Here is a 60,948-nt window from a genome sequence, read left to right as displayed (position 1 = left end):
AGTAATTTTGGTTTATTGAAAAAAGAGCAACTTACATTGTTTTTTTCTTTTTCTACATCTCTATAAATAATTCATTCAAATATTATTTTTTTTTCTCAAATCAACTTATAAATTTATATGATAGTATAAAAAATAAATGAACATGTTTAAATTAAAATGAATTAAATGAACATGTTTTCACATTGTGCCTGTCTTTCATTTATTCCTTTTCACTGATTTATTCAATTTTCATTTCTTTTTTCAGTGTTGTTTTAATGAATTCGCAATGATCTTTTAGTATTTCGATAAAATTGATTTAAGATTATGAAGTCTATGTTAACTTAAAACAGTGCTTGGGAAGTGAAAAAATAAGGAAAAATTGGAATTAATTATTAAACTTTCAATTAACTCTATAATTTTGGATTACATTTGAGACAAAATTATTATATTTGCAAAATTGTTATCAAAATTATCAATACAAATAAAGCAATCATTGATTAATTACTGCTTACTTAATTTTTATCCCATAATTTTGTGGCAAGTATATTTCTGGTACTGATTGATTTATTCTATTTGAAATTATTTATTTCATTCGCAGATAAATTTAATGAAATTAACATTTTTTGTGCTATGAAATCTGCTTTTTTCGGAAATTTATGTCTTTTCCCACTTTTTCCCTTTTTTAAATCTAAATCATTTTGACGAATTTTTTATTACTCTGGATGTTAAGCAAAACTTATGGAAAAAACTTTAAAAATAATAGGCTTATATAAATTAGTAAACTAATTTGATCTGTCATCAATTTAATATTTTCTTTGCTTTTTTTGTTTTCTTGTTTTTTTTTTTTTTTAAATTTAAGTCAGGTTTTGTTTAAAAACTCGGCTTGTTAAATCTATAACAATCTATCGATTTTTATCTATTTAATCAATCCATGTTTATCACCGAATATGTGCTTTATAATATTTAATTATATGTTTTTCATTGTAATATAATTACATTTTATAAATAATAGAAAAAAGAATTATGCAGTAATTCAACATTTACAAAAATGGACGAATTAAAATGACCTCATTGTAGTTAAGTAAGCTTAGATGAAATTTAGGAAAGAGATGAAAGAAAAAAAAAATAAAAACACAGTATTTATTTCCATTATCATTTCGCTGTCCGCATATTAAATATAACTAGCAACGATTTTTGCGTTTTCAATTTTTTTCATCTTTGTCATCTGCTTTTTTCAAACACTAAAGGTCATTTGAAGGACATCGTTTCCAAAAACATAAATTTTGGAGAGTGGAAAAAAGAGGAAAGAATGAAATAATTCAAAGTCGGCTATGGATTAATGTTAATATTTACACAGTTCCCGACTAAAAATAATTTTAAACGAACTTTTCTATTCCATTCAAAGTGTCATCCAATAAGTCGTGAATTTCTAATTAATAATAATAATGAATGAATTCATTAATAACAATCTTTCTGAGAGATAAGATTTGAACAATATTTGAGCGATCATGTCCTGGAATTTTCCGCTGATAAACTGCGGAAAAATAAATTGCTTATGATATATTTCGGATTTATACTTTGTGTACACATATTCTGGGTTTAAAAATTGCATAAACTATAATCTAATAACCACGTAATATATTTACTTAGGTATCATAATCTGTTCTTTCTAAACCTCAAAATTATATGCTGCAATTTAAGAGCCGTTACGTGTTCTGTTATTATCATTAAATCATCGATGAATACACATGATACGTAATTTCCTAACAATGATACGTAACCATTTGCAACCCAAATATATCCTATCAAAAGTGAAGTGCTGAAATGTTGATTCATAATTAATTAAACGTCAAATTTGCCTTTTTAATTAGTAAATTAGCATATGGTTTAATTACCCAAGTTTAAGATTCTCCATTTACGAATCGAAACCGAAGGGCATACATTAATAAATAACGTTTAACGAACTGTTTGTTACCAGAAATTCGGAGGTAAATAAAGGTGGAACATATTGTTGGATTCAACTACAAACAGCGGTATTTGAAAACGACATTTAAATGAGCTAATCCAATCTTTGGTCATAACAGCAATAATTTGTAGTAGCCTAAGTCTAAATAACAATATTGCTGCCTTGTGTATATAACTCTGAAGGAGAAATGTTCGAGAAGAATAAATAGTACGAAATCAATGAAATAGAATTAGGAACTTTTTCAATGTTCGCATATGTATGTGTATGTGTGCGTATGTGAGTGTATGTAAGAGTATGATGTGTATGTAACGGCGGATGCAATGTGTACGAGAATGTTTCTCGAGATAAGGGGTGGAACGTCTCGTCGAGAGCGAACAAATGCACAATGAGGAACAACCCAAAAAATGGCTGTAAATCAAGACGTGAACTGCTGTGTATGTGTATGCATGTGCCTATGTGTATCTGTGCATGTGTGTACGCTTGTATGTGTGTTTATTTGTGTATGTGTGCATGCGTGTATGTTCATTTATGCATATAGTTAAAGCGTGCATGTGATTATATGTATGCGTATGGGTTGTATGTGGGTGTGTATCTGTGCAGTGGGTGGGTGTGGGTATGCAGGCATGTGTATTATGTATGCATATGTCCATGTTGTAATCCATTCACAAATGCTAACTTGAAGGAAACTAACTCATGTTTTGCTCTTCTACGCTTTCCTACGATCCTTCCCATCTTTCCATATCCATTTATCTATCATATCATATGTCACACCATATCGCCACATCACATACCGTGCATCATACTATGTCACGTATCAGCATATCATACATACCATAAACGTATTATACACACAGTATACCATTTATTATATTATGCCATGTTACTATAAGCAAACTATACACATACCATATCAGCATACCACACCATACCATAACCATATTATACTACATGTTATATCATATCATATGTCATCACACCACGTAAGCATATATCATATCACCATTTATCACATTATATCACATATAACATGTTATACAAGAATACCATATACATTATCGTATGTCACATATCAGCACAATATACCATATACCATACCACGTCATTGTCAGCACACACCATATGCCATACATGTCATATCAGCATATCATGCACCGTACCATCACATACCGAATCATGCCACATCATATACCGTACCATGTCTTGCACACACCATATCACTATATACTATACTACACAACATAATCATCGTATATCACATACCATACAATGTCATATATATATACCGTACGTCATACTATATATCAATATGTACTGTATAATAGCGCACCATATACCAATATACCAGTACACCAGATATACTGTAGCATGCATGCCACCACCATGTACCATATCATGCCATGCCATGTACCATATACTACTCATATACCATATATCATGCAACACAGCATGTATCGTGCCATACCACATCATATTATCGTACATCATGCACTATATACCGTACCGTACATGTACCATGCAATATGTCATGCCGTTTATACTGTCAACCACATGTATGTCACATCATATCACAGACCATATCATATGCCGCATATATCACATATCATTACACGTTATCACAATTAAGCGAAAAGTTAAGGCTTAAATATAATTCCGAAATTTTTATTCAGGAATATCTAATAAGGCATTAGAAATGATACATTTCATGATATAATAATAATAATTGTTATTATCAGGGAACGTATTTTTTTTATCATTATAATCTCAATTATCATTTATAGTGTAACCCCATTGTTATTCTCTATATTTATTGTAATTCATTATTTTTTTATTCTCTTCCCATTCCCACTTAGTTCTTTCTAAATGCCAGTCATACGAGTCGTGTGAATTATTTTTTCAAAATGGCTACAATTTGAAATTATCATTGTTGAGTTGTAATTTTCGAATATTCCGAATAAGGAAGTGCTATGAGATAATCAATCAGCACTTTAGATCTAAGAAAACTATACTGCACACTAAACTGTTCATCAAATCTGTTAGTGATGTTTATGCGAGATAATCAGTCAACATGATCATTTAGATTTCGTAAAATTAAAATTTTTTTTTTAAATTTTAATTTTTTCACGAAACTGGAAATTAGTTTCGAATAATTTCCATTATTCTTACTTTACAAACTGTTTTGCAAAAATTGAATTTGTAATGAATATTGTCTGATATTCTGTTTGGTATTTCCTTCTTTTTTTTCCTTCCTTTCTTTAATAGATTTTTTTTTTCAAACCCGAATTTAGGTTTCATTTAAATTTAATTTAACGCTTGCTCAAACTAAATTGTTTTTGCAGAAATTATATTTTTTTTTGATTTATGGTAATAGTTGAAGACAAAACAACAACAATACCAACTACTATTGCTACTGCAATTATTATCACTACTAATAGTTCTAGTATTACTGCTCTACTGTTATTATCAATAACGACGAATTTGAAATAAAATTGATATTTCTGGCCAATTATTTATTAAACTCATCCTTTTATTTCCGTCCTAATTTAATTCATCTATTATTTAATTGGTTATTATTATCAATATTATTACTGTTGTCAATAAATGATACAAGCTGCTCAAAAATAAAGAAGGGAAACAAGAAAAAAAGGAAGAAAAAAGGGAAAAAAAAGCAAAAAAAAACGAGAATGTGTAACGTGAATCAATATGAATATTGCTTGTAATTTACATGTCAATAATTATCTGGAATAAAAGTAAACAATAACAACAGCCAAACAACAAGAAAAAAAAAAAAACTAATAACACTAGTGATAATTGTTGGTTTACAAAACGGAGACATTACTACTAAAACAAACTTAAATCAGCATTGAAATTTTTGCTGAAAATTCTAAATGTGATTCAACCATCATACATATATTTCTAATATTGCTATTATTATACTGTAATGGAATATTGGCAACGGCCAACAACTTTACAATATCATTATTTAACACAATTTCATCTTATGCTAATAATAATATTATTACTATTATTTCCATTCTTACGAGTTACGTTTTGCAGTTCGGAAATTAATAATATTGATAAAAATGAACAACCAAAAACATTGGAATCAATTGATTCAGCAACTATTGCCGATACATCTTCTGTTAAGGTTTGTCTTATCAAATTTTTTTCTTTTTTTATCACACAAAATAAAAATTAATAAATATGACAATGTTGATGTAAAATAAAATTAAGTGAGTGGTAACAAATAAAAATTAGAGAAATGAAAAAAAAAAAAGAATGTGGAAAAAAAGCTAATATAAATTGCAACATGAATAATAATTAACTGATTTAGGAATTGTAGATTTCATTTGCATCCTTTAAAAACGCAATAAAATTACAAATGTGAAATACTTTATGTGCACATCATTCATAATTAAAATTGGATGTGTAAATTTAAGTAATTAAATCAATTAATGAATCTGATTTTTTTTTTTTAAAAAAAAAAAAACTCCTAACACATATGGAAAAGGAAATAGATAACGTGAATATATGAGATGAAATATCTATCAATGTCATTGATCGATCAATAATAATATATATTGATTTCTATGCAAAACTACAATTACTCACCATTTAAACAATTTTGATGAGCAATTTGGGATGAAAAAATAATTAAGGAACGGTGGATCTAATTAAAGTAGTAAAATGTGAAGTGAATGTCATCATTTAATGTGAGATTTTCTTCATTGCAATCTTGCCTTTGATGAAATAAATGAAAGGTTGGTAAAACGGTACTACTCAAATTAACTTTTCCATTTAATTTCCTTTTTCACATTCACTGCAATTGGATAAAATCTGCATATTCGTTTAATTCCCAATGATTCCCAATGAGGGACGAATTGGCGAGAAAAAGTCTTAAATAGAAAATATTTCATTGGCATTTCAAACATAAACATTCAAATAAATTTTCACAGATTGTAAAGAAAATTTTTTTTTAATTTAATATTGATGCCTCACAAAACAATAGGGATAAATAGATAAATGATATTAATTTAATACAACAAATTCTCTTAATGCATCTTATATGTTTATAAATGATAATACTTTGAATACATATTTATTTTTTTGCTACTTGTTAAAATAATAGGTTAATTTTTCAAGATTCCAGTATTTCAATGCAGTAATATGTATTGATTAATGACAAGTTTGTTGCTGATAAATAATCATTTCATATATTTGATTTGCTATCAAACCACTCGCTGTCATTCCACTTTTTGTCCACTTTTTATTGATTGACAAATAGAGAAATTCGTATATGTCAAAAAAAAAAAAAAAAAAAAAAAAGCATTATCTGTTTTTCTAAGTGATATAAAGCAAATGGAAAAATTTTTTTATATATATCAATAGACTAGAAAATTTTTGCGTCCTTTTTTCTCATTTTTTTTTCTGAAAAAAGAAAAGGAAAAAGTAATCTTTTGATTGGTTTTAAATAAGAAAATTTGGAATAATTTATGGAAAAATGCAAAAATTGATTTACATTTTATTTTATTATTTCAACCACTTCTTCCAATATTTCATTCAACTTTTAATCATTTAATTTTAAAGCATTGCAATAGTCTGGACATATGAGTATAGTTATTATTATTGTCATAGTTAAATTTTTTGTGAAATAAAATTTTGAAAATTTATTTTTTCTTTACATATAAAGTTGTAAATCATAATGTGAATAATTCATTGAAATAAAAATTATTTTAATTTGTTAAAATTTTGTTCTACGTTAATTTTGCTCATATTGATCTTTTTCATTTTTTTCATTTTTTTTTTTAGAATTAATTCATGTTGTCAAAAAAAAAAAAATCCCCTTATGACATATTAAATTTGCAAAGGAATGCTTTTTGCCTTAAAAATATCTTTGCTTAAATTATAAAATGACTAGGTTTTTTTTTTTTTTCAATAAATTTTCTTTACTCCAATAATTTCCTACTCTATATTTAATTCTTTCTCTGTTCATTCACTTCTTATTTGTTGACTTATTTGTTGCTGGAAAGAAGTGCTAAAGAATTCATGAAATTCCATGTTTATTCTAAGTCAGATGAACAATAGTTATAATAATAATAATAACAATAGTAGTTAATTAATTAACCTGCTAATAATAAGTACGAATGATAATAATACTAACAATAACGATAATGACAATAATAAAAACCATTAAAATATACGATTTTAAAATAAACTTGAAAATTCAATGAAATGAAACGCAATACTATTTGATTGTATTTTACATTTTAATATGAAACTTTAGCTCCATTTTTTTCCTTCTTTTTCCTTTTTCAATAGCGCTTTTTTCTGTTCTTTTTTCTAAAGTTTAAAAAGCAATTTGTAAGTGGCACAATATTAGAATGACAACGATAATAATTAATCAAAATTCTTTTTCATGGATGCAATTTCACTTAAATCATAAGTCATACTTTTTTTTTCATTCTATTTCATTTCTTTTCCCTTTTTTAGTGTCTTTTTTCTCATTTGATGATAAATGAAGCGATCAGATTGTGAAATATTAAAAATTTTTTCTAGCTAAAAGATACTAAGAAAAATTCTCCCGATTATTCATATAGCAGTATATTTCATGATTTTTGATCGCTGGAATTGCTATTAAGAATAATTTCGCTCCTTTTTTTGTAGAATTCTTTTTCCTTATCCAAATAAATTTCTTTCGAATGTTTATTATCATTTACATTATTCTTATTCTTTATTGTTATCATCATTATTGTTATTATTTATTATTATTGATCATACGATTATCATTTCTTCCTTCTGTTAATGACAATAAAAAAAAGTGTATGATAATAATAAAAAATAGTGTAAATGATAATAATAATAAAAAATTACTATTTTCTAATTATCATCATGATTATTATTATTTACAATTATTATTACATTTTCCTTTTACTATTACTAGTTTTACAAATATTATTTTGATGCTTTTTCTACCTTACAATATTATTTTTGCCATTATTAGCATTACTATTACTATTTTTTTATAATATTATTTCAATACTATCAATTTTTTTCAACAAACATTGTTATTTCAATCTTTATTTATTTATTTATTTATTTATTTTTATTTTTGATGCTTTTTTGCAACTTTCTTACTTTTTCCCTTTCTCCTTTTTTTCCTTCGTCCTCTCAAAATAATATGTTTTATAATATAAACTGAAATTAGGGATGAAAAAAAAGGGCCAATGCAATTTTTATCGCCGTATTTGCTTTCAACGAGTACGAATTATACACACAAATTTGTTGAATAAATTAAAACATAAATAGTAATTGAGTAAATTATCATCTAATAATGTTGATAAAATGAATAAAAAGTTTTCCATAAATCCTTTTTTTCATGTCAAAGTAATATATGATCAATAATTTGGATGACATTTTTTTTCTGGTGATTTGAAACGAATAAAATATTTAATTTAATTGAAAAGAAATGAATAAATGAGTAATTTCTTATGTTGCATTTTCTTTTTTTATCTTTTTCAGCTTTCTTTTTTACCGTCCCTTTTTTCTTTTTAATTATGCTTAACTTTTTTTTTGTGATTTTTTGGCAAATAAAATATTTTTGTTCTCCACATGTATAATCCAACACTTCTCTTTAAAACTGTTCAAATAAATTAACTTATCAACTACATATATTTTTCCTATGTTATTGTTGTTTGCAATGATAATTTTTGAGGAGAAGTAAAATAAATGTCGAAAGACTAATTTAAATATTTTAAATATGAAATCAACTTGAAATATATGTTTGGGATCAAGAAAAACATTATTAGCAGCAGTATTATTAGAAAAAATAAAAAGCGAATAAATTGACTTCCGATTCTTTTCTTAATTTTTAACACGCTCTTTTCTCCATTTTCATCTTTATTGACATCAAAATAAATATCATCTTCGATTTTATTAAAAAAGGAAAAAATTTATTCCTCATTTGGCAAATTTGGTAAAATTTTCTAGGACAAATAATTTTAAACTAATAAGAAATAAGATAATTTTATGCATATAAATCGTGGATTTTTACTTTCGATTAATTAATCATATAATTACTGCGTGTTTCTTAATTCAAAGATAGCTGAATAATTAGCTAATATTTATCTTTTTTTTTGTTTAAAAAAAAAAAAAAAAAAATCAACATTTGATTAAATAACTATTTGAGAATTTTTATAAGGATAAGAGTTTATCATTTCCGTTTCATCTATTCCTAATATTTTCACTTTTTTCTCATCCATTATGAACTTCTCTTATTCATCACCTTTCTTTAAAAAACGATAATTATTAAAAACTAATAATAGTATTTTTATAGAGATGAATTAGAAGAAAGAGGAAGAAACAAGGGGAGAGAGAGAGAGAGAAAAGAACAAAGTACTGTTTAAGATTAGTCTGTAATGTTGAAAGAGCAATCACTTTTTTCTTTTTCTCGGGACATTATTAAAGCTTTGAGAGAATCAAAACGGCGATAATGAACGGAATTTTTTTTTCTATGTTCCATTCGTGTCATCTGTCTGACAGACAATCCTTTTCGTAATGTCATTTATTTTAACAAACGGAAAGACAACAAAATGATGTCACATACATACACTTATATATATATATATATCTTTGTTGGTTTTAAAAATTTTACAAAAAAATGAAAACCGAAAATTCAAAGAAGAAATTATAAAAAAAAACTTAACGATATTGAAAATTTTTTGCAATGATATATTTATATAAATGTTTTATTATCATCCCGATTCGTTTCTTCCTTTCTTTTTCTTTTTTCCTTTCTTTTTTTTTTGATTAATTATTTATTCAACATATTTGATAAAGCGAATATAAGAATAAATGAATTAAAAAGAAGAAACCAAACGCTTTTTTTTGTAATTTAAAAACAATTTTACTTAAATTTTAAATTACCCTTACACTTTATTCATTCATTTCGTTCTATGCTATCATTTATGCGTTGTTTTAAGATTCACATCAAAAGAAGAAAAATTAGGATAATTTATCAATATGCATTATTTATTTGTTATTTTGATAGTACAAAAGTTTCACTAAAATTTAAATCTTTTCCTATTTCAAATCAATTTATGTTGTAATTGTCATTAAGTACTATAATAGGAATAGAACTATATGATTAGGAAATAATTTATAAAAAATTGATAACAATACATATGTACTTGTTACTTTATGCTAACTATAAATAAAGTAACTTAACATGTATATAGAATATAAAATACTGAAAGATTTGTAGATTAATTAACCGATTTTACTTGAAATCATTATGATTACCAAACAAAAATTTAGTAACAATAAGCCAAAAGAAAAGAGATAAATGAGAAAGTAAACGAGGATTGGAACAAAACATTGGAATAAAAAATGGAATTCTTTACGAAATTAAATAAAATGAAATGGAAGATTTAATTTCCGGATTGCTTTATATATATTCTATCCCAGAATCAGTTAATCTTTAAACATCCATTCAAGAAAAGCATAAATATTTTAAACATTGAATTTAAACATTCAAGAAAGTATAAATGCATAAACAATTCATAGGATTATCATTATCATAAAAAATGTTGATTAATTATTTCCTCTGGCATGATTAATTCCACTATTATGCATTAATACATTCTAATAATATGTCATATGATAACATTTTATAATGATTATGGTTGGACATGCAATGATGATGAAATGAACGAATGCGACTGGTTAAAGTGTTAAAAAAAAATTTCGATTGCATATAACATTTGTATTTCATCGTTAGTTAGATAATTATAGATTAAAATATTGTTAAAATAGATATAGAGAGGAAACGAGAAAAGAAGGAAGAAGAAATCAATGGAATATAGTTTACAATTTTTCCATGCATTTTCTTTTTTTTTAAATTATTGAAAAGAATTTGAATACTAGATTTTATTGGCAATTTATTTCAACTAGTTTTAATTTGCAGTTAAAAAAATAGCATTATTCATCATTGTTTAATTTAATCGTATGACTTTCTTTTTCGTTTTTTTTTTTTTTTTTTTTTTTTTTTTTTTTTTTTTTTTAAATTAAACGATAAAAATTTTTGTTCCTTCGCTTATTTCAATCGAAAACGTGACGTTTTTGGAAAAGATAATTTACTTTTGTTAGAGGTTTCTTTCGTTTTTTTTTTTCTCCTTTGAGCACTTTAGTCGCTATCAGTTACTTGAAAAGAGTGAAAAAATTCGAAAATACTTTTGCTTGTAGGGAAATATTAAATGGAAAAGGCGGTGGTGATATTGGCTTGTACTTAAAATAGTTATTTTGACCAATTTAAACAATCCGAAACTTATTTTTTTGCCAGAATTTAAAGAAACATTAAGTACTGATCCTTTTTTCTTTTTAAAAATGTCAAAATTTGAATTCACTGTTGGTTAATTGTATTATATGATTTTTTAAAAATTAGATCATGTGAATCATGAGATGATGACAAATGATAGTAAATATCCTATTTTCCGGATTATTGTATTTCTTTTAGATTTTATTCAGCATTTTTTTTTTAAAAGTTTTACTATAAATTATTAATTTATATTCTTAAATTCAAGCAAAAAGAAATTTTAGATTGTTTAAGCTTCCCATTTAAAATAATTTACAAAAATATACAAAAGAACAGAAGAATCTGTATCAAAACAGTCGAAATCGATCCGATCATGATAAAGCATGATATAAAAAATCAATTAATTTAAGGAAAAAAAAATGGTGACTATTACCATTTCTTGTATTATTGGGTAGAAGTTTTATTAACTATTACTAATTATTGCTTAATGAATAAACAAATATTGATGAGCGAATTAACAAAATGTTTTATCATATCAAAAAAGATAATGATCTTCTAAAACAGTTTAACCGAAATTTGAGAAAGAATAGCTGGGATAAACTAATAATTTATTTTCTTCATTCAAGTTTTATTTATTGTTATCAGAACGATAATGTTAGATATGGTAAACTGTACAGTATAATGTGATGTATTATCGTAGTACGTATGGTTGGTATAATATATCGTACGGTGTGATTATAATTTGTACAATTTAAATAAAATAATGGTGTAATTGTAATTTAAGAAAAAATAGTTGAGATAAACTAATAATTTCTTTTCTTAAATGCAACTTTTATTTCTTGCCATCAAAGTGATGTTGTTAGATACAGTAAATGTGCAATGTGATATAATGTATTATCTTTGTATATATAATTGGTATAATAAACCATATCCACGGTATGATTATAAATTGTACAATTTAAAATATAAAAAATAATTGATAGTGTTTGAATTAATTAATTATAATCTGTATTAATTATATAATTATTTTTATTTCAAATGTGTCTAGTGTCTGTTTTTAATAAATAATGGAATTAATGATTATTTATATTATGTATATATGTACACTAAATATTTTCTTATTTCTCCTTTCCTTCTTAAAAGGTTTTTTAAAGTCGAAGATATTTCGGATATTTTATCCATTTATATCTTCCTAAATAATATAATTATTATCATTACTTCACTAAAAAGGTTCGAATTGGAATTCTCAAGTTATTCTAGTTATTTTAAAGCAAGCAACCAAGAATATTATTTATTTAGGTATATGCAATATATTAAATTAAACTTATTAAGTCATGTTTTTCTGGTTTGCAAGAGTTTTTCCCAGTTTTATTTTGTAATTTTTTTTTTAAAATAAAAAATTTGGGTTATAAAAGCGAGGAAAAAAAGAATTTACAAGAATAAGAAAAAGGAGGGAAAAAGAGAGAGAGAGAGAGAAAGAAAAAGTGAAAGAGAAGGAATTTGTAAAGAAAAAAATTTTTCCATATCTGCTTTTTTTTTAAAAAAAAAAAAAAAAATATCAAGCAGATAGTTGAAATTACATTTGTAATATTAGCATTTTTGTACATACACTTTGAAAGCATCGTAAACGAGATGGAAAAAAAAAAAAGGAAAAACTTTTTCGGCTTTTACCTTAATAACATTCCATAGATGGATGATGAATCATTATTGTCCCGCTTTTATCAATTCTCCGCGGTAATATATACCATTATTATTTGATCCTCATAATATCTTCTGTCAATATATAACCTTTTTCTTTTTTTTTCTCCTACATTTATCCTCAATTTGCATTATAAATATTTGTAGCCATTTCATATTTTTTCATCTGAAAAAGAAAGAAAAGAAATAGCAAATGACGATTGATTTGAATATATTGGCTTGTATCTTTAAAAGGAAAAAGAAAAAAGCGAAGGAAAAAAGGAGTATACATTATCATGTAAATATAAAATAACACAGATATGATAGAAAAAATTATAAGAAACGTAATTTCTGGATCTGGTTTCTAGAATGATAATTGTTGTATATATATATGCTTCTAAAGCAAAAGTATAAATCTTTTTCGGAAAGAAAGAATTGGATTGTAAACTGAAAAAAAAAAAAAAATGAGGTGATAATACATGAAGTTGTTGAGGAGTTAAATTTTAGTTTTAATAATAACTAGTTAAACGGTAATTAGTTGCTTAAATATGTGTTAACAAATTATTTTAAAATTCATTTCAAACTATTTTTATTTATGTAGTAGGATGTTACATTCTTATTATCATACTGAAAATGATAATTAATTGAGTTTTTTTTTTTTTTTTTTTTTTTTTTTTGTAATTACAGGAAATGATGGATAATATAGAAGGATCAGGAAGTAGCAATAGTATGATAGAATGGTCTGATGATGAGGATTTAGGCGGTGAAGGTTCAGGTAATCAAAATGAAGGATCCGGTGATACGGAAGAAGATCAGGAACATGCTATAGCACCAATTATTACATATGCTGAAGATGGCCGGCATACGGAATTAATCGATCGAATTACTACTATTACTAGTACTACTTATCAAGGTTATATATTTTGCTTTATCAATTGCTTCATCAATAGTTCTAATATTCATTTTTGAAATTAAATCAGAGCTTAGTAAGTTTCAGTGATACTTTCCCTTATGCTACCAACATTAATTAATTAGATTAACTAATCAAATTTGCGAATCAAAACATTAAAACAAATTTTCGAATATAAAGTGATTATTTCTCAGCAGAAAAAAAAGATATAAGATATATAATTGAAATTTCACGTTAAGTTTTATACGGGAGAATAAGTTTATGATTTATTTTTCTACAAATATTAATTATAACACTATTTAATTTGCACTGCAACAAAAAATAATACTAATTATATGATAACTGTTAAATATAACCTTACTTCGCATATGCAATAGTATAAAATAACTTTAATTAGGTAATAAAAAATTAATTAAGTGATAATTATTAATTACATTACAATTAATTATGAATATTAATTATGTGATAATTGTCAAATACGATATTATATATTTCTAATGTAAATTTTGCACAGATCAGACGTTAGTAATACAAATTGCATTATTTGTAATTTATTCTTTTTTTCTTCCATTATATATTTTTTTCCCGATTGCTACAAAATTATCATTCAAACAACGATGATCGTACCTGCTGATATGATATCAATGATAGTAATAGAATGAATAATATAATTGTATTTCTGATTATTCAATCTTCCACTCACATGCAATTTAAAAAAAGCAAATTTTTTTTCCGTTGCTTTTTGTTACATTTTCTTTCCTTTCTCCTACAAAACAGTTTACTTTGGATAATATTAAAAGAAAAAAAAATTTTTTCTTTAATTTTTGAAGAAATTTTTTTAATCATATCACAATATAATTTTATTTAATATCTTACTTAACTTATCATACACCAATTTTACTTCATCAATAATGTTGATACTTATTATTAAATTATTAATTACGAATATAAGAATTTGATTTCATAAAGAAATTTTACAATTTTTGCATTCTAGATGCAACATTATTGATGCATAAAAAGCTCATAATTCATTTGAAAATAAATTTTGCAGAACCATCGTCGGAAACTAAATTACCAACCAGACCGCCTGTTATAGCTAAACCGCCAGAAGTTGGATCAACCGATCGTTCAACATTATCTGTGCTAACTGCTTTTATTATTATTATTTGGGTATCATTACTACTTCATTAAGGATACCTACCTATAAAATAACTGATAAAATCTTGGCAGTAAACAATGAAATATTTTTAAGGAATTTTTTGAAAAAGTTATTCTATCATAGCAAATTCGACTATTTATCCATTTTCAAATATTATCTGATAAATTTCAAGAAAAAAGCAAACTTGAATTATTGGAATTAAAAATTTATAAATGGGCAAAAAAATTATCGTTTAATCATTTGCATTTGACTAAATTGGATAGCAAAAATTTTCTTTTTCATGTTTTTCCTCAAAAAATAGGCAAATATATTCATTTATACAAATGGTGCTTATTTTTTTTACCTTTTATTTAAATTTAAAACTTCATAATTTTGAATATATTAATGATAATCATTGCATAACACATTCATTACATATACATGCTATGAAAAATATGCAAAAAATGAAATTACTTGTGAATTTTGAATTTTAATCGTTGTCATTGTCAATTTTTTTTCCTTTTTTCTATTTTTTCGTGTAGTTTCCATTCACTGTCCTCTCGTTTATATATTTATTCCCTTGTTTGTTTGTTTATTTATTTGTTTTTATGTTTGTATGTGTTTCCTATTATTCCTATTTCAATTAACTTTCCTTTTTTCTTTTATTTTGTCATTTGATTCATTTATTATTAAATCTAACTCTTATCACTACCATCCTTCTTCCTTCATTTATATCTTAAAGACAAATTTAACCATAAATTAGTGGAAAAACTTTTTACGAATTTATGCGACCACTATTTATTAAGATACTATTTCATAACACTTAAATGTTCTTATAAAATGCTGCCACGAATCTTTCCGTATGTTTTGACGTATCCAACTTTTTAATTGGAAGGGTAATCTTATGAGATATATCATTTCAAAAATTATAACAATGTCTACTTTCCACCACTTACTAAATTAAATTTTATAAATTTTCAAAAATTTGTGTTTAAGAAAAATTTCAATTTTTATCACATTATAATATTCCAGTGACAATTTATTGGAAATAATTCTAAATTAAATTTCTCAAATTTTGTTTTTCTTTCTCCTTTTCGTTTTATATCTTAAGGATTGAAAAAATGGAAAAAAAATTTTGAAATGAAGATTGTTAAATTTTTGAGTACAATTTTGATTTTAAATTTATGAAAAAATAATAAATTAAAGATTAATTATACTCTTCATATCCACTTGTTGAAATGCGTGAGTGTCACTAATACCACTGCCGCTTTTGATGTTTAGCTTACAAATTATCAATTCTTTCATTTGCATATGCTATTTGTTGTTCTGCTTTTTGTTGAATGATAAAATATTTCTCTGTTCATAGATTTAACGATTCCACTTTTTTCTGCGGCAAAAAATTTTTTAAAAAAAGAAAAGTTTACTTTGCTCAGTTAATCTTTTTATTATATGTAAACAATATTTCGTATTTGTTGTTTTTCAAAATATATCAAACGAAAAAATTTTTCCAATTATTTTTTTATTTCACTTATGTAATTTACTTTTTACGAGTTGCGCTTTAGTACTGAAGAAGTAAAAATGAAAGCGAAGGAGAGGAAAGAGAAAAAGAAAATTTTTTTTTTATTAAATGCACAAATTCAGTTCATATCCTTAGTTTTTCTTTCTTTTTTTTAAAATGAAAAGTTGATTTGATTTTTTATTTTCGTATTTTGATTATTGGAATTTTATTTAGGAAAAAAGGAAATAAACTGTTTTCTCAAAATATTCATATGTTTTGCATATTATTGTCAGTTTTAATTATGTATAGATATCACTATACTTATGAAATTAATTATTGCAGAAAGAGAAGGCGAAAAATGATTCATAATTGTTTGATGATAATAGTTTCACTGATAATATTTGTTGCATACAAAAGTGAAGTGATCGAAAAAAAGAAAGGACCGATTAAAATTTGAAAATGAAAATAAAATAATATAAATTAATATAAATTTTATAAGAAGCTAATATTTCTATTTTAGAAAAATTTTGTAAAAATCCAATTTGAAAATGATGTACAACTATGTTTAACAAATAATGTATAAAAAGATAATTGAAATAATAATGGCTATTTCAATAATTAAAATAATAATAGCTATTTCAAATCACCTATTTCTATCAATTTGTCATCAGTTAATTTTTTTATAAAAAAAAAAAAAAAAAATGAAAACAAAAAGCAAATAATTATTATGAAGTAATGCATGCATGAAGCAGATTTTCCTTCTGTTTCCACTTTTTTTTGCCACATTGAATAAGATGTCTTTCTGAAAGTAACTTTTAAAAATTTCACGAGTGACACTGAGTGAGTCACATCCAGATGAGTGAATCATTTAGCAAACATTGCTGTTTGTCTGTATTGACTTTTTTTTAATTTTTTAAATTATTGCATGATTAACAAAAGCTGCTTAGTTTGTTTTAACAGATAAGCGATTATTTTTATTTTTTTTCTGTTTCAATTTTTTTCATTTCAAAAAAAAGTTAAAAAGGACAAACAATGCTATTATATTTTTTATTTTCCTCCCACTCTTTTTGTTCCATTCTTTTCTTCTTTCTTTCTTTCTCTCTATCTTTTTTTTTTTTTGTTTGGAAAATTTGAAAGAATAAAATATTTAAATTAGTAGAATTCTTTGTTTAAATAGTAAAAGAAGCTCCTCTTTCTAAAAAAAAGAAGCAAAAAGAAATTTTAAAATTTTTTTTGCATGCTATAAAGATATTGATAATAATAAGAGAGAAAAGCATTCCAAGTTTTCGCAACGAGCGCAAATGTCATATCATAAATCGATATGACATCAAATATTATTAATAATTATCTTATCAGCATGAAATAATTATCAATGCAGTAAATGATACCATATAAATATTTTCCGCACTATTATTTTCTTTCAGGATTTTTCTTGAAATTTCTCCCAAATGAAATTTCTCCCTCTTTGGGTAGTCAGATCTCTGTGAGAAATTGCATGTTATTTGGTATAATTTTGTCTTTCTTTAAATCTTTTCTAAATTAAAGTTAATAATTCCAACATTTTTGCTGATTAAAATCTTTATTACCTAAAGTTTTAAGAAAACGAATGTTAATTTATTAATATTAATTGCGCTAATCTTCACTGAAATTCAAATCCATTATTCTAAAATATTTTGAAATAACTACTCAATAAAATTTTTTTAAATTAATATGTTATTAGTGAACTTATAATCTATGGAAATTTATTTAGAAATGAATTTACCTTAAATATGATTTGACTCAATTTTTAAATTATTTTTATATTTTTCTATTTTTATGAAAAATATAGTTGTAATGAAATGGTATATCTATCACTTTTATGAATATTTTTTTCATTTCAGAATTTGGTATACAATAACATAATTGATAATAAAATAATTAAATCGCTATGCAATCGTTTTTTCTGAGCAAACATCACTTGCATTGTGCAATGCTAATTCATCTGGCATTATTGAAAGAAGTATTGCATACTTCATAGTAAGATTAGATTTTTAAGATTAGCCATTCTTTATGTTTTCTTTTTTTTTTTTTAAATAAATATTGAAATATTTAGTATGCATTGAATTGTTAAAGTTCATTTTTCATAAGTAATTCATATGATTTTTTAAAAGTTTTATCTTTTTATTACTTTCAATAATGCACTGTTAATTGATTTGACATCATTGACTATTCTTAATCATTTGCATTCAATATAATCGAATTGGATTCATCTCTTCATTTAATTCACTGCATGTCCAATTTTAAAGCATTTGATTCTTTAATTACAATTTCATAAAATTCATTCCTCCTAGTAAAAATTATAAATTTACACTTTTTTATGCAATATTTTCATGTTTATATGTCAATAATATGCATATACGTATTGTTTTTATACATTATAGTCAAAATAAATAAATAAACGCCTAAATTATATTTAATACATTGGTATGCTTTTTTTTAATTTATTCGTATACCGCCTACCATTTGATTTGTTTGCATATTATTTTTATTACTTCTATTTTTGTTGATGTTAAATTTGATAATAATATTATGATATTCTTCGTAATGAAGAAGATATTTTATTCATTTATAATTGCTTTGCCACTTATTGCACAATAATGGAAGAAGAAAAAAAAAAGACTTTTCACGTCAAGAAACGAGCACGTAGCGTTGATCATTCAATAAATATTGTTTTGCTGATGAATGTATTATTTTTGATTAAATGCAACTTGCTAAATTTAGCCAAATAATACATGATACTAATAATTAAAAAATAACAATATGCAAATAAATGATACATGCAAATGATGAGATAAAAGAAGAAAGAAATGAAATTAACTTAATTGATCAAATAAATAAGTTTAATTGAATTATTTATGTAATCTCTGATAGAAAAAGAAAACAAATGTATAACAAAACTAATGAAGTAATTAACATAGAAATTAAATTAAAATTAAATAATAAAAATGAAAAAAAAGTTCTTTCTGAAAGTCATTTTTAAAATGTTTAATCTAACGGAACAATTTGGTTTTCTTTAATTACACTCATGGGAATGTTAATTAATCATCGATATGCTTTTAAATATTAACAATTTTCCGATGAGTTTGTTTCATTTAATTGTTGTTTTTTTTTTTTTTTTCTTTTCTTTTTTCCCATACGTAATACTAAATGAAAAAAAAAAGACAAACTCTTTCCTCTTTGAAACAAAGAAAAATTAGTTTAATATTACAAAAAAAAAAAAATAGAGAAAATTCAAATTTTTTATTTTCTTTTTTGTTAGAAGAAAAACTAATAGAAGTATATGACATATTTTTAATTATTTCAAAATGTTTCAAAGCATTAGATTAGAAAAAATTCTGTATTAAAATTTTCTTTATTAAACTGATTCAGTGTTAAAATTCTGTACTAAAGTTTGATTTTATTTCATAATTTCATTAGCAGAGTAAAATTTTTGTACACATTTTAAATTGCTCATTTAAAAAGAGTTAAATAACAGATGTATTTCCTGAAATGATCAGTTAATTGTAATGACTAGCTCATCGAATATCAACATGTTTGTAGAAATAGACTTTAAATGGAAGAATAACATTCTATTTTATAGCTTTACAAAATTATTCATAAATACAAAATTTAGTTAAATTTCAGAATTTAGTCAAAAACAATTCTCCGAATATTATAAATCTGAAGTTTTACAATTGACCGAAAACTAATGACACTTCATAAATCATTGACATTTGCTTATTTATGATTATAAATTGCTACTTTAATTAGCAGATACCTTTCAGCATATTGCCTTAATTTTCATTCTGATATGAATTGACATTTCTTACAAGAAATACAAAATGATAATTAATTGTGTTATCAAATAATAATCAACTAAAATTCCACGGATACAAGCCATTCACATCCACTTTCGAAGAAACTATTTTAAATAGACTGCAAAATTTACATTTTGCTTTATTTGCAGCAAACGATGTGCTGTTGACAAATGCAACCACAATGACACTAGCATTATCACATGCGTGCTTGTTTTGTCATCGTTACTTATTACTCCTCAAGTTAAGTCCATTTATTATTTTTAACTATATCTCTCCCATTGCTATGCTATTATATCGATTATTTAAAAAACAAAAAGAAAGCAAAACAGATAATTAAGAATTGACAATTTGCTGAATGAGCTGCGATTTCTTATCAGGAATTTTAATCTCTTTCACTGGTCGAATAGCTAATAGCACTTAAAATCTACAATGGTATTTTTCTCAATAATTATAAATATATTCCATGTAATTCAGTTCGGACGTGTGAGTTTAAATATCCCATTTAATTAATTTCAAATTCCAATTAATTCAATCTAGGCATGTAAGTGTAAATATATTCCTTTAATTCATTTCAAACGTGTAGGTGTAAACATATTCCTACTAATCTATTTCAAATGTTGGAGAGTAAACATGTTCCGATTAATTCGTTTCAAACGTGCAAGTGTAAATATATTCCGACCAATTCAGTTCAGAGTATGAGCACAATAATACAAAACATAAAAGTACCATAGGACATTCAAACAAATGATATATGCTATCGAAAAGTGCTGCTATATTTGAGACATATTCATGCAACGATAGTATTTGGTTATATATACGAGAGATGATACGGTTGGTTGGTGGTGTCTTGTGGCTAGGAAACGGTCTCTATTGTAGGAGTCATAGGTCGGGGCCCTGACTACTGTGGTATTTTCGGTTAATTAGCCATTCGTGAAATTAGCTTCACTGAATGTAATGTAAAATTTCTTGATGTGTGAATTTATGGTAGGGATTTGAGAAGAATTGAATTTTTGCAAATCTGATTCATGGATTGATGAAATTAATTTTTGAATCTAATTCATGGATTAATCAAATAAAGCATTCTCACGATATTTATAATGCATATGAATAACCCATAAACGTCTGGATCTGACCAATATTTTGTTTTTGTGATTTGATTTTAAGGTTATTTTACTGTTTCTAGTTTTTTTGATGGAGTTCTAAATTTTCTATCATTATCTTGGATACTTTGTTTCAAGTTTTAAGTATATATGATATTTTGGTAAGATATTTAGGTAGTCTTAGATTTTTACTGTTTTGTAATTATTAAATCAACTTTGAGCAGAAAAAAAAGCATTCAAATCCTGAAACATATTTTTCACCTAATTCTTTAATAAAATAATTTTTACCTAGAGAGTTCAGGTCAGGTCACAGATTTTTTTTTTTTTATAGTTCTTTATTTCTAACAATTTGTTTTTGTAGAATAGGTATTAAATTTTTAACTTAAATTTTGTGCTCTCAAACAGTCCTAATAAATAAGGAACCTGAATGAGTCTTATTAGATGTTGAGTGTCTATGTGGTAATATGTCACGTATTTATATATTTTCGTGACACTTTTATTTCACATCAGTAAATTTAAAATTGTAATCCATAGTCCTTAAAAACGGATGGAAATATGTTTATTGGGCTCTGGTGTATTTCATATCCACACATTATTTTTAGCTTGCCATGTTAGAAATCTATTTGGAACCATCCCAGAGTACGATTTATGGACTGGCTAAAAAGTATTCAATATTATTAAGCCTTACAAAATCCATTTGAATTTCATGTTTGTTATGTCGTAAATTTATATGAGGTTACAAATTTTTGAACTTGTTTTTCTCATAACTGATGTTTTAGAGATTGTGTGGAGATGTCAACGCCTGCATCCATTAAAGCGATGGAGATTGCACGAGAAAAGGCTGCACGACGTCATAGGCAAGGCGATACATCTGGACTGGCACCACTTACGCAACCGTGGTCACCCCGATCTTACTACTATGTGAGTAAGCTGCTAAAATTTCGTTATTTGGATTGGAACTGTGTACTTTTTGTTCAAATATGTGTACTTGTTGTATTGAATTCTACTAAGAGTATGGTTTCTTAGGGGTATTTCTAAGGACCATCGACAAAAAACTTATTAATCTTTCTATATGTTACTGTAAATTATTGTTTCAGGGAGTTTATCGCGGAAAGAATATCGATTTTACCACGGATAAAGCAGGTGGCCGACAGTATACTAGTTTTGAGGGTGGAAGGAAAGAAATAGAGCCACGTTCACCGCCAAAACCGCTTACTCCACCTCCTGTAGGTTCTCAATGTGTTTTTTATTTAAGAATATTGTAAAAACCTCTTCTCATTGTGGAAGTAAGCTTGAGTAAGTTTTTGCTTAGGTTATGTTCTGCTTATTATTGTTGGAAAAGCGCAGAAACAGTACCAATATCTCAAGTGATCAACTGATTCCAATTAACCAAAATATATTTCAATTCCACGACTATTTCAAATTTCCTAAATTTCACAATTTTAGGTTGAAGATGTCCCAATCGATGTGGATACCGATGATTACAAAGTAGATGCCGATGAAGTCATTTGTTTTAGCGGTCGTCAACATTTCCTCTCAAATTTATTTCCCGTCGGTTTTATATAGCTGTTTTCTTTTAATGCATTAACTACTTTTGTAGTATAATTCATGAATTTCACTATTTTATATCATTCGTACCAATTATATTAAGCTGAATAGGCGTTTTGTCGACTATGATATTAAGCATCAATTTTGCTTTTGATTACGTTCTTATTATATCTCATGAATTTCATTCGAAAAATCAAAAAGCAAAGCATTCATACCCTATATCCTAGGTTTCTATTCTGGCACTAATCAGGATATTCGAAGGAAGTCATTTTTGTATTGTAATGAAAAGTATCACTCTTAATTTTGATAATTCCCACAACAGGTTGCGCTAACTGTGGATGGACATGAGTATCCGAGCGTGGAACATTATTATCAAGCTTGTAAATTGTATACATTAGGTGGTGCACGTTTTGCTGCACAACTTCGTAATATATCTAATGCTGGTTTGATTAAAGTTCACACAAAAAAATTGTTGCGTTCAGCGAACGTTTCAATAGAGAAGGTATAATTAATAGTGCTTTTGCACTGATTTTCTATTTCATTAAATTTTATCTGTATAAAACACATCTGGTGAATGTTTAAATCTGGAATTTTAATAAGGTTTGCTTTTGTTTTTAATAAAGTCTCAGAATCGTAGCTTCAGGTTAGTCAGCGAATATTTGAAAACTCAAAAATCTTTTTCAAAATTTTCATTTCATTTCACTCGCAAACAATTCAATCCGGTTTTTTTTTTTTTTTTTTTTCTAAAAGGGATTTTTCAGGTGGAAGAATGGAAGCGTACTCAGGGTCCAGTGCTGCTACATCATGCAATAGTACACAAATTTGTACAAAATCCTCAACTTCGCACGAAACTTCTGGAAACAGGTAATGCATTGCTTGCACATACGTACGAACGGGATAATATCTTTGCTACGGGTTGCGACAAGGAGAAGATGTTAGAATGGGCGAAAAATCATAATGGACAAATAATTAAGGTATTTTTGTTTTTTTCTTCTTATTTACGAGTATATACTTAGGTGAATACTTGTGTTTAGTGTTTAGGTCGATATTTGCATTTACCGGGATGATGTTTATTGGCTTCTTATAATTTTATGCTTCCCTATCATCTGTATTTGCCAATATTTGCGTGATACAAGCTACATGTTTCATCCTTTTCCATTCAGCAAGTCGTTCTTCTGTATTTATTAAATATTCGTTCCCCGTTACTTCTTCATTACTGGTTACTACTACTTTTCTTTATGTTTATTCGCAATACGTTGTGTAGTACGTTTCAGAACATTGGAAATTTCTCTGTTACTGTCCACAACAACGGTAAGTATTGAACGGATGAGCCGTCGCAGAATAAAAGGTTGATCCGTACAACTTCAAGTTAGCAAAAGTAGAAGAAATCATCTTCGCGCTTTTGCAGATTCCGACCAAAATAGATAATGGAACATTGGTGTACATTCCACTAGTAGGAGAAGGCAAAAATGTTCTTGGTTTTATCAACATGAAGGTTTTTTTTTTTTTTTTTTTTCGTTTTTTAAGTATCTAGAGGAACGATAAAGCATTTCATTTCAATAACTGGATAATTCTCATTTTCTTCTTTAACAAAAAAAGATTTTAAATGATTTTTTTTTTCCGAAATATGAAGTGTACCTTGAGGCATTCGATTTCAAATGTATTTTATTGCGATAAATGATACGATGAGAATGGAAATGTAACCTTATATAATTCTGTAACTGTGACAACTTTGTATTCAGCAGCACTTATGAGTTCTACTGTTTATCAGGCTTTATCGATTGACAAGTTCCAGGTTCGTCAACAGCTCCTACAGTTTAAAGCAACACAAGCAACACAACCACCTTTAACAGATCCGATCATGATGGTGGCCATGCAAACACTGAAACTGGATAGTCCAACAAAAGCGGAGAGTATGACAAACTGAGGTATACATCAGAAAGCCAACATGATCTCGAAGTTATCGTCTATGAAAGCCATTCCAGAAAATTATTGAAGCCATAGAATGTTTTAACCTTGCTGTTCCATTTTTGATTTTGAAAGTCATACAGATTTGCAGTAATTTTCAAGGAGTAGCTTTCATTTATATTTCTAGATTTGACACCTTTTGAAACATGTGAGTGTTGGCATCCTCGTTTATTATAGTTTCTCGTTTCTTCCCTCTTCCTCTTTTTACTTCTTTCCATCTTTCATATATTTTTTCTGCTTGCATCAGAAAACTTTGCATACTTTGCTTTTATCAGCTGACTAGGCAATACGTCAAGTTTCTTACAAAAAAAAGATTATTGTGGCATTTGCTACAGTGCAATACTAACTGCGTGGTTTTATGTTTTTTTTTTATAAGTAAAAGATTTCCCGGAAAATCTTTCAGTTTTGTTCCCTTTCTCTGCTGTTCTTGTTATTCGGGATGAATAATCACGAAATTTTCTTCACAGTGACGTATGTAGATTTTCAGTTTTCCAATATTTCGTTCACCTTTTTTGATAGGCTTTTTATATTAAATTCACGACAAAATATGCAATTTTTCTTTTATGAATGACTTCATTGACCGGAAATCTTGGGCATCTTTGATCTTTATGCTTTGATTTCTATGTAATTGGTTTTTTATGGGAATTCCTCCCGGTTAGCTGACTTTGCTACAGCGTCCTCTTTGCACCTAAATCCGTGTGCCAACGTTTTTTTTTTTTTTTTTTTTTTCAAATTTTATATCATTCTATCCCAAATCCGAAACATTTCCAACGATAGTTTTTAGGAATATGAAAAGATGAGGTAAGAAAGAGTCGCCGTTTTACTCTGTTGCAATGTCTTGTTTAGTTTTAAATGCTGTAAGAGGAAATGTAGGGTTAAAAGTTGGTGCCGAGTGCTTCTTTTTTTTTCGTTAAATTTGAAGTTATAAAATATTTCGTCAAATTGTCCGACACAAACGTAAATCTATCTATCTATCTATATATATATATATATATATATATATATATATATACGTCGTTGATATAGTGCAGTAATGAGAGATTGATTCTTTCTCTAGTATGGAGAATTACGATACATAAGGACCATCAAAAATTATTTTTCCCGCTAAATGATAGGTAGACAAAGTCATTGTGATCCTTAAAAATGTAAGCAACAAACTCTGTTTTGAAATGAGCAAGGCTGAATGCATAAGGTCTAAATCTTTCGCTACTGGATAGTTAAAAATTCAAAAAACCGCGTAATCAAGAATTTTCCAGTTCTCGAGATTCTCGGCAAATTACCACTACGTGATAAACCTAAGACGGAAGAATTAAAAGTCAGGAGATGATTCCACGCTCTAACGGCTGATGCGTAACACCATGAAAACTCGTGTCATCAGATGCCGAAATTGCGATTACTAGCTGGGGTCTGAACTTTGGGCTAATAAAGGCAGCCTGGCGGGGTCACAAATCTGTTGACCATCAGTGGAATTTAGCTGTCTTATTAGATGAATGGAGTGGAATAATCCCAGAAGTCATGTGAACTAGGTAGTCGGTGAAATATTGAACGTAAACTACATTATACTGCACTAAAATCATCAGTGGTTGCTAGCAGGGTCATATCACGATTTATTTTCCAATATTCTAGATTACAGGAGCTACATGACTGTCTTGAAAATATCTTTTCCGAATCTAACATAGATTTCCGATGGTAGTCACTAATAATATGAAATGAAATTCAAATGTCAAGCGTAAAAGCACCCTCTTCAGCCCGGTAAATAGCCTCCTCCACATCAACATAGTCCAACGTCGCCCTCAAATATGTCGTATCTTTTCCTCTTTTATGTGCTTCTTCTATTTGTTTGCGTAAAGCGTACCTTTTCAGAGTTGGAACTACTTCGTATTTAGGAGCATTCAGAAATCCACCATAATCCTTTCTAAAGAAGCATTTATTAACAAAGTAGGTGTACTGCAATCAGTGGAAATATTATGCATTTGAATAAATGAAAGACATAAAAAGAATTGACATAAAGAAGAGAAGAAAAAAATGCATTCGTAAATATTTCTCATTACATCATTAATTGCATTAATTCAGTTTTTCGCTTACTGCAACTGCAAGTGAAAACATTTCTGATCGATAAATCCTTACCTGGAATACCAGAAGTAGAAACATACTACCGCAAAACTGCTCAAAAACGACGCTGTTACTTTTCGCTTATGAGCTGCAGAATCGCAAACTTCCAGATAGGACTGTGAGGCTACTACTGTCACCTCATCTAGTGGTTTTCGCTTATCAATTCCAAAATAAGCCTTGCTCTCACTGAATTTCAAGTTTTCCGTCTGCCTCGAAATTTCTGAAACATAATAAAACTATCCAAGTTTCTTAATACTCTAGAGAAAGGCCACATCATTTCTTTAATTGGATTTTCGCCATTCGAAATTATTTGATGCAATATCATACAGAATTCGATATAAACATTAATCGATAATTAATTCTTCAGAAGCATTATCTCAATTATCGAATATACATATTTCATAACAACTTTTATTACAGTGATTTTTAGTTTATTTACATTCTCAACAGTAATTAACACCTCGAATATAGGCTTGTACTGATTTTTACAAAAACAATTCATTGTACGAACTAATAGTTTTTCTCAGATCCATCATCTACCACTGGTAAATTATTATCAATATTTGAATTTTTCATTTTCTCTCGTAAAAAAAGCAATAAAAAAAGTCATGTACAAAGAAGTTACAAAAGTATTACTGGTAGGGACGAATGCTGTTTGTGGTTGTTTTTGGATAGTAGTAGTAGATGGACCATTGATAATCGGTGGTTTCGTATTTTTTCGCCTGAAATTCTCTTTGAAATGGCAATGTTGATCAGATATAATTCATCAAATGATACCATAATACACATCACGTACCCTAAATTTGTCCATGTTCCAGAAGTTGTATAATCTAACATAATTCCAAAGATCCAATATTTATATTTTAACCATAAGCAATCATACATTGATTCTAATTTCTGAGCAAAAAGAAAAAATTACTACTAACCTCAAAACTTTGTTAAGAATAGTCCAAAGGCTCCGCATATCATCACCACTATCACTTGCTCACTTGCCCTTATGTTCCGTGAACTATAAGATATAGAAACAAAAGAAAAAAAAAATGAAATTACTAATTCAAAGCAGGAATATAAGAATTCATTATTATTAAACGATCCTCGAGACTCAATAGTATACTCTAGTTTGGAAGTCAGTTGCACTCACACAGTATTCACATAAAGAAATCAAATCCTTACATGACCAATCTTTGTTTTATCTCTTTGCTTTAACATTTTATAATACAAGTCTTTCTAGTTTTGCTTAATTTGAAATCTTTAAAAAGATATGAAATATAAAATAATCCATATCGAATCACTAATCAGTGGTTTCGTATTCTTTCGTCTGAAATCCTCTTTCAAATAGCAATATTGATATATAACATTTGCTACTGTGCGCATTAGGAAATATTCCACCTCCACGTTATTTGCATATTTCATAATTATTTGTAATCATTTATTTCATCTTCACACATAATATTGTAAATCTGTGATAGGTGATTGGGTGATAACAACAACAAAGAAAAAACTTCCAATGAGCAGTACTGAAAAAAAAAAAAAGATAAACGACTTATACATATATTTTCTAAATAGGATGGTAACAGAAAATTTGGAAGTCTGAAAATCCTTTCAAAAATTAGAAACCGCCGTGGTGGAGAAATGATATCAAAAAAAACGAAAAAAAGAATAACTTGTTCGAAGCAAAACTGAATTTGAATTTATTGTACTTCAAAATGGGAAACCATACATTTATTCTCATATCTATCAGGACAACAAATCGGTCGTTTTTTTTGATAGGGAATAAAATTTGAAAAGTTATAGATTATGCATATTAAAGTTCTAGCATTCTACATTAGAAGTGTATTTAAACAGGAAGACAATAACATTTAAAAATATATTAGGTAATGTAAGTGAAACCCGTGCGCTTGCACCAATGAGCAGAAAGTTTTACATGAAATGTAGACATCTTGTAACCAAGAAGTTTCAATAACCTGCACTGATCAGCGGTTAATTTATCACCGTCTTTGCAAACAACGTAATGAGATATCAATGTCACTATACCTGAAATTTAATTTGAGTATTTCGCAACTGAACTTTTTGGATAAGGAAGGCATAATCGAGCATATCGAAGGGAAACATCATTTATTGGAAAAATAGCCATGATTGCATGCTGTACGATTAATATTAATAAAGCTATGTTTTTTTAAAAGATTCAGCAGAAAATTAATATATGACAGAAAAGCCAAGGCTTAATGATACTAAGACAAAACTTGTGATAATATTTTACCTTTCTCCAATTTAGTTGGCAAGCCAAGCTTCCTGAGCTGTGGTTCTAGAGAAAACGGAAATTGCGTTAACGGTCCCTCACATAGCTCAACAGTACTAATTGCAGTTTGACCACATCGAGCAAAATCTGACATATACAGTTCATCGAAATATCTGAAATACAACGGATATTCGAGAATTTCAAAAAGCTAAGCTACGACAATTCAGAGCAGGATTTCCTACAGGAGAATCTTTCATAAAGCAATTCACGAAAATTCTAAACGATACATAACGACCTACTAACAACTTTTAAAAAAAAAAAAAGATAACTTACTTTTTAACACTATCATGATCATCATTTGTAAACATTAACCCACATTCTCCTTTCAACAAACCACTGATCTTTAAAGAAAATTAATCTAAACATATGGACTGAATATCCCCATACATTCATGAATTGAAATTCTGTGTTCTACTTTTTCAAAAATTAAAATTGCAAGATTCCAAAATCTATTCATTCTGGGAAGGAAAATACCAACCTTGTTCAATTCGCGCGCATATTCTGTGGATGAAGTTTTGCCCAGCGCAATTGCCATAACATTATTTTTGCCATAGAAAAAATGTGAATTATTCTTATATTTTTGCCGAATCTGAAAATAACAAGAGAAGAAAATACTTCCACTTCATACATTCTACACCACGAGTAAAAATCAATTTAAAAACCAGGAGAAATTACCAAAAAATAAATCTATATACTAAATTCTTCTCCAAGCTTCTTAGCTGAATATTCTTTTTAATGTCAAAAAAGAAAAAACTCCCAGAAGTTGCCACATTTACTGTAAGCTAGAATATAATGATATTCAGAGTCAAATATTTTAAATAAAATTTCTTTCTGATTAACAAAAAGTCAGTAGAGATTACAACTAACTGACTTTAGTACAGCTAAAGTAATAAAACAAAGACATTTAAATACAATCTAGTTTACAAAAGATGATTCAAAAACACTTGTAGCTTACTTCAATAAATTTAGTAGAGCGCATGTTTTCAATTTTGAAAAGAAATAAATGGTCGTATGTATCCACACATTTTCGTATTTCATTAACCAACTTGATCTTCTTTTCCTTCGTTTTTTTCTTTACCCGAGTTAATGACACTGGAAATCACAACGTAATAATGAAAAGTTAGAAAGCAAAAAAGAAAGAAACAGTAAAGAAAAAAAAAACTACAAATCCTTTCTCCCATCTTCATCAAAAGTCACTTTTTTTTTATCCTTGTATTTTATCAAAATCTCAGCGGAATAATTGTGTAGAAAAGAAAACAAAAAAGCATGAAATCTTCCATCGAAATGTGCAAGTGCTTAAGATAAAATAAAAATTAAATAATGTTATCGCATTAAGCAGAAGTATCATCACATGATACCTAAATGATTGCTATTTGTAGTAACAAAAAAAAAAAAAAATTATAACATAAGTCAATTTTATAAGAAAATTACCATCTACTTCACGTTTTGATTTTGGCATCTTCAACGGTATAAATTTGTTACGACAGCTTCTATATTCTCCTAAAAAATAAAATACTGCTTTTTTCCTCTTAAAAACAAAAAATAAAAACGAACACAAAAATAAAAAAAGAAACAAAACTGAAAAGACTTACAGAACGCGCGCTCTGAATACAAATAAAATGCACTTTATTTTTTAATTAGTCGCTAAAAAAAACAAAAAAAAAAATGCACTATTTTCATATATATTCAATTGAAATTAAACAAACGACACACGAAAAATACAATATTTTCGCTTGATTAATGCTAAAAGAAGACCAAATAATCTTTTGCGACTGAGAAAACCCTTCCCACTTCACTAACCCTACCACTTTGACGACAAATGACGGCCACTCATATCAACTTGTATTCCACTTTTAACATTTTTATACCATAAAAAAGAATTCATGTTAAAACCTCCTCACCTACAACAGCTTTGCACCCACTTTAGGGTTCACACCCCACTGTTTCTTCAAATTGTAGAATTAATAATTCAATGAAATTCAATCCTGACTTTTATTTTCTTTTTAATCTAGCTAATTAATCGTAAAATTTTCCATATGTTTACTCAAAGCCACCAATAATACATTAGCAATAAAAACAACAGAGGAAAAAATATTTCAATATGTAGCGGTATGAATCAATAGTAATTATTTTCAATTTGAAAAAAAGAAAATTCCAATATTCAAAGAACAAGTATTTGTTAGGAAATGATAATAACTGAAGAAAAATACAGCCAATAGCTTAATGAATATATCGATTTTGTACCTATGTTCCTCTATATCCAATACTCACAAATTTATAATCTTTGGATTACTACAAATAAAATATACAGCAAAAGAAAGAAAAAGAAATCCTAAAGTGTATATAAAAATTATGGATTTTGGCAAAAAAAAGTGGATGATGGTTCAATTGCATTAAAATTGTCAAGTGCATGCACTGCATCACTATCATTTTATTCAGCATAATAATATACATAATAATATATTGATTCACACTCCATATCAGAAGCATAATTATAAATTCACGAATAAAAAGGAAAGAAAAAAAGACGAGGAAAGAGATTTCATCTAAGGTAAAGTATATTGAATGTCAGGCCTATCTGATTAACAGTTAACCTTATAAAATTGTTATGGAAATTACTGTCCGAGGATTCTCATGTCATATATGGAATGAGTGGTAAAATCCACTTTTTTCGAAGTTTCAAATTCTCCATTTCGAAGATTAAAGTTTTAAATTTTATTTAGGACTCAAACAGTTAGATTTCAGTCACCAGATTTATATCATAATACCTTACCCTTCTTCTACTTCAAAGATAGGCTTCAATTTACACTGCTGATCTTCCAGAATTCCGTATTATCGACATCATCTATGAAATTATAGAAATCTATAAAGAATATTAATTCTTTTTCCCCTCCTCTCCTTCAACCTTTATGTAATCTCTAATGCATTTATATGATGTTTAATGCAAATAGACCATTTTTGATACCCACTTCATTCATTCATTTGACATGTGAAGTTTATTAATTCAGTTTTTTTTTCTTTTTTTTACTGCTTATGTGAAGTCATAAAATGTTTCAAAGTAGAAAAAACTAATAGGCATGTGGAGGAGAATTAAGGTATCAAATATGTAAACAAAGCTATCAAATAGGTCTTCAAACACGCAGAAAGAAAAATTGCTGAATATAGCTTTCTACAACAGATATGAATTACTTAATGCCCATCTTTGTGATCGCATGAAAACAAAAAGACTACCAAAACAGTAACATGGAAAGAAAAACTACAAAACAGGTTAAACTGAATGAAAATCAGACGTCTATCATAAAAAAAATATTTGCCTTTATGTCATTTAGCACCGAAAATATATATTAAAAATAAATATAATGGATATTCAATAAATAATCAATTTCAAGTGATCATAGGAAGATGAATTGCTTAAAAATCAAATAAGAATAATGTAATAATAAGTTGGAAATAGAAATAGGATAAGACTTAAAAAAAAATTAACACCATTTTAGCAAAGAATTTTGTTTAAATGGAGCTCAAACTATATTCTACTCTTACCGAAACATCGAATTTTCTGGGAAGCATGAAGCATTATTTTTATATCTATTGTCCCCGTCTCAACCGGTATCATCTGTCATCTAATCATTTCCTGTATCCATGGGTGGTTGATAACACCCTTCAACGACAGGCGTTTAGCTGGATCTTTTTGCAGAAGCTGAAATTAAATAGGATAATCAAAACCTTTCCGAATCGGAATTTATGAAAAGGATACCTTACCTTGATCGAAGCGTATATTACGTGAACTTCATAAAACATTATTAACTATGCAATTCTAACGGTGAAATAAAACATAAATAATTTTTATTTTTGTTCTAAAGAATATTTCAGTTAAGGTGATATCTTCAGCAAACGAAGAAAAAATAAATAAAATAAAGAAAAAGTAAAGTGAGCTCTTACATTTACATAAATGGAACTAAACCTAAATTAAGGCTAAATATAAAGAATTATGATTTAAAAAATGAAATATAAACGAACTTTTGATATAAGATCCTTTGCACCATCCGGCACATGAGATGGAAAAGTGTAATTGCAATTGCGGATATTTTCATACGTATCGTTATATGACTAAAATATTTTGTGACATAAAATATGATGTGCGGAGCAAAGCTAAATTCTATACTGACCGAACTAAAAGAGTCTGCCATTAGAAAAATAAGAAAGGTAAACTGGATGAAAGAACCACGTGCTCAGGATAATTTCAAGCTGCTGATCACTTGCAGTGACGATGGTTAATCAAGCAAGAAAATTATTCTATCAAAAGAATAATTCAGGACATGAATACCTTCGCCTCAAATGCAGGTTTCCCAACTAAAAATTCATATAACATGACGCCTAAAGACCAGTTATCAACCGTGGCATCATATTGTCCGTTCGGAATCATTTCCGGTGCTATATAATCCAAAGTGCCGCAAACTGTAGTCCTTCTGAAAGGATTTAAAATACAGTGACTACTGTAATATTTATTATAATGTAGTAATCCACTGAATTATGAACATAAGAGTGTATTATCAGCGTGTAATTGTAGTCGAAAAATCCCTGATCATCAAACTTAGCAGTGAGTAATAAACAAACCTTGATGATGGTTCATGCACCGACCATCCGAAATCTGATATTTTCAAATCACCAGTTTTACTAACAAGAACATTTTCAGGCTTCAAATCTCGATGTAACACGTTCTTCTGATGACAGTACTCCATCGCAGATGCTAGTTGGTACATATATTTGGCAGCTAATTGTGGTGGAAACTTTTTCATCTAAATTGAAATTTTACATTCAGAAGAGCCGATGCAAAGTTATATGTAACTTGTTTTTAAGAAGCTATGATGTAAAGTTTTCGCTATTTAAAATATAGATAAACTGCATCCTTATGTTACCTTCTGAAGATGGCTGAAAAGATTTCCCTTCTGTGCAAACTCCAAAACTATATAAACACGATCGCTATCGTGGAAATATCCATACAAGCGTGAAATATTTGGATGTCTGAAATGATAAAATGATAATGAATTTCGATCTAGCATGAGATAAATTTTTTTCGTAGTTTTAAGTTAAAACAACAAGAACGAAATGATTAGAATTTAAATTAATCAGTGGCCTTAACCTAAACAATAAACCAAACATGCTTACCAGCTGGTACCATATAAGAATATCAACTTGAAATGTTCACCTCAAGTGATATTGGTTTTCGATTTCACGCCGCAACTGACGCTTCATATTATGTGATCTCATTTGTGATTTATATAATACTTTAAGAGCAACTAGAAATTTCGATTCAATTTCTCGTGCCAAATATACGCTGCCAAATTTGCCTCGACCTAACGGACGGCCAATTTCGAAGTCATTCAGACACCATTCACGAGTATCTTTTTGAATGTCCGTATTAGTTTTTCTAGCATCATTATTTTTTCTTGCTGATTGTATGGAATCCATTATTGGAATTCTGCAATATCTTTACATTCAGAAAGTATCTTTACATTTAAGATCACATAAAAAAGCAACCATATTTATTTACTTGTTTTCTTTCACCTTCTCCATTACAATATAAGTAAATCACTAACCGGTAGAGCTTGCGATGAATAACCGACCATTAATGAAAAAAAAACTCCGACTCACCTACAATTCACACCCATTCTTACCGGCAGAATTTCTAATTCAAAAATTTCATTCACATCCGCATTATGAGACTTTTTTGAACGAGACGGTCAGACAAGCATGGGAGAAGTGAGATAGTATGTGAAGAGGAATTGATAGAGTGTAGAGTTCAGTTTTTTTCGTTCCGTTTTGGAGTTCGAATGATTATATTTCGAGTAAAATAATTAAATTTTTTTTTCTACTAATTAATTCTAATTCATATGAAGAAATTTTTCCATCAAATTAAATAATTCTCAATTGTTCAAAAAAATTTTCAACAATCTAACAAAATTCTGATGGTCCGGAAAAAAAAGAAAATAAGAAAAAAATAAAAAAGAAAAACCAAAGAATAAAAAAATTAAACATTGTATTAATTCATGAAATGTTCTTTTTTTCGGATATTTTTTAATATTTAATACGGCTCTACTTATTGACCAACATTTAAAAATTATCAAGACATGTGTTACAAATAACATAAATGAAAGTTATGAATGCTTATCACAAAGACAAGCATCCAGTATGAGTGGATGATAAAAGCTAAATTTCATCGCTTATTATCATTTTATTATCAAATTGAACAATATTTTGATTTTATATCTTGCTTTATTTCATTTTTCATCAAAAATTGTTTCTTCCTTCCTCTTTTGTAATCTCCTGTATAATTTACATTCATCTCTCATATGAATTACATAGTAAGAAGTCGCTAAGGCCGAAATTTTGATCAAAATGAATAACTGTAGAAATTCATATTTACTTGCAAAAATGCTTTTTTGAAGTATGATTTTCTTTATCTAATTTTTCTAATTGCATTTGTATTATTTTTTTTTCCTTAATAATTATGTATTCGAAGAGAGAAAAAAGGGAATTTGTTAAGAATTTTTTTCATTAGTTGAAGATTGTCCAATATCATCCAATTGTGTATCATTTTTGCTATCTGTCAATGCGCGGCAATCATCAATTCGTACTTTCACTTCGGCTAACAATCGATGCAATTCATCGGTATATATCTGTAGTGCACCAGAGAAAATTCGGAAATTATTTGAAATGTATGATTTAGATTACATTAAATACACCAAAGTGCATTTTTAGAAAATGTTACTAAAAGTATGAAATTTAAATCAATGTACTGTATGAAATAATTTTGGACATAATTTTAAGCATATTAAAGTATATTATTTAAGGTTTAACAGTTTAGCAACCAAATGATATTAATATGCTATTTAAAGTACATCAATATAATTTTTTAGTATACTACTATAATACTGTTTAAAATGGACCAATATGTAACTTAAGAATCATTAAATTTAATCAATGCAAGCCACCATAGTATATCAGGATAACCTGCCTTCAATAATTTTAAATTAGAGCACAATCTTCCGAAATTAGAAACTTGTAAGATATCAAGCATACCAATCAATTACTGATATCATAATTGATATCATTAACAAAATAAATGATGTAATAAAGGTGTATCTATAGCTTTAGTAAATTGAAAATTTATGTCTTTAATGAGAAAAAAAACCCTGTCATATGATTTTTAATTTAAAAAAAAGAAAAAAAAAACATTACTCGTCCTGCTTTTGGTGTCGTATACATGTAATAGGATTTACCCATTGTTTGTGATAAAAGTGGAATAGTTTCTGTTGTTTTAACAAATGATAACCGCTGTGATTTATCTATTGAAGATGATTGCTGATTATCTGAAGGAGTGATAAATGTTAATAAATACTTTAATGTTAATAAATATTAATAAACGTTACTTCAAGTTTGCTTAATTTCTTCCTTTAGTTTACTTTTTTTTCTCCATTTTAAAGAAAAGTGATAAAATATGATATATAATATATCAACTGAATTTGTTAAAAAAACAAGCAAAAAGAAGAAATCAATCAATATTGTTGTATTTCTAATATATGAAAATAAAACTGAGATAAGCCGTAAATTTTTTTATTGCCGAAAAAAGAATTATTCATTTTTGTAAGCACTTTATCTCATTCATGAATTTATTTTTTCTTTTCATTTTCTCATAACAATTGTTATTTCTTATATCTTCATAATTTAATTACTTAATTTTTAGATCAAAAATTTATTTCACTAATTTGCATGACTATTGTCTTCAATGGTTAATTAATTGCTTAATTTGGTCGATGTATTCTGCTTTTTTTTTCAGTATAGAAAATTGTTCTTAGATATTATAGAATTATACTACAACCAAATACGAAGTAAAAATTTTCGGTGTATGAGAATTATAATTCATTTGATAGCAAAGCTGAAGCAAAATATTTATTAGCTTAATTTAATCAAATAGCACTATAAATTAAGATTGAAATATCTATTAGTTAAATTTAATAATATAATAAAGCAAAACTGATAATGAATTGTGTTCAGTTTACAACGACAAACTTGGAATTGAATTATTCCGTAATATATGTGAACTGTCGTTAACTGTCGTCATACATAATTCTTGTGATTCGTACACTTGCGGTGATACAATCACTACTTGATGACTATAAAAGTAAAGTAAGTTGCACAATATAGTTTGTACTATTGATCGAAACTATATTTATATACACATATATTTCGAACAAAAATCATCCATTCTATAATTCATTATCATTACAGTCAAAGAATGCTAGAAATTTTGTTTAAAAAATTGAATTAATTAAATTAAGTTGAATTTGTATCTTTGATATCTTTGTCGAATAGAATAATTTATAATAATATCAATCATAAAATTTTTAAAATGTCATTAAATTTAAAAAATAACTCAATATTTTCCATTTTTTTGACTTTAACAGGATGTGCATCATTTTCTATTTCAGGTAGCATTGATAAATCAGACCAGGATACACCATCGAAATATTTTTTACTTCCCATATTTATACATGCTTGAGCAATATGTTCATCAGTTTGGGTACCTTTGTTTATCTGAAATTACTGTTGTTAACATTGTTATCATTGCTATTTTTCTCAGCAGTCTTTCTAAATATTAATAATTTCGTTTCTCCAATATAATAATGATAAAAATTAGATGCTAAAAAAATTGCAATGACATGTAAATTTTCCTCTAAAATTAAAGCCGGATCATTTTTAGTTTGATAAATTTTTAGTTGCTTCCAAAAAAAAGTGAAGTACTTTACAGAATTAAAACATTCATTGCATTATTTTCGTTTATACATCAATTTTGTTGTGCATCCTTATTACATACTTTTAAAATTAGGTAGTTCAATAATAATAATAGTAATGATAATAATAATAATAATAATAATAATAATAATAATAATAATAATAATAATAATAATAATAATAATAATAATAATGATAATGATCATATTGGTAAACATAATCACAACATGCACAATCGTGATATATAATTTAAAATCATTGTGATGAATTCAGATAATTATTTAGTTTTAAAAACCTGTTAAAAAAAAAGTGATAAAGTACCATGCAGAGTGCATGACGTATATGCTCTACTAGTGCTCGGCGATCACGTTTGATTCGTGGTAATATGGTGCTTGCGAATGTATCCTTACGCTGAATTTTTGGTTGACGTCGTCGTTTACGCCACATACGCCACAGAGAAACAAAATCTATCTTGTTCTAAAATTAAGCAAAAATTAATTACTACGATTTCATTAACTTAATTTTTATTCGCTCTTTTTTTCTTATTTTAGTAGCTGAAAGTTAATTGTAACATTAAAAATTTTTAAAAGCAAAATAAAAAAAAGCGGACAACAATATAGCCCTTATTTGATATTTTCTACTATCATTCCAAAAATTGTTAAAAGGTTTTAGCAACATTACTTAAAAAAATTTCTATTTCAATGCAGCAAATATTTCATTTGTTTATTTAAAAATTCTATCAATAAAATTTTGTTCCTAAATTATAATCTGAGATATTTGTTAAGTTTATGATATGACTATGTGTGATCTAAATGTTTACGTCACAAAAATGATAAATTGGTTATTAACAGTAGTTGCATATATTCCAAGGATTACTTTGTATGATTCATGATAATACCAATTTATATCGTTTACAATTTCCCATTCAATAATAAATAACATTTCATTAAATTTGAGAGTTAATCCGGTAGTTTTCATTTGTTAAGCTCGAAAGTTAATAATTAAGATGGCAATTTACTTAACCGGAACATTAATTCTTTCAGCTGGGACACCTTTTTGTTTGTACTCCTCCAGGAGTGTCACCAACAATTCTTCAAATAACCATTCGAGTTTAATTTGAAGAACATTGATACACATACTAAATAATGCAAGTCCTATCATTATCAATCCAAATATAACAAACATATCAACCGAATTTGTTGGTGTTACATCACCTAAAAAATATTTCAAATTTAACATTTTAATAATTTATATTGAAATTTAAGTTAAATTTCTGCAAATTCCAGTTCAAAACATATTCTTTAAAAATTCGGTTTTCTACTTTTTAAAAAATATAACCTGAAATGTTTGCTTGTGGAAGTTTTTTAAGAAGTTAAAATTAATATGTAATAATGAATAAAATTTAGATAACATTAATAATACGTATACATAACTAACTCACCGTAACCGATAGTAGTAAGTGAACAGAAGAAAAAATAGAAACTTTTGAAGTAATCCCAATCTTTTTCGAATTTTAAAAAAACTGCAGCACATATGAATACCCATCCTATAGTAATACCAATCTTAAAAAAGTTTTGATGTATTCATAGAATAATAATAGAATGAATAAATGAATAATAAATTTTAATAAAAAAAAATAAATATTAAGTTAAAAAATCATGTTATGCGCAATAATTACTATTTTCATTTATGATTAGCTGGATAAAATTGACTAATAATTTCAAAAAAATGAAAGATGTAAATGGAAGGAATTTTATTAACACCAGTAATTCTGCTTGTTGAGAAAAACAATACCAAGAGTTAGAAAACTGGGTTATATAAATTACTAAATAAATGTTTCTGCTAAGTTATTGATGGTAGGTAAAATATAAGAATTTAAATATGAAAACAAAGGTTACTTGTTTTTCTTTTTTTTTTTGGAGAAAAAGTCAACATGTGACAAAAGGATGATTATTGAAGAGTTATTCGTACGTTAAAACCAAACAAATGAACAAGAGAGAAATGGATGACGGATGATCAAATAAGTGATTAAGTAATATCGAAAAAGGATATTTAAACGGATATAAGCAAACATATGAATATGTTATTTGTAAATGATGATTAAGTAGGAGTAAGTAGAAAACAGTAAAATTACTTTCAAAAAAAAAAAACTTTTCAAACTGAACAAATTAGCATACTGGTAATAATAATGGAATATTGTCATCATGAAATGAATTCCAATTTTTCTTTTTTATTGATTTGCCGCAACATATCCATGCTATATGCTCCATTAAACTGCAATTGAAAATAAGGGAAGAAGAAAGTTGCAAAATTTTATTTATGCTTTAAAATAGCTAATAATAAGTACAATGTGTTGTTATTAGTATCAATTGATAAGATTTTTAGTAGTTTGCACATACAATCTATTATCATTTATTTATATTTTAAAATGTTTTACAAACATTTATTTAAATTCTTTTTTAAATTTTCAAAACATTTATTTGAAATAATATTATTATTAGATGTGAACATTTCGTTTTTTTATTATTCATTGATAAAAGTTAAATCAATTACTAATTACAAAATTTATTATGGACTAGTAAATCAGCAATAAATAATTTTAAGCTATTCTTATATGAATATTCTTATACGTTAAAAATGAATTATTTCCGACTCAAAACTATGTATAACCCTTAAAATGTTTAATTATAACCTTAGTAGAAATGATATTTCGAAAAAAGAAACAAAAAATTATAATTTCACAGTTATTTTTTTATCATTTTACTTGCTTTTTTTGATTTAATTTCTTTATCATTTTATTCGGTTTCTTAAAACTATCTGTTATTAGCTTGTATTATTGATTATTGTGCTACGATATATTTATTTTTTATTTGATTTGGCTTACCTTCAATTTTTACATTTTAATTTTTAAAATTAGAAATGGTAATAACCTCATGAATTGAATCCAAAATCGTTCCAAAACTCGAAATGATTGTCGACCAAGCTTATGTAGAATCATTAATACAAGTGGTATACCGATTGTTGCATACAACATCACCGCTAATCTACCAAGTTTACTCTGAGCTGTTATATTACCATAACCGATAGTTGTGTATGTTGTCACTAAATATTTTGATATCAAACCACATCGAATCATTTCATATCGTATTATATCACACCATATCATATCATTCATATCACAACATACCATATGTCATATCATATCATATATCTATATCATGCCATATGTATTATGTCACATCGTGTTACATCGTATCATACCATATCATATCACAATCACACCGTATCATATCAGTAAATTGAATGGTTTTCACTCTTTGTGAAAATAAATTGGGAATCTTTTTCTTTTTTTTTAAATAATTATTTCAAAAATTACACTTTTAAGACTATTTATTAATTGTTCTTTAAAGAGAAACTAAAAAGCCCAGATTTTCTAAAATATTCAGAAAATCATGAGTGAAAATATTAAACTAATATTAAAGGAGAAAAAAAAACTATGAAAAAATGAAAACTGAGCATAAAGTAAAGTATAAACTGATAAATTAATAAGGTATGCTAAAAGTGTTTCGTAAAATACAAAAGATATTTATCTATTATACTTGATTATAACAAAAATAATCACAAGTTGTCTTTTCTATCATTTATCACCATTTTATTAATACATTAGAATAATTACCAGCTAAAAACATTGCATTCCAGAATGTCCAAGTTGGAGTAAAAAGATGAGTTAAACCAGTTAATGTTTTGAAACGAAACAATGCAGCTTTCATTTTACGGCGCACAACGATTGGACTAGCATTCTCTTCTAGCGCAATTTCCCAATATCTTAGTGATAGCTGGAAACTTGTAAAAAGTGATTAAAAAGGTATTAATTATCAAATTTAACTGGTAAACATTTAAATTTGAAATCTAATTTATTTTTTGTATATTTTTATGCATGAAATGATAACAAACCATTTCCATTTCTCAAAATCATTTGCACATTGATCTGACTATTTTATATACATTAGTAGATTATTAGTTAATAAAAATATAATTATTTCTACTTTTAATTTGAATATATGAATTGATATAAAAGGGATAAAAAAAGCAATATGATTGATAAGAAAAATGTTTATAATATTCTATTGAATAATAAAATATTTTCAATTGTGAAACAACTCTTAACAAGTAAGTTTAGATAAGATAAGAAATTTCTATAACCTTGAGATAGTACAAATAATTCTTCTTATCACCTGTTAAATTTATATTATCATGTCTTTATCTAATTAAAATCCAAAAAGTGCTAAAAAAAATTGACAATATTTGGTAGACGTAAAAGTTATTCATTTGTAGTATTATTACCTGTTCAGTATAATTTCGAAGGGCATACATTTGACCAAAATTATTACTAAAGTGATTAAGCCATATAATTTCCGGATATTGTGGTTGTAATATTTTAGCTTTGTAACTTTCCTGATCCGATAAATGATACATATTTAGAACGTACCAATAAACAGCCTATAATATTTATTCCCTAACTTTGCTTTTCTAAGCAATATATGATTGAAACAATATTTAACAATTGGTTCCACCGGAATAATAAATATTTACCAATGCACAAAAAAATAATTAATCACTTAAAAACTTAAAGATAAAGTAATAATCAAATAACCTTTTCGATTCCATTTAATGCAAAACGTTTATAGATTCGAATATTTTCATTAAGTTCAAATCGGTTATTGCTATATTTGAATCGAATTTGTCGAATTACTTCTTCAATATTTAGTATAATTTGATGCATGGAATGTTCCTCCCAGTTAAAGTATAATTTCTTCTGATCTAACAACAATCGTTCATTGGGAAATTCAATCAAATAAAAAATTAAACCACCGAAGAATGAATAAGCTATCAAGATGAAAACCGGAAATGTCGAGTGAACAATGGATTTGTTATAGATACGCTGTAATTGTAAAATTATTTAATTATTAGTTAACATTATTATTTCTTATCATTTTATAAAAAAATTTAATGAGTTTAAAAGAAAAAAATAAATAAGAAAAAGGTGGTATAGCCGTAGCTTATGCAATAAAAATTTATTTCTTATTGTAACTAATGAGGTTACAATTATTAGTTCCCACCTATACTTTCAGTATAATATTCTCATCATTGTGATAAGTTATCATAGATTAAATACTATCATAAAAATATATATAAACTATTTAAATGCTTATTTTTCTTCTTGATTTGTTATTGTAAAAAAAAAATAAAAATAAAAGTGAACAAACAATTTTATTTAATTAATTGTCAGTTTTAATAGGTACAAATTAACAATCAGCTCCCTATTTTAGTTTTAAAATGTTATTTTTTATTTGAACCTGTAATTGAGAACAAAAACGTTTGAATAAAGATTTTGTTTTGTTCGATTTCTGTTGACAATATTTGATAGATTCATTGGGTATATGTTGTAATGATTTCAAATTTTCGTCACTTTTTTTCTATAAAAAAAAATTATTCACATCAATATAATTACTATAATTATTTCAAATGTTAGCTACAACAAGAATCAATTTAATCAATTTCTTACTTGGATTATAATTAAAATTTATTTATTTATTTATAATTTAGTGCTAGCTTATGTTAGATAACTATAATTATTGCTTTTGATCCTTTCCTATGAATTAATCATATATGTTATCACTTAGAATAATATTAATTGACTCAATAATAACAAAGTAAATTACAGTCTTTCTTTCATTTTTTTTTTCGCTGGATATAATTAAATAGAAAAAAAAAAAAAAGAAAAAAAAGACGGAAAGAATAATTTACAGGACTGAATGACTTGAAATTGTATAATGAATTTTGTAATAATTGACATGAGAGAGTAGATTGCTGTCGTTTTTGATGGAAAGCAGATAGGATAGGATCGGTTGGCTTCATTTATTACATTCATACATTCATGGCTTGTTTATTAGTTCATAATTTTTGAATATATCTATAAAGAAATTATTATAATTAATTTAGATTCTTTTATATTCTCTAATAAATCTTATCCGATTCTCTATCCTGTTTTGATGCGCTTAATCAATAATGCCTTTTTATAATGAATACATTTTAAGATAACAAAGAGTAAGATTGATAATTTACTTGAAATTAAATGATAACAACTTTCTCTTTTCATTCATAATTTTAAATTGTAATTATTAAATTAAAACTTAAATAATTAAATGCAATGAAGTCAGAAATAAGATGATGCATGTTGGAATAATATTGAGCATATGATTTATGAAACGAACTAGAGATAATAATTATTGAAACGTAATTGAACTCATAAGGTGACTTTTTTTATAGAAATCTTTGTATACAAAAAGAAAAAATAAATTTAGGTTAAATTTTGCTCATAACTCATTTTCAACGTAAATTTCTCATTTCAAAAATATCTTACGTAAAAATTGCAATCAAACAACCACATGGCTTTATTAATAATAGCAAATGGAATATGGAGAATCCGAAAATTAATGTTATAATTCTACTTCGCTTTTATATTTCTACTATCATATTTCCTCACGGCCATGCTTCTTTACCTTTTCCTCTTTGTTGACTTCAATTTAAATCGCTTCATTTATTTTAATTCATTTCACTATTCTCACTGATATTTCATTTCTTTACTTAAGCCTATTTCAAATATATTAATTTTAATAAGAATCTACAATATTTATAAATATATTTGAAATCTGTCCCATTTAGAAAAAAAAAAATTTTTTTCCAACTATGCAGAATTAGCAAATGAAAAGACTTCATTCATTAATGACATTAATGACTTTAAAATATAAGAAAAATTTTATTTGAACTCAAATATATTTAACGAAAAAATAAGTAAAGGAAAATATACATTTCAATATTTCAAACCCAAAATAAATATTATTTTTATTAAAGATAAACAATTCAGTTATTTACAAGCTCCAAATTTTTTTTCCTTTTCCTCTTTATAAAATTCCTATAAAAATTGTCGTATACAGAGATGACAAAACATTTGCTTCACGTTGCTTGCATACCAATATTCCTTACATCATTATTTTTTTTTTTTCATTGAAAATAATATTTCAAAAAATGTTAGACTAGAAGGCTAATATTGGTATGATCCTATAATAATATTACCACCAATCATATATGCTTTATTTTTTCGTAACGATTCTTCATAATGTCTCGGTTGCAAAGCTTTAAAAGGATAAATATCAACGAAATGATTCTTTCCCTCTTCTTTCCGTGACCATAATGCACCCTCAACCATTGAACAGATCATTTCACATGCAATATAGTTCAAAATCATCAAAGCATTTGCAGCAACTTCAGGATCACCTAACCATTTCAAAAATCGATTGATTCTTGCTTTCCTGCAATTTATAGAGAAACTGAATTAAGCATAATTTCATCCTCTTTTGTCTAAATATTCCATTTTTCAAGCATTATTCATTAAAGTATCTAATGTAACAAACACTCAATTGCATATTGGATATGCAATTGAAAGCTTTCTAAAAGAAATTTAATTATTGAATTATGATTCTTCAGCTATTAGTATATTTTTATTCCGATAACTTATCAGGTCATAGTTGCAGCATAACAAGATATAAAATTAGATTTGAATTTTAAAATTTTAAAGTTACAAAGGTAAATTTTAATAATTAATACCTAATACCATGTCCAGCGCAGAAACTATATGTTCTTGCTATTGTATAATCTTTATACTCATCTTCATCCATCAATGCCGTACGTTCTGATAATCGTTTCAATCGTTCACGTTTTTCTTCATCAACTTTTACATCACTTTTTAAATATCTCTGTAATTCGCCCGTTACATCGAATAATCCAACACTATCATATATTGATTGTGCTCTAAAATAGAATGATATAAATAAGCAATCCGCAAAAGTAATTTTTCTCTTGCATTAAACTGAAAAAGATTATTTTGACATTAAGTTTCGTTAACTATTTAATACTACAAACCTTTATTAGTCATATTTATCAATAAAATACTCACACTGCCTTTTTTGGTAGCAACTTTGCTATAAATTATTACAACTATTTTACGGTAAAAAAATATCCATTGTATATAATGCTAATTATATAGTTTGGCTAATTACATATTTTCATGATCACTGAAGGAAGGTTGGACATTTCAATAAAATAATAGCTTCATATTTCACAATATACATCCAATATTTATAATATTCACTAAAGTTAAATAATTACTATCAACTGTAACTAATTACATATTAGTAACCACATTTGCATTAAAATATTTAAGTTGCTTGTGAAATAAATTTACAAGATTAACAGCAAATCGCTTTAGAGAATTAATTAATGACAAACTCTTTTCCACAAAAATCTGAACTAGTACTGGGAACTTCAGCCAGAATATCACAATCTGCTTCATAATCTTCATCGAAACCTTTTAATAAATCAGCTGACTGAAAAAATTGACTTTTCTTCAAGTCAATACAGTTTTTAATTTTCCACATAAAAATGATATTATACGAGTTCCATTTCATCTCTAATGATAACCACTGTCAAATGTCCTTTCTCCTGTCACTTTTAAATTCACTTATGAAGATTAAAAGATTAACAGCGAATCATTTTCGAAAAATATTTAATGATAAACTCTTTTCCAAGGAAATATGTATGATACTGCTTCAGTTATTAGATTCCAGTTTCAAATGAAATAAAGATAAATTTCATAATTACAAAAATATATGCAACAAGAATGTGAAAATTCCTTAACAGATAAATTTTTTTTTAAAATACTATCCTGGAGGAAAAAAATGTTTATGAATTACTTACTTTAGCTATACGATAAATGCGACCAAGATGAAAAGGTTTTTTGCGTAAAAGAAATAATAAATCAATACATTCGATTCTTTTACAGCTGCAAAAAAATCAAAATTGAAAACAAACTTTAAAACATTAAAAAAGTATGAAAAGTAAACAAATCTGAAGAAAAAAAAAAACAAACAAAAAAAAATTCACCCTCTTAATGCTGCACATTTCTTGGCTCTATTTACTGTATCTATCATCTGATTACGTAAAATATCGATGACGTATTTTTGACATCTAAAAGTGTCTATTCTTTCATTGTATCTTTTTCTTCGCCAGTGTGATAATACAATGAGAAATCTTAGTTAGCAATCTAATTAGAGTAAAGAATGAAAAAAAAGAAAAAAAAAAAAGGTTGAATACAAAACAATTATATAGTCGCATTGAGAATTGAAATAGTTATGTGTGAGATTTCGTTTCTTGGTCGCATAAACTAAATAAAAATATATAAAATATAAGATAAGTGAACAAAAATATAGAGTGCAAACACAATTCAACAAACACAGATGAACAATAGGCTAATAGATTGATAACTTTTGAAAGTATTTAAAAATGTTTAAAACTTGAAAAAATGGACAAAACGCAATAATTACGAGGTCCGACATCATGCAAAATTACTCACTACTACCTGACAAATGATTTTAATTCTACGAAATAGAAGATCACTAGAAGTAAATATAATTATTATGGAATAAATTAAAATTCTAAATTGATAACCTACATTTCAATTGGTTCAGCTTCATCACCGTAGGCAAACATTAATTTTCCAACAATTTCATAAATATCTCCCGGAACCGAAGTGTAAGCTATCGTTTTTTGATCACACATTCCGCTGATCACTTATCCATTCATTTATTAAATGAATTAGTAAATCATTCGTCCATCCAAATCAATCAACCAATTGATCGGTCAGGCAGCTATAAAAAAAGCATATTCAAAGATTTAAATATTAATTTGATGAATTTTACAATAGTGATCTTAATTTCGTCACCAATAAGAGAAGCAACTGGCTTAAATTTATTAATCTACGGAATGCAGAAAATGAAGATAAGAAATTAATTAATTGAAAACGAAAAACTGGTAGGATTTATCCCACACTCTTATAGTTCTTCAGTTTTTTTTTTTTTCGAATATATAACGTGATGAAAATATACGAAATGAAAGAAATATTTTAGCTTCTCCAATATTTAATTGACGATTTGAATTTAACGATATATAGTAAGAGATATAGATTGAACGAAGTGATAATTGTAAATTAAATATGAATATGCCAGTTTACAAATAAAGGTAATGAAGAAAATTATACTGCAACCAAGAATTTATCATAAAATATTGAAATGAATAAGAGCATTTAAGGCATTAGAAATAGGGGCATTTGAAACGATAAAGTATCGACAAAATTCCAATTTTATTTAAATATTTTAGAAATATGCCTTAGAAAGCAAAACCGGTCTTTTCCTTTTTTTTTTGCTTCAGTCATTTAAAATAAAACTGTGGTCAAAGATCAAACTTTTATTAGTGTCAATACAAAATCAATCAGTCAACTGATAAGAGAAATCATTATTGAAAAGAAGAGAAAGAAAAACGAAGAAACGAGAAGTTTTAGTCTCGTTTCTTATACCTGTCCTATTGGTACAAAATTTCTTCATCATTTAACATTTCTTTACATCTTGAATGGTTTTATTTCGTGAAATATTTCGAAATACTTCATTTTTTTCGAGGAATATTCCGAACTATTTCATCTGTTTATGAAATATTTTATTTATTTAACTAAAAACTCATTTAGCTTAGCTTCATTCTCGCTCTTCTCTCTCTTTTGACCTATTTCAACTAATCTTTTTTTGTTCCTTTTTCTCTTTCTCGTTTTTTGTATCTAAAATCATTTTTTCATCTAGTAATACGAATTTCTTACTTATTAAATTTGCATTTCATGCATATCTAAGAATGATAAGGATTCAACACGAATAATATCGTATCATTCGTTTCATCTACTACTACACGTACTAAACATTAACTTAATAAACAGTTGGCTTAAATTAAATCTTTCACCTAAAAATGGATCAACATCAGTAATAGGCGCAAATATGTGAACGTAAAGACTAAAAGTTGATGCTAATTCCCAAAAATTATCGTTAAAAAATGATAAAATATTTTGATAACACTAAATCGATTTCAGTTAACAAAATAAACAGACATAATAGAATGATAAACATTGAATGATAAAAGAGTGTATGAAAGACTAAAAAGAAGCATTCCTTAATGACAAAAACTCACAACACTTACTAAAAGCTCCAGTAACCGACAAACCGATAGGCTGTTCACCTCTTCCGTTCATTGCATATTTGTCAGGTACTGGATCGAATTGCAAAAAAAAAAAAAAAGCAAGAAAATTAAGGCTAGAGGTTCTGTTGCTTCTTCATTAGTTGACTAATTTATTTGTTGTTCGCAAAGTTTTTACGGAATTCGAAGTAAATTTAATTTCCGGTTTTGTTTTTCCGTTTCTTTCCTTCTATTCCTTTTTCATACTACTTTATCGTACCATTTGTATTCTACTATTTCTGTCTCTGCGAGTCTTTGACACGGAACCTAAAAAATATAATTAAATGTATATAAATATGGAGAAAAAAAAGAAAAGAAATATTAGAAATGTATTAACAATTGCAGTTTCAATTTTTTTGTTTTCTTCTCAATTTCTTCATTTCTTTAAAATTTTAATTTACTTCTGATTTTTTATATCAGAAAAAGAAGCAACATGATGTAAAAATGAAGTACTAATAAGGGGATAATTGTGTGTTTTTTTATTTTGGTATAAGAAATTGAAGGAATTTGAAAAAAATAAAATGAAAATTTAAGTTTACAGTCATTAGAAACTTCTTGAAATATTTACTTTTTTTTTCCTTTTGAAAGCATAAAATTTTAATCTAAATTTATGAAATCTGTTCCATATTTATCATGATTTTTCAGATAATCTAAATTTTGGTGATTTTTTAGTGCAAATTTTTATGCAAAGAATTTTAATTGCTTTGAAGGTTTATAATAATTTTATCAACGCATGTGATTAGTATTTGATAGATTTGTAAGTTCTCATACACTGAAAATAAAACATTAAGCTTAAGAAAAGGAATTTTCTTAGAATTTCAAGAATATTATACTTAGGAAAAAAGTAAAATTTTAACAATTGGTTAACGTTTTAAATTTTATTCCATTTGAAAATAATATTTTGACAGTTTCTTTTTTGTTTTTCAGACATTAATATGGCATCAGTTTTAGAACAAATGAAATTGTCGACAAAAGTTGTCGCAGATTGTGTCGATTTTAAAGGTTAAGTAAATCTTTTTTTTTGGAGAAAAGGATGTAATCTGCGCTAATTTCAATTTCTGATATTATAAATTTCTGATACTAGTCTTTCTGATAGAAAGGTAAAAATTAAAATTGAGATAGGCAAGGCTAGGAGATAATAGAATAAAATGAAGGAAATTTAATGAAATGAATATTGAAAGTTGTATAAAAGAGAAATAGAATAGGGAAAACAAAAAATGAGATAGAATAGAATAGGGTAGGAAAGAATAGAATTAGAATAGGACAGAATAGAATTGGAAGAACGAAACAGAAGAGAACAGAATGGAACTAAAAAGAGTTAAAACAGAACTTGGATGGGATAGTGGGAATAGAATAGAATAGGAATAAGAGTCAGGTAGAGTAGGACAGAAACAGGAATAGGAATAGAACAGAAGAAAATAGAATAGAATAAGAACAGAACAGGAATAATAGGAAAAACAGGAAATAGAATAGGATAGAGCGGGACAGAATAGGAACAGAATAGAATAAAAGATAGGGTACAATTGGAATAGAATAATGGTAGGGAGCTGGATGAAGTAGTGGTTTCTCCTTTTATTAAGATTTTCTGGAACATTAGTTTATCATTTCAGAAATCTTATTTCCATATAATTTTGGTTTAAAGAAAAAGAAAATTTTTCTTTCTTTGATTCAAAACCAATATTTTAAGGATCATGTTCCACTCGTATAAATTCTTATTTTAAAATAATATTTCAATATTTCTTTTTTCGCAGTAATGAAACAGGTTGGTGCCGTGGATGCTACAACAAATCCATCCATTTTATTGGCAGCATCAAAACTTGATGATTATAAGCGTTTTCTGGATGAAGGCATTGCATATGCGAAAAAATTCGGTTCGTCATTAAATCGTGAAGAAGTATGGCTTTTCTAAAACAGTTTTAGGTATTTTCTGAATTCGTGACATAACTATAAAGTTTATAGATCATCATAACATAGTTTTCTTTTGATATATTTATAATAGTAAGAACATCCGATTGTGTAATATTTATTCAGATGATGTAATATGACTGCATAAAGCGTTGAACACTTTTCTTTATTAATTTTTTAGAAAAGATTCTGACCATGAAATTCATCTATATGATTGAAAGAGTAGATTATAGCAAAATTAGTTATTCTTATCGATGATTTTTTTTTCCAAAACTTCTACAGTTGCGTGCTTTGGCTGTGGAAAAAATAGCGGTTTTGATGGGAAAAGAAGTATTAAGCGTTGTTCCTGGACGTGTTTCAACGGAAGTTGATGCCAGGTATAAATTTTTTTTTTCTTTTTTTTTTATGTTTTCATGTTACTATTACATATTGTTCAGTTTTTGTTGTTTTATTTTTATTTTTACTTAGTACTTAGTACTGCTTTCCCGTTAATGCTAAATAGTGATCAGTCTTTTAAATTGATGTTAAGTGAAATTAATCTTATCATAATTTTCCATTCTTTTTCAACGTAAAACATATTTTTGGTGAATTTTATTCTCTCTACTTTCAGACTTGCCTTTGATAAAGATGCTCAAATTGCAAAAGCACTGACAATTATAAAGCTATACGAAGAAGAAGCAATTACAAAAGAGCGTGTGTTAATAAAATTACCCTCAACTTGGGAAGGCATTCAAGCTGCTCGGTTAGTTCATTATATCAAACATGCAGGAACAGAAACATTTGTATTACTATTATTCATGACTTCATTAATTTTATACATTTCATTTACTAATTCTAAATAATGACAGACAGATTTATCATCAATTAAAAAAAAAAAGAAGAAGCAATTCTATCAATCTCTAACGAGACTATTTGGTTATTTAAGTGCAATTCAATTAATTGGTCTATTCCAGTGGACAGATAAAACATTTTCCAAACGGTTGTATGATTATATCTGAACATGGTTTTTAGGTCTTTTAGAATTTCATTTAATATATCTATTCTGCTCATCAAATATTTCATATTTCTGGTAGCTTTTTTATTAGTGAATGACTTATGCATCATCTTAGTTTTTTGAAAATATATTCAGATCTATCTACCTTTACCCATTACTAATCCCAGTTGGATCAGATTTCTATTTTTTTTTTTTTTTTTTAATTTATTTCTTATATTAACAAATTTCTCAATGTCAGCGTACTTGAGAGTAAGCACGGTGTACACTGTAATATGACGTTACTATTCAACATTTATCAAGCTGTCGCATGTGCCGAAGCGAATGCAACACTAATTTCTCCATTTGTTGGCCGAATTCGTGATTGGTATTTAAAAAATACAGATTCGAAGGATTATAATCGTGAAACGGATCCTGGTGTTCAGGTTTCTTATATTATCTAATTTTGTTTGAGTTAAATTTGAAGTTTGAGTTAAATTTGCTTTTAGAAATGAAATATATCAAGATAGAAAGATGTAAACTTTCCTTATTGTGATTTTTTTCTGACCAATTGATTTTTGAATAATCTTCAAATATCTTTAGAATGTTCGAAAAATCTATAATTATTACAAAAAGTATGGCTATAAAACGGAAGTTATGGCAGCATCATTTCGTAACGTAGATGAAATCAAAGGTCTTATTGGTTGTGATTTAATGACGATCAGGTACGAAACCTTTTTTTTTTGTTTGTTTGTCAACGTAAAATTCTAAAAATCCAATACTTCGTCTTTAAGAAATCTAATCAAATTGTAAAATTTATTTATTTATTTTTTGCAGTGCGGCATTGCTTAAAGATTTATCGGTTGACCACGAAAATGTCCCTGTAATTTTAAATCCAGAAAAAGGTATATATTTAATACATTATATATATATATATATATATATATATATATATATATATGAATTTCTTCATGGAAGACTGTGTTCTGTTTTTGATTTCTTTAAATAGAAATTTTTTATGAAATTGATTGTCACTGATATAAATGTAATATATTGGAAAAAAAAAGAACAAACTCTTGCAGCCAAATCATTTGAAATGCAAAAATTTACACTTGCCGAACCGATGTTTCGGTATGAAATGAATGAAGATAAAATGGCAACGGATCTTTTGGCTGATGGAATACGTCGTTTTGCAGCAGATGCTCGAGCAATGGAAAGTTTAATTGATAAAGTTCTGTAAGGAAAATATTCGGGATTATTTGTATCTGAAATAATTGATTTTTGCATATTCCTTTTTGTTTTGAAACTTCTCTTAATTCATACCTAAATGTTACATTATTGTTTTATTAGTTTATCATTCTTTTTTGAGTGATTTATTCTTGTTTACAAGTTTATCATATCTTTTAGCATTATCAGGATGAAAAAGATGGAGTTTTTTTTCTAATTTTAGAAATTAGCAAAAAGTATTTTACAGTTAGAATGCAATACATAGCAAAAAAATCAAATAGTATATTTAAGTGTAAATGAATTTCTGATTGTGTCACTTTTTTTTTATTAAAAATCTGTTTAAATGTGATTTAATTGGTTGTTCTGATTTAATTTTGACTTACTTCATTGAATATATAAGTTTGGCACAAAAATATCCTATTAAAGATTAATCATTTCGTAATGCTTTTAGTAAAATGTTCTTTTTGCTTTTTTAAATTCTATCATTCCTATTCAAATTCTAAAAGTTTATGATTTTTTTTTTTTTTCAAATTGTAATAATTTCTTACGTAATCCAAATCAAATTGACGCCATTATACTAAATTATATGAAAATTTCAATACAATTACTAATTTTTTTCCATTAGTTAAAAAAAAAAAGGTTAAACTATTTCATCGGTGCAATAATATTATTATTTCTCAAAAATTCTCAAAAATATCATTTTTTTTACTTTACTGCCAATATCAGTTCAGATTACAGTTTGAATTATAACTTATGAAATATGCCAAACTTTTTACATAACATTCTATTTTACTGGATGATATGTAATGATATGTAAATTTTGCTATCCTTTACTTTTTTTTTCATACTGAAAATTGATTTTAAAAAATGTTTTGTGGAAAGTTTTTGTGTTATCGTAGTAAAAGGTCATTAGTGGAATAGATTTTTTGGTTTCTTAGTTCACACACTTTTTTTCTCTTTCTTAAGAATAATACAACTCAATCATTCTTTGTTGATTTATTTTCTCTTATTCATAATTTCCTGTAAACTTTCAAATCATTGTGAATTATATTCATTATTATTTATCATTTCTGTGCCTTATTTTTTCTGGCTCTTTCTATAATTTTGGAAGTAAATTTGAAATGTTTGATTCATTTTATTTAATAAGTTTTCGCAATTTATTTTGTTATTTTATAAAATTTATTTAATTAATTAGTTATGTATCACAGCATAATATTATTTCTTTTTTTTTATCTACAATAAAAAAGAGTAAATATCATAGTCATTGATAAAATGATTAACGGATGTTTTTTTCAAATTTCTGAAAAGCTTTTTTTATAACTTTTTGTAACAAAAAAATTTCTTTGGCAAATGTTTTATTGCTCAAAAATGTTTAATTATCTTTGAGTTGAAATTTATTTGTGTTTAGAACGAGGAATATTTATATATGAAGTGATAAGTGATTTCATTAAAGTTCAAGTTTCAATCATTTCATTGCTTTTTTATTAATATCAAACCAATGAAGCGTATAGCGCGTTGTTTATTAATGCCAAATATGGATAGCAATATTCATCAAGCCACCAATTAATGTTGACATAATTAAAAGTGTTAGAACTAAGTAATTTTAAGATTGTTAATAAAATGAATTCCAGAAAAATTTCTGCTACTTTTTAATTATAATTTATTCTATAATTTTATTATTAATGCATCATACTTAGAAATAAGATAAAAGTATTGAAATAAAAATTTAACATAAATTATAATTGTTCTGTGCAATTAAAATGATAAGTATATCATATTGTTAATTTAAAAAAAAAAAAAAAAAAAAAAAAAGAAAAAAAAAGAAAACGTTATGATTAGAATAAAATGATAACAGCACTTTAACTTACTATTAAATAATTCTAATACTTTAAATATATCAGGTGAATGAACCAGCTGTGAAAATTCAATGAAAAATTCCCTTTCAATAATGAGCGTTATCATATACCATAAGCTTATTGATAAGCAAATTACCGATGGTGTTTCAACAATATTCTAAAATTTCATTTAGATATATTAACAATATCGAATTACTATCTTATTAATGCTAAACTTATTAGCAATTTTTTTAAAATATTTAATTGCTTATTATCAATCCTATCATACCAGTTGTATTTATTGATTCATCAGTGAAATTTCCAAATTAATCAAAAAGTTTATTATTAAAATTAAAGCCGATTTTTTCGTGTAATATTCATTAAAAGAAAAAATTAAATTTAAAATTTCTATGTTTTTTCTGATGAATTTTTCTAATAAAAACATTTTCTAAATTTTATACTTTTCCTAATTTCTAATACATCAACAATTTCATTAATTATTCCGCTCATTTTTTAATTTGTAGTCATTATTTCATATGTAATATTTCATTATATTAATAAATATGATTAGAAAAAAATAATTTTTTGCCTATGGACGATTTTTTCTAATATTTTATTCACAATTCTTAATTTATAAACCTATATATTTGGCTAGAAACTTTACATTCAACAATTTTATTGACATAAATACTTTTCATTTAATTTCCATTCCATTCTTTTTACTATTTAAGCTTACAAGAAAGAAAAAGCTTTTCTTTGAACTGACTTTATTTAACGAAATTTTATTTAAACAACTGAACAATTATTGTAAATTGCAGCTTTGAACATTTTTTTAATGTATGAATGCATTATAATTTCAATGTATAAAAAAGCTCACACATCTGGATGGAATCTAAATGGTTGCTATGTTTTTGATTTTTTCAAATTTGATAAGAAATGAAAATAGCATTTGTTTTTTTTAATCATTTAAAAAAAAATAATGAAAAGCTGGAAAAAAATTTTGCAAAAAAAAGAAAGAAATTTTTTTTTCTTTGCAATGTATTAAGCTAAAATTAAGCCAATTATTATCATTAAACAATTCTAATAGTTTATCCAACCAATTCTTACAATAATTAAAAAGGATCTGAAAGCTTCAAGTTTTTTAAGCATCTTAAATTTACGCTTAAGAACATTTTAATTTATATACAAGGCTGGAAAATTTAATTACCTTTCTCAGACTCCATCTTTTTGCTTTTTTATTTTCTCTTGACAAAATATTGAAGTAATTTTAATAGTTGATTGTTTATTACTGATATCATTTATTACTAATATTAATTGGTATTTTAGTCATTAATTGCTATTATCGATGGCAATTTTAATAAGTCATTAAAAATTTATTTGTTTTAATTGTTATCAATTAGAAAATTTGCATAATTTCTGATTGAATAATTTAATATTTTATTCTAATTTGCTTTACAAAACAATTGGAAGACTTTTGTAAAACTGTAGATTCTATCAAAAATTAAACAAAAATCATATTCATGGGAATTACAATTGAAAAAAATTTCTAATTTCAGAGGTTAGTTAAATAAATTTATTATTTCAAAAGTTAATTACTCAAATCTTTGACATCAAAAAGCAAATGCGAAAAAGTAACTTTTTTGATATTATTATATTTATATCTATATATGCAATTCGAATTCTTTTATATTTGTTTGTTTTCAATTTTTTTTCAAAATTTTTTCTTTTAATTCAAAGTTTAGCATCTTTAATTAAATCATAAGTAAAATTTGTGATAAATCTGTGCACAGAAAAAATTTTGGAAAAGACTTTGTCATTTGTTTCTATCTGAAGACTAAACATAAAAACGATTAAAATGATAGAAAATCCAATCGTTATTTTAATTTCTTAATGGTTAAAGGGAAAAAAAAGAATTAAAATACCATAGATCTAACCATCATTTCAATTTGTGGTTTTTGCCACTTCCATATTGGTTGTAAGATATTTCCGGATTTCAAATATTTTTCTTGGAAAATTTCCTTCGATCATTATTGTTTGATCGAAGTAACCATTTATTTAAGCAATGCTCGTGAATATCGCCCATCTAACAATTTTTTTTTTCGCTTACTTTCTTTCTTTTTATTTTTTATTTTCTTTTAAATAAAAAACTTTTATTATAATTGAAAGCGAACATTGTGAACGTTGTAATAAATAATAATATAAATCATTATTTAAAAAAATTTGTTTGAATCAATTAAATGATAATTTATCACTTATTTGATTAGATAGACTGAAGAAAATTTTTTTTAATGCAACATTTATTATTTTTAAGCAAAACTCATGGGCAAAATTATTACTTAAATTATCAAATAGAATGGAACGTTTTAATGACTTATCTATTGAAATTAATAACTGTTTCAAGTTTTTTGTTTTATATGTTTATACCTCTTAAGTTGTATACGTTTGCATTTTCTTAAAGTCATAAATTACAAAATGGATGAAAAAAAAGAGACACACATTAAGATCTGAAAAATATACTAAATCTATTAATTTGTCCATTTGATATAAGCTAGCTATAATTTAAAAAATGATTAGATTTTCGTCTATCTTAACCTGGCTAATTAAATATATCGGATTAAATATTAGGTAATAATTTATTACATTAAGTACATTAATTAAGTACATCAAATATATCTAATTAAACATAACGTATTAATTATATCAAACTAAGTGCAACGAATTAAGTATATCAAATATGTCGAATTATTTTAAAATGTAATTAAAAAAGGTTTGTTTAATATATAAATCAATTTATTGCACCATAACTCATTTAAATTGCAAATTTTTAGCTTCAGCGAAGTAATAATATGAAAAAAGGTGAATCAGATACGGTTTTCGGTGAGCTATAATTGTAATTTGTATTATTTTATGTGAAAATTTTTGGTGGAAAATACAAAAATGAAATTTCATTTAGTACAAAATTTTCTTTTTTTAGAAATAATTTGGTATTAATTCCGAAAAACGAAAATTTTTCTTTTGTAGCATAATTTTTGATTGCTTTAGTTTTTAAAGATTTATTCTTTTAATTTAAATAAATGTGGTCGTACAAATATTTCAGAGTACTTCAAATAGTCTTTTTTTCTCATTTCAATTTGTATTTTTGATAACGTTTTTTCTTTTTTTAACCTTTTGTTTTTCTATTTATTACTTTGGCCAGTTTTCAATATGAATTATTTTTTTTTTTTTTAAATTTAAATTATTGCTTCAGCCTTTTTACCAACTAAACATTCAGTTGAGAAAAGTTGGAAATATTCCCCAGTGTTTCCAGAAACAGAATGAAACATATATATATATTTTCATATCATAATCTTATCAAATCTTATGTCCTTAATCAAAAAATTGAAATTCTATCCTCATTTAAACAAATGTAAAATTTGAAATCTGTCACTTAAGCGAAATATGACGTTTGAAATTATGAAAACATTTAAACAAAACATATAAGTGATATTGATCATTAAAAGGTAAATCAAATTCTCTGTTAATTCTTATTCTCACATTTCGATATTTAATTGGAACTTGCAATTGGCATTGTAACTTTTCAAAATTTAGTTTTATTTGTTGAAATATATATGTATGCTATATATATATATATATTTAAATATTCATAGAATTTTCTATCTGTATCAAAAAATTTGATCATTAAAATAATTTGCAAATATTTCTTTCTATTTCTTTCAGTTTTTTTTTGCTAGCTAAATTGTTAACAATTTCATTTAAAATGAATAACAGCAAAACTTTTCTGTCTAATTTAATCTAACTACTTTTCTCATTCACAATTATTCATTTATAGCTTATCCTCTTCATTTTTCTTTTTCTTCCCTTTGCTTCAACTCATCTCCACTTTTCTTTGCATTCATTTCAAAAAAAAAAAGGAAAGAAAGAATGCAAAAGTAAATCATTGTAATTGTAAGTATTTCATTTTCTTGATGACACGCATAAAATTAATTGAAATAGATGCCAAAACATGGACCCAATTCAATTACATTTGCGCTTTTTCTCTTCCGTTTTTTTGTTCAGTTTCTGATATTTCTACACGTATATAAACCGTGAATTCACACGTCAGTCTATGTATATCAATGTATGATAATATCACATCGTTTTTCATTAAATTTACTCAACAATTTCATTTCATATTATTAGATGGATAAGATTGTATATAAAATTTTTGTAAGTTACAATTTAATCTATTTTTAGGTCGCCAAGAAAAAAACGAAGTTATATTTTTGCGGAAAAGTTATGAAATTAAATATTTGCATTAATATGTTAGAATTTTAAAAATCATATATTTATATGTCAACGTGTTCCTTATTTCAGATCATTATTTGAAACATTTCTAATTAGTTATACCAATGGTGATTTTTTTCTAATTTTCTCAATTTAACGCATGAGAAAGTCATAGACGGAAAGAAGAAAAAACTAAAGAATTCGAGTGATATTTTTGATGTTTTAAAAGACATTATTATTTTAAATTTTCTTAAAAAAAGAAGAAAAAGAAAAAAGCAACAACAAAAACAATAATATTGTGCTATAAGAGAAAATTAACACTAAACGTGACAAACAAAAGTTGATAGTATGTGTAAAAAATGAGGTAAAATTTAAGTATTACTCGAAATCAAAACAATATAATTGATAGCTCTCTTTGGTATGTCAACGCGAACAGATTCTTGAAAATGTATAACAAGTGTAGATGATCCTTATATATATTTGAAGAGAAATATTTGAAAATTTTCTCCTGCTAATCAATCTTTTATTAATTTCAACTAATTACATTATGTCAATATTATTCCAAAATAATTTCTTCAATTCTATTATAACATTATTCATCCTTTATTGTATTTCTTATACTATAAAAACGAAATTTTCTACTAATTAAATATCATTATTATTACCACCTATAATTTTGCTCTTATCACAATATCATCAAAATTATGAAACCAATATTTTCCAGTAATATCAACAAAAAAAAAAAAAAAAAAAAAAAAAAAACCAAGTTAAAATTCAAAAAAATGTTAATCATAAATAATTGAATCAAATATTTCTTCTTGTCATCTTATATTTACTTTTCTTGTTTTTTAAAAAAATAACACTCTTCAAAAGAAAAATGAAATGATTTATTATTTAATACATAAAATAATCAGAAAAAAAAAAATGTGAAGAAGGCATCGAAAATCCTCCAATGGGAATTTTATCGTGTAAAAATCAATGGAATTTAAGCAAAAAAAAAAAAAAAAAAAGAGTATACACCTACTTACTTGTAAACATATTTTCCATTCTATCCTGACCAATGACATTTCCATTACTATTTGCTTCATTTTCTGACATTTGACAACAACCACTACTCTTCAAATGTTTTTATGAATCAATAAATAGAAATAACAATTGTAGCGATTGAATTGATGTAACAAAAAAATTTTTTTCCCATATATAAATTAAATATGCAAATTTGTGCAATTAATAATTACATGCTAAAATATTATAGTTATTAACCCTACTATTGAATTAAAAATAAAATTTTAGTTTTAAATTTCACTTTTTTTCATATATAAATTATTTATCAAATTTGCGCAGTTAATAATTACTTACTACATTATTATTATTATTATAAATTTTATCGTCGAATCAATAATACATGCATTATAATATATGAATTATTTCATATTAAAACAAAAATT

The 60,948-nt window shown here is 26.1% G+C and overlaps 8 protein-coding genes across 10 annotated transcripts; 3 read left to right on the top strand and 5 right to left on the bottom strand.

The window, feature by feature from the left end:
* Positions 1 to 3,310: 3,310 nt before the first annotated feature.
* Bm11614 (Uncharacterized protein) lies at positions 3,311 to 15,030 on the top strand (the record flags this gene model as incomplete). Its single annotated transcript, XM_043075014.1, has 4 exons — positions 3,311 to 3,495; positions 5,000 to 5,090; positions 13,617 to 13,842; positions 14,891 to 15,030. 4 exons carry the CDS (start codon positions 3,311 to 3,313, stop codon positions 15,028 to 15,030), a joined length of 642 nt encoding a protein of 213 aa, XP_042930948.1.
* Positions 15,031 to 22,203: 7,173 nt separating this feature from the next.
* Bm4088 (Uncharacterized protein) lies at positions 22,204 to 24,886 on the top strand (the record flags this gene model as incomplete). Its single annotated transcript, XM_001893916.1, has 7 exons — positions 22,204 to 22,332; positions 22,509 to 22,637; positions 22,858 to 22,962; positions 23,282 to 23,461; positions 23,721 to 23,933; positions 24,368 to 24,454; positions 24,755 to 24,886. The coding sequence occupies 7 exons, from the start codon at positions 22,204 to 22,206 to the stop codon at positions 24,884 to 24,886; spliced, it is 975 nt and encodes a 324-aa protein (XP_001893951.1).
* A 1,757-nt stretch (positions 24,887 to 26,643) lies between these two features.
* On the bottom strand, positions 26,644 to 28,003 carry Bm3269 (Uncharacterized protein; the record flags this gene model as incomplete). The annotated part of the gene is made up of 4 exons (XM_043075013.1): positions 26,644 to 26,842; positions 27,055 to 27,259; positions 27,676 to 27,761; positions 27,966 to 28,003. The coding sequence occupies 4 exons, from the start codon at positions 28,001 to 28,003 to the stop codon at positions 26,644 to 26,646; spliced, it is 528 nt and encodes a 175-aa protein (XP_042930947.1).
* Positions 28,004 to 28,909: 906 nt separating this feature from the next.
* Positions 28,910 to 30,797, bottom strand: Bm3268 (ribosomal protein L10 domain containing protein; the record flags this gene model as incomplete). Its single annotated transcript, XM_001893914.1, has 6 exons — positions 28,910 to 29,073; positions 29,300 to 29,451; positions 29,612 to 29,679; positions 29,817 to 29,927; positions 30,294 to 30,430; positions 30,770 to 30,797. 6 exons carry the CDS (start codon positions 30,795 to 30,797, stop codon positions 28,910 to 28,912), a joined length of 660 nt encoding a protein of 219 aa, XP_001893949.1.
* Positions 30,798 to 32,954: 2,157 nt separating this feature from the next.
* Positions 32,955 to 35,007, bottom strand: Bm8041 (serine/threonine protein kinase 6, putative; the record flags this gene model as incomplete). 2 transcript variants are annotated; one of them, XM_001893913.1, is made up of 7 exons in its annotated part: positions 32,955 to 33,035; positions 33,356 to 33,445; positions 33,663 to 33,804; positions 33,953 to 34,134; positions 34,255 to 34,360; positions 34,545 to 34,817; positions 34,991 to 35,007. In XM_001893913.1, 7 exons carry the CDS (start codon positions 35,005 to 35,007, stop codon positions 32,955 to 32,957), a joined length of 891 nt encoding a protein of 296 aa, XP_001893948.1. The 2 variants fall into 2 exon arrangements, with proteins under 2 accessions (XP_001893948.1, XP_042930946.1); XM_043075012.1 differs by lacking the exon at positions 34,991 to 35,007 and having other exon boundaries at positions 34,545 to 34,807.
* Positions 35,008 to 35,877: 870 nt separating this feature from the next.
* Bma-twk-44 (uncharacterized protein) lies at positions 35,878 to 42,914 on the bottom strand (the record flags this gene model as incomplete). The annotated part of the gene is made up of 12 exons (XM_043075011.1): positions 35,878 to 36,015; positions 36,578 to 36,708; positions 37,409 to 37,512; positions 37,773 to 37,933; positions 38,453 to 38,608; positions 39,155 to 39,345; positions 39,573 to 39,693; positions 40,309 to 40,405; positions 41,062 to 41,233; positions 41,808 to 41,967; positions 42,476 to 42,631; positions 42,786 to 42,914. The coding sequence occupies 12 exons, from the start codon at positions 42,912 to 42,914 to the stop codon at positions 35,878 to 35,880; spliced, it is 1,716 nt and encodes a 571-aa protein (XP_042930945.1).
* A 2,322-nt stretch (positions 42,915 to 45,236) lies between these two features.
* Bm8042 (Uncharacterized protein) lies at positions 45,237 to 47,809 on the bottom strand (the record flags this gene model as incomplete). 2 transcript variants are annotated; one of them, XM_043075009.1, is made up of 6 exons in its annotated part: positions 45,237 to 45,504; positions 45,800 to 46,003; positions 46,481 to 46,578; positions 46,949 to 47,033; positions 47,135 to 47,218; positions 47,703 to 47,809. In XM_043075009.1, the coding sequence occupies 6 exons, from the start codon at positions 47,807 to 47,809 to the stop codon at positions 45,237 to 45,239; spliced, it is 846 nt and encodes a 281-aa protein (XP_042930943.1). The 2 variants fall into 2 exon arrangements, with proteins under 2 accessions (XP_042930943.1, XP_042930944.1); XM_043075010.1 differs by lacking the exon at positions 47,703 to 47,809 and having other exon boundaries at positions 47,135 to 47,181.
* A 2,426-nt stretch (positions 47,810 to 50,235) lies between these two features.
* Bma-tald-1 (Transaldolase, putative) lies at positions 50,236 to 53,415 on the top strand (the record flags this gene model as incomplete). Its single annotated transcript, XM_043075008.1, has 8 exons — positions 50,236 to 50,302; positions 51,052 to 51,194; positions 51,488 to 51,582; positions 51,816 to 51,947; positions 52,438 to 52,621; positions 52,779 to 52,900; positions 53,013 to 53,080; positions 53,258 to 53,415. The coding sequence occupies 8 exons, from the start codon at positions 50,236 to 50,238 to the stop codon at positions 53,413 to 53,415; spliced, it is 969 nt and encodes a 322-aa protein (XP_042930942.1).
* Between the last annotated feature and the right edge of the window lie 7,533 nt (positions 53,416 to 60,948).

The sequence above is a fragment of the Brugia malayi genome (genome assembly GCF_000002995.4).
Source record: "Brugia malayi strain FR3 genome assembly, contig: Bm_v4_ChrX_scaffold_001, whole genome shotgun sequence".
Taxonomy (NCBI): domain Eukaryota; kingdom Metazoa; phylum Nematoda; class Chromadorea; order Rhabditida; family Onchocercidae; genus Brugia; species Brugia malayi.
The sequence above is the reverse complement of the archived record's forward strand: the minus strand, read 5'-3'. Positions and strand labels throughout refer to the sequence as shown.